This window comes from Triturus cristatus, chromosome 2_2 (assembly GCF_964204655.1).
Source record: "Triturus cristatus chromosome 2_2, aTriCri1.1, whole genome shotgun sequence".
NCBI lineage: Eukaryota > Metazoa > Chordata > Amphibia > Caudata > Salamandridae > Triturus > Triturus cristatus.
The window spans coordinates 539619678-539691766 of NC_140582.1; the positions used below are offsets into that span (position 1 = coordinate 539619678).

The window sequence follows — 72089 nt, forward strand, 5'->3', positions numbered from 1 at the left end:
CTCTGCACTGTGCAGTACATAGAGTTAAGCGCCACCAGGTGAGGCATGGCCTGGGGTAGTCCGGCGGCGGCGGGCGGCCTAATCATCATGAGTTAAAAATAAAGCTGCGCAGCTGAGGCAGGGCAGGGCCTGGCAGGCGCTGTGATATGTTTTTATATTGATTGATGCAGTGTCTGATGAGGAGTGGCCGCGGGCTTGCGGCACTTAGTTTGATGATGTCATGTTGTGCAGTTGCGGGCCGGCCCAGGCTCATGGATTCAGTTTTGGTTCAGCAAATCTGCGGGTGTTGGGGCTCTGCGCGGCAAGCAGCGTGTGCAGATTTTTTTCACATTGCGTGCGCATTCGCTGCTTTGCCACACACACTCCAGCATACCCGCGACTGCCTCAGGCTCACCACCACCATACGATTCGGAATCATGGCCATTCGTGTTCAGGCCTTCAGGGGTGAAGTGGCAGACAGGGCCTGGCAGCAGGGCCCAATACTGAGCAGAATTAATCAGTTAAAAACAAAATAAAGCTGCGCAGCAGCCTAAGTAAGGCTGCAGACTCTGTACTAGCATTGCAGTGAGTCTGAGTCAGTTTGCCAGTATATTCTTGTTTTAAAAGCACCTGCTGCCGAGTTCCTGGGCTCCAGTAATATTCAGGCATAAATTAAAATGTCAAGATAACTCTGGTGATTATTCGTCTTCCTGGACCTGGAGAGAGACAGGAGTTTTGTCTAGGGGAAGTTGTGACTGCTTGAAAGGTAGTACAGGGTTATTTACCTGCTGCAAAGAAAGTTTACCATGCAGATCAAAAAGTGCATATAATGTAAAATAGGGCAGTGCGTGTTACTGCTTCTGTCGGAGAGATCCTTTTGTTACTTGCAGTTTGTAAGTTAAAATCCTATCATAGAACAGCAAGCTATTAACAAGTCTGTCATCAAAGAGCTGCATGCAAACGGCAAGTTATATATTAGAGCTATATGTTTTTTTGCCCAATTTTTCATTATCCTAATCTTGCAAAAAGGGTTAATTTGGGTAGAAATCAATTCTTATTGAAGAGAACCCCTAACAATGCTGTTATGTTTTAAATTCTGAATTTGCGCTTTTCCAGACTTCGAACTCTTAAACTATATTGCCTACAATGACAATCATGGATGACATGTGACTCCTATACCTTGTAGTCCTGTCTGATGTAACATTCCCTATATATTGACACACGTAGGATTGTATCTATGCAATGTGTGAATGATGCAAAGTGCTCTTACACCTTACACTGTTCACAGGGCAGGGATGCCTCCTATCAAAACCTTTCTATGAGGAAGGCTCCCTTGCTGAAATTCGGATCAGGTATATATTACATCTTACTTTTAGCAGAGCCAGTTGAAGATGTGGGTGGAGCTAATATAGTAAGTGGGTGGAGCCAGTGGAGGAAGTGGGTGGTGCCAGTGAAAGTAGGCGTGGCCTCCGACAAACAATTGAGCACCTGCACTTCATATTTTACAAATTAAGCACTGTAACCTGGTGATACAGAAACACAGGTGCGTGGTAAAGTGGTTGAATGCAAATACTTGCAACTTTAAGTTATACAATCATGCCACATGCAGACACATACATACATACACACCAGGCGCGCAACACCCATTGGGCTCACCGGGCTTCAGCCCCCCCCCCTCATGTGTGTCAGCCCAGCTGAGACAGCCTCGCGGGCTGGCGTCCGTCTAATTGCAGCCGGACCCGGGTACTTCACAGGTCTTTAAAAGACCATTTACTCGTTAATGAGGCTTTTGTTGTGGTTTCGCCCCTTCTTACAGCCACTCTGCCTATGGCTGGAAGACTTAGCCCCCCCTAAAATCTTTTTCAGCCCCCCCCGAAATTTGGCTCTAGTTGCCTGCCTGATACACACATGCACACATGCACACACATTCAGGGATTGGTGAGAGAAAAGGTGACTATACAAAGTCGAACAAACACACTTGAGCAAATGGAACTCTGTGTGATAAGATGGCTGTAAAACGACGCAGGAAACGCTATATGATAAGGTCGTGACATAAACACACAGAAAGGATACTATATGTGGTTGTAGAAAGACACAGAAAACTCTATCTAATCAAGAGGTGATATAGACATGTACACATATGGAAATCTATGCTGAATGTTTGGTACAGACACACAGACGTTATAAAGTGATGGCATTAGCATGCAGACACATGGAACTAGAACGACATGTGATGAGGTAACAACACTAATAATAACACACAGACACAATGAACTCTAGACGTGCACAGTGAACTCTATGTGATTAAATAAGATAAGAACTATGACAGGCTAATGGCAGAGACACATAAAGGGAACTCTATGTAAGAAGGCGGTGGAACTCTCAACAGAGAAACTCTGTGTGGAAGAAAGCAGTGCATAAGCACACATATCCCTACCCGGAGGGGCCTCTGCGTGACAAGACGGTGGCAGATACGCACCCTCCAAGCCACCCACCAACCCCCTACGCTACAGGATTCCCCCCACCCGCCTAAGTACTTTAAAGTCCTGTTATCTGGTATTTGTCAGAAAAAGACAGGGAAGGGAGCAACGGAGCATGGCAGGTGCTACTGCCAAACCCTCATGGAGATTTCCCCTGCAGAATTATGGCACAGTAACATCGGGTGTGGTTCCCCCATAAGCGGAAAAACAGTACGTGAAACCTGCCCACTAGAAATGAAGCATAGCGGGATTCCATAAGGTAATGCCGCTCCGCATGAGTCGTAACGGTGGTCGGTGTGTTATGATGAACAAATAAAATGGCTATTGGAGCGCGAAATAGCTTATTTTGCGGAGCTTCAGTCGAGGAGTCACCTATTCCTAAGTGGGACCATTTACTCTGTAGGTTGCCTAACATACACTTCGAATTACATTTCTGGCAGCATCACATGGGCATTTCACATCAGTGTAAAAATCGCCCCTGAAGCATTTTTCCACACACTTAACTCCTTTAATCAACCCTAATATATTATCCCTGGGTCTGTGAGACTTCCCCCACTAGCGTTAAAGCGTCTGTCCATAAGCGAAAACAATTTACATTTATTTTCACAGTAGCCTTGTTCAGAGGCACTTTAATTGTGTACAGTGCCTTAAGAAGATTGTGTTCCCTTCGAGACGTCTGGCACACCCCCTCCGGCTTATCTCCGGTGTCATTCGCTGCCTTTCGCTTTAGGATTACTCTTCAATCCTATTAGAGGCCTGATGCTCCCGCCCTAGTGCTTAGTCACACACTCCGGGGGCCTCTACGCGCCAAGCTTGCAGTCACAAAGCATTACTGTAACTTTCTCCCCGAAAGAGCAATCTGTGCCCAGCCTCCTTCTCCTCCGGGGTGTCTGCTGAGAATGTCAGACAGAAAATATAGAATATGCAAAGGGATGGTCGCCAGACGGTCGGTGCAAGGTTTGTCAGACTATATCGGTCAAGTGCGCTTGGCGTCTGGCGCGCGGCACCGCAGGGTGCCTGACAAGCAGCGGAAAAGGCTGAGCAACTGAACTGCAAGCAAATTCATCAACTGTAAATGCGTGTTTAAATTATGAACGCCTTGAAATGGCCCCATGCTCTTATATTTGAAGCGCTGCAAAAATATAGTTTCAGTAGCATACAATTTATAATAAGGCTTATTTTTTATTTTTTTATTTTTTTAGGTTTTTGTACTTCGTGGATTTGGCCCAGATGGATGAAGGCGCATTTCAACAAACATTTTGAGAGAAGATTAACATAAGACAAAAACAATAAAGGCAGGACTTCAATAACTCCAAATATTTTTGAGGTAGGAAAAGCGTGTCTCTGTTTTTGTACCTTGATTTTCTGGGCTCAGCTGCCCTTCTGGGCATCGACTCACTCAATAAATAGGCGGTGTATGGACCTGGTGTACAAAAACAATTGCATTCGGAAAGCAAAGCCAGTATTCAAAAAAGTCACTTAGATTTGTTTTGAACATTACAGAGCTCATTGAAGGCGTTGCGAACCATTGCCGTTCCTAAAGGAAAGCTGAAGGCAGAGGGGTCTCACTTCCTTTGTTGCGACTTGGAAGACACACAGGGCTGGCTTTAATGCTGGTGGCGCCGGGTGCAACAATCATTTTTGGCGCCCGCACCTCATGACCACCTTCTCGGATTCTCTCACTACCACCAGGCAAAAGTGCCCCTCATCTCTCCAATCATAAGTTATAGCTAAACACAGCGCCCCCCCTATGAAGTTGGTGCCCCCTCCACAGGTCAGTACTCAGTGCAACTGCACCAGTCACACTGCCCTAAAGACGGCCCTGAATACACATGAGCCATGCTTTCAGGGCACAAGTTGGTGGTACACACGGGTGGACGGCGTCCACCCACTTTTTTCACAGGGAAAACGATATCCACCCTGCCAAGAAGTTGGGCCCCACTAAATAATGTGTTGAACTCCTCCCAGTGTAATTTCCAAACACTGGGACACTTTCAGCAGCTCCTGCAAGTTGGCTGCTTTCCATCTGCAACAATGTGCAGGCAGTGAAGGGGCTTTGTTATTTTAGACTCCTGCTCGGCCCATAACAAACAAGCATTTGCAATGCAATAGGTCTCGCATTTATAAGAGTTTGAGCTATTGGCATTGTAAAATTACAATGCCTTTTATTTATGCTTTGGTTTTAAAACAAATAAAAGGCATTGTCATTTACAATGTCAGTAGCATAAACTCGCATAAAAGCAGTGTGTGGAGTGCAGCAGTGTGCGGCGTGCAGCAGTATGCGGCGTGCAGCAGCGTGTGGCGTGCAGCAGCGTGTGGCGTGCAGCAGCGTGTGGCGTGCAGCAGCGTGTGGCGTGCAGCGGCTTGCAGCGGTGTGCGGCATGCAGCAGTGTACGGCATGCAGCAGTGTGCTGCGTGCAGCAGTGTCATACAGCATGCAGCAGTGAGTAATGCAGCAGTGTGCAGCAGTGTGTGGCGTGCAGCAGTGTGCGGCATTGTGTGGCATGCAGCATTGTGCGGCGTGCAGCATTGTGCGGCGTGCAGCATTGTGCGGCGTGCAGCAGTGTGCAGCGTGCAGCAGTGTGCGGTGTGCAGCAGTGTGCGGTGTGCAGCAGTGTGCGGTGTGCAGCAGTGTGCGGCGTGCAGTGGCATGCAGCAGTGTGGCATGCAGCAGTGTGCGGCGTGCAGCAGTGTGTGGCATGCAGCAGTGTTTCGTGTAGCAGTGTGAGGCATGCAGCAGTGTGTGGTGTGCAGCAGTGTGCGGCATGCAGCAGTGTGCGGCATGCAGCAGTGTGTGGTGTGCAGCAGTGTGTGGCGTGCAGCAGTGTGTGGCGTGCAGCGGCATGCAGCAGTGTGTGGCGTGCAGCAGTGTGCGGCGTGCAGCAGTGTGCGGCGTGCAGCAGTGTGTGGCATGCAGCAGTGTTTCGTGTAGCAGTGTGCGGCATGCAGCAGTGTGCGGCGTGCAGCAGTGTGTAATGCAGCAGTGTGCGCAGCATTGTGCGGCGTGCGGTAGTATGCGGCGTGCAGCAGTGTGCAGCGTGCAGCAGTGTGTGGAGTGCAGCAGTGTGTGGCATGCAGAAGTGTTTCATGTAGCATTGTGCGCCGTTCAGCAGTGTGTGGCGTGCAGCAGTGTGTGGTGTGCAGCAGTGTGTGGCGAGCAGCAGTGTGCGGCGTGCAGCAGTGTGCGGCGTGCAGCGGCATGCAGCAGTGTGTGGCGTGCAGCAGTGTGTGGCGTGCAGCAGTGTGTGGCGTGCAGCAGTGTGCGGCGTGCAGCAGTGTGCGGCGTGCAGCGGCATGCAGCAGTGTGCGGCGTGCAGCAGTGTGCGGCGTGCAGCAGTGTGAGGCGTGCAGCAGTGTGTGGCGTGCAGCAGTGTGTGGTGTGCAGCAGTGTGTGGTGTGCAGCGGCGTGCAGCAGTGTGCGGCATGCAGCAGTGTGTGGCGTGCAGCAGTGTGTGGCGTGCAGCAGTGAGCGGCATGCAACAGTGTGTGGCGTGCAGCAGTGTGTGGCGTGCAGCAGTGTGCGGCGTGCAGCAGTGTGCGGCGTGCAGCGGCATACAGCAGTGTGCGACGTGCAGCAGTGTGCGGCGTGCAGCAGTGTGAGGCGTGCAGCAGTGTGTGGCATGCAGTAGTGTGTGGCGTGCAGCAGTGTGTGGCGTGCAGCGGCGTGCAGCAGTGTGCGGCATGCAGCAGTGTGTGGCATGCAGCAGTGTGTGGCGTGCAGCAGTGTGCGCCGTTCAGCAGTGTGTGGCGTGCAGCAGTGTGTGGTGTGCAGCAGTGTGTGGCGTGCAGCAGTGTGCGGCATGCAGCAGTGTGCGGCGTGCAGCGGCATGCAGCAGTGTGTGGCGTGCAGCAGTGTGTGGCATGCAGCAGTGTGTGGCGTGCAGCAGTGTGCGGCGTGCAGCAGTGTGCGGCGTGCAGCGGCATGCAGCAGTGTGCGGCGTGCAGCAGTGTGCGGCGTGCAGCAGTGTGAGGCGTGCAGCAGTGTGTGGCGTGCAGCAGTGTGTGGCGTGCAGCAGTGTGTGGCGTGCAGCAGTGTGCGGCGTGCAGCAGTGTGCGGCGTGCAGCGGCATGCAGCAGTGTGCAGCGTGCAGCAGTGTGAGGCGTGCAGCAGTGTGAGGCGTGCAGCAGTGTGTGGCGTGCAGCAGTGTGTGGCGTGCAGCAGTGTGTGGCGTGCAGCGGCGTGCAGCAGTGTGTGGCATGCAGCAGTGTGTGGCGTGCAGCAGTGTGTGGCGTGCAGCAGTGTGCGGCGTGCAGCAGTGTGTGGCGTGCAGCAGTGTGCGGCGTGCAGCAGTGTGCGGCGTGCAGCGGCATGCAGCAGTGTGCGGCGTGCAGCAGTGTGCGGCGTGCAGCAGTGTGAGGCATGCAGCAGTGTGTGGCGTGCAGCAGTGTGTGGCGTGCAGCTGTGTGTGGCGTGCAGCAGCGTGCAGCAGTGTGCGGCATGCAGCAGTGTGTGGCATGCAGCAGTGTGTGGCGTGCAGCAGTGTGCACCGTTCAGCAGTGTGTGGCGTGCAGCAGTGTGTGGTGTGCAGCAGTGTGTGGCGTGCAGCAGTGTGCGGCGTGCAGCAGTGTGCGGCGTGCAGCGGCATGCAGCAGTGTGTGGCATGCAGCAGTGTGTGGCATGCAGCAGTGTGTGGCGTGCAGCAGTGTGCGGCGTGCAGCAGTGTGCGGCGTGCAGCGGCATGCAGCAGTGTGCGGCGTGCAGCAGTGTGCGGCGTGCAGCAGTGTGAGGCGTGCAGCAGTGTGTGGCGTGCAGCAGTGTGTGGTGTGCAGCAGTGTGTGGCGTGCAGCGGCGTGCAGCAGTGTGCGGCATGCAGCAGTGTGTGACGTGCAGCAGTGTGTGGCGTGCAGCAGTGTGCGGCGTGCAGCAGTGTGCGGCGTGCAGCAGTGTGCAGCGTGCAGCAGTCTCGCATTTGTGAAAGTTAGAGTTTTTAGCATTGAAATCTAATGTTTTTTTACTTTAGTCTGTTCATTTGCAGAGGAGTGATTATATTTGCATAGTGCTATTGCCATTTATATGACGTTGTGGCGCTGGAGAACCTGGAAATAGGTTATAAGGGAGGGGAGACAAGAGTGATAGGTGCGTGAAAAATAAGTAACAAAATCCTTGAAAAAACAAACACATAGGTAATGCAAGATTAAGTAAAGCATGTGAAATCTAGTCAGGAACAACATGTTTACTTTAAAGGTTTTGGTTAGTTAGAGCCAAACGCAATTTACCGGCAGCCCAGAACTGCTCGCCTCTATCTAATGTGCTGAACCACCGTAGTGCGAGCGGACTCAAACTGTGAATTCACTCCAAAATATGATGACAATGACAGCGACATTAAACGAGGAGGGAGTGGGAGGGGGGAGTGGGGGCGGGCCACAGTTGTAAAAGGCAGGGAGAGGGTGAGATTGAGGAAGGGAAAGATAGGGATCAAAGGAAAAAACAAGGGGGTGGCAAATGGTGTGCACTTTGATGTCCTCAGTGTCCGCACGGCTCACTGAGGACATCAAAGCAAGTGATCAGGCAGTGCTTTTCAGGCTGCCAAATGGTGCGCGCGCCTGGGGCACATGCACTGTATTTGGAGGCCTGAAAAGCCACTGTTTGCACTTCCAAAACTCGCTTACTATAAGTCTCGCCTGAGCAGCGCTAAAGCGCTGTCTCAGGCGAGACCTAAAAACCGCATCTGAGGGGTCATCAGGCCTCCTTTTGTTGGAGTCTCCTTGCTGGCAGCAGTCAGGAGCCTCACACCTAGAAGGAAATTCAGCAGAGGGGAAACAAAGGTTAGCACTTCACACATACTTAAGAGAGGCAGCTTTTCACTTTGTTCAGGTTCGTTTACTAGATATGCGTGCACTGTAAGAATGTCAGATGTGTTGGTCTCCCAGTAGCTACATAATACTAAATGTAATTTATATAGCGCTTACTACCCCTGAGGAGGCGTTGAAATAATTTAAGTACCACTATTTTTTCTTGTATAGCGCTACTCCTCCCAAAGCATTGTCAGAGAGCTTTACATCACGCGTACATATTAAAGTTGTGGCTTGTGATGCCACTTCCTATAATGTGAATTCCTTTGATGCCACATGTATTGTCATGCACCGTGATGTCATGTGCCGTGATGTCACGTGCCGTGATGCCACTTGCATACTGTCTAACTAGGTTAGTCGCCCCACTTGTATTTTTTAGGACTTGTGCCCTGCTTGCTTTGTATTTTGGTACTTGTAAACCATGGAATGGGTATTACTGTCAAGGACATTAACAAAGTGTAAGATTTCAGATTTTGGCACCTTCACGTTCAGCTTGTCATTTAGCATGCCATGAGTGATGTAATATACGTGGTTATAAGCACTGCATGGTGGGGGCACTGGTTATAGATAGCTCAGCAAGCTAAGATCTTATTATCATATAAAGCTATAATGCATCACTTACCTTTTTTTTCAGTAAAAATATATATATTATCTACTGGCGGTCGCCAGTAGATAGTTATAGTTAGGACCGAGTTCCCATAGGAAATCTGAAAATTATATTTTGAATAACTTTGGCGCCGGTTGACTTATCTTCGTGAAATTTTCAAAACTAATGGGGCGCTCCGCTCAGCTCCTACCCTGAAAGTCTCGGGGTGATTCGTCAAGCGGGGGCTGAGAAAAAAGGGGGGTCCCAAAACGCGTTTTCCCCATGCATTTTCCCATAGGACCTTTAGTTGAAGGTACAGCCCAAATGGCTGAACAGAATTACTTGACATTTGGCAAAGAGATAGTCCTCAGGTCAGGCATGTGCCTTTTGCTTAAATGGTGTAAATCCGTTCAGTAGTTCCTGAGAAAATCAAAAGTAAAATCACATATATATCTGGGCGGAGCCTAACCACACATCTCATCGTGAGATCTGATTGGCTGTCAGCACTTCATCCAAGAAGTGTTGGCAGCCATCGTGGACCAATATACATGATAGCACCTCATTAAAAAGCATTGCAGTTAATAGAAGGTTTTAAGACTTTAGTTACATTATAAATCATTTGTTGATGGTACCATACTCATTTTAGGAATTGTGGTGTGTTCTAAGGTGATTTTACCATGTTTAAAAGCCTTCTGCTGTGAATCATGAATCATGTTTGAGAGAAAACTATTTTCTCATGCTTTTCCCACAGAGGTTTGGAAGGCGATCTATAAGCTAACTGAGAACATATTTTCTGTAAATTCACATTATCTTTCTCAGTCATGTGAGAATAAAGTCTGACATTCTCAGTAAAACATGTACATCCAACAAGGGCAGAGACTGTCAGTTGATTCCTTTGTGTTCTACTGCAGCTTCCCAGAGTGTTCTAAAGAACAAATAGAGTACGAACAGTCCTACTTATGACAAACGTATGGCACACCTGAAGCCATCTTGGTTGGAATAAAGCGGTAATTCTTAAAACATTTAATTTAAAAAGGAACAAAACGTGGGGGTTCAGTTTGCCATAGAAAGTATGATTAGTGCTGCAAAAAGCAAAATTAGGGCACATTTTGAGTGACTTCTCAAATCCTCTTCTATTTCATTAAAACATTCTGACATGCAGACTGAAACATGCACTTTCAGTACCAGCAGCAGACATACCTGGTGAGCAGTAGCTTTACTACAGTGATCTAATAAGCAACTAGAGTGCTAACATTCTGAATTTATGGCAAATTTGTGACACATCTGAATGCCTTCTTGATGCAATCAAAGTAAAAAACTGAAAGTAATTCCTACTGAGGAGACTGTAGTAAATGAGGAAATTAGGAAACATCATAACAAATAAGTCTCCCAAAATGGCCACCAGAGACAAAAGAGCCAAAATGTAGCCCAAATATCACCCAGATGTAGCCCAAGTATAGCCCAATGACAGAATGTCCCAGAGTGTTCTAACGAACAACTAGAGCGCTAACAGTCTTACTTATGACAAAAGTATGGCACACCTGAAGCCATCTTGATTGGAATAAAGTGGTAACGCTTAAAACATTTAATTTACAAAGGAACAAAATGAGGGGGTTCATTTTGCCATAGAAATTATGATTAGTTCTGCAGAAAGAAAAATTAGGGCACATTTTGACTTCTCAAATCCTCTTCTATTTCATAAACAAATTCTGACATGCAGACTGAAACATGCACTTTGAATACCAGCAGCAGACTTCCCTGGTGAGCAGTAGTTTTACTACAGTGATCTAATGAGCAACTAGAGTGCTAACATTCAGAATTTATGGCAAATGTGTGACACATCTGAATGCCTTCTTGATGGAACCAAAATAAAAAACTGAAAGCATTCCCACTGAGGAGACTGCAGTAAATGAGGAAATTAGGAAACTTCATAACAAATAAATCTCCCAAGATGGCCACCAGAGACAAAAGAGCCCAAATGTAGCCCAAATATCACCCAGATGTAGCCCAAGTATAGCCTAATGACAGAATGTCCCAGAGTGTTCTTAAGAACAACTAGAGAGCTTACTGTCTTACTTATGAGAAAAGTATGGCACACCTGAAGCCATCTTGATTGGAATAAACTGGTAACACTTAAAACATTTAATTTAAAAAGGAACACAATGAGGGGGTTCATTTTGCCATAGAAATTATGATTAGTGCTGAAGAAAGAAAAATTAGGGCACATTTTGAGTGACTTCTCAAATCCTCTTCTATTTCATTAAAAAATTCTGATATGCAGACTGAAACATGCACTTTTAATACCAGCAGCAGACTTCCATGGTGAGCAGTAGCTTTACTACAGTGATCTAATGAGCAACTAGAGTGCTAACATTCAGAATTTATGGCAAATGTGTGACATATCTGAATACCTTCTTGATGGAATCAAAGTAAAAAACTGAAAGCATTTCCTACTGAGGAGACTGCAGTAAATGAGGAAATTAGGAAACTTCATAACAAATAAATCTCCCAAGATGGCCACCAGACACAAAAGAGCATAAATGCAGCACAAATATCCCCCAGATGTAGCCCACATGTAGCCCAATGACAGAAGTGTGCAAAACACTTATTTTTTGTGTATTTGCAGTTTTATATAGTGCAGACGTGTCAGGTATTGGAATGCTTTACATGAGCATTGGTTACATCACACAAGATCAAATTCATTTTGGTTGTAGACATGAGGAGATTAAGTGATTTGACCACAATCACAGAATGTTGAGCTGAAGCAGAAACTCCAACCTGGTTCCCCAGTTGCAAAGTCTGCAGCTCTGGAAGTAACACCACATCCTCTCGCCAAGGTGCAACATTTAATCAAGTGGTCAACTGGATAAAAAAACATAAAGATTACAAATAATTTAAAAGTTCTTTGTCGCTATTTGAAAACTCAGAAAATATGTCCTCATTTTAGTTTTTTAGAGCACTAACCATAATTTTGATGCAAATAAGACCCTCTCATATATGTAATTTCTAAAGGAAATACTCTAGGTATTACAGTTTTGATTACATCAAGATGACGTCAGGCGTTCCACACTTTTGTAATTAATATAGAATGTTAGCAATCTAGTTGTTCATTGGGATACTGTTGAGAGGCAGAGGCCAGGGGCACGGACTCTGAAAATTGAAGGCAGGTAGGAGAGTGCAGAGGCAACAATTTGACCACACTGGGCAGGCAGGAAGGGCAGTGGCAGCACAACAGACTATGGAGGGCAGTGGAAAGGGGGGGCAAAGGCAACAAACCAACAATACAGGACTGGCAAGAGAGGCTGTGGCAATATAATAGACCATTGTGGGCAGAAGGAAGAGGCAGTGGTAGTACAACCATACATGCCAACAGACCCATTTCAGCCAGGAAACGTCCAATGTTTTTAAGCTCAAATGGGCTTTATTTGATCTGTCTCCTGTCTACAATCTCCTCTTTTTCAATGTAACTCAAAGGGGAAAATCAATACCCCAGTTTTTTTTCAAAATCTCCCTCTTACCAAGTTCAAAATGTTCGCAAGTATGGTACATTGAATCATGGTAGGAAGGAGGAATTGGGGTAGGGACATAGAATCGGATAACGGAGGACAGGAGGGACATGGAGAGGTGCACCAAACTGACCCTACAGGGCATGCATCAGGGTTTGCAGCAGCACAATACACCACACAGCGCATGCAGGACGGGAGTGCAGCACAACAATCCATAGAAAGCAATAGGGAGGGGACAGGACCATGCACATGGACAACAGAGAACATATGGGAAGAGGCAATAGTAGCTAGCTGACCATAATGGACAGACAGGAGAGAAAGCTGCAGCATAACAGACCATAAAGGGCAGGAGGGACGGATCAGGGGCATTACAATGGAACAGACAAGCCAGGAGGGAGGGAATAAGGGGTCTGCACATGGAAACAGAGGGCTGGGGGCAAGGTGGCAGGGCAGGAGCAGCAAGATGACCATGGAGGTCAGGCAGGATGGGCACTAGAAACAAGACACACCATGGAGAGCAACAATGAGACTATGGTGGCATACACACAGACCATGAAGGGAAGATGGGAGGGGGTCAGGGGCAGCTAGCTGACCACACAGGGAAGGTGGGAGGGGCCATGGCAGCACAGAAGACCATGCATGGCAAGCGGGAGGGTTAGTGGCAGCACAATGGCTATGATGGGGAAGAAGGAGGGTGCAGGGGCATGCACAAAGGACCATGGAGGATAGAAGGGAGGGTCAGGACCTGGGCACAGACAAGAGAGTTCAGGGGAAGGGGCCTCACAACAGACCGCGCGGGGCAGGCAGGAGGAGCAGTTGCAGCACAACAGATCAGGGAGGGCAGAAGGGTGTGGCAGTAAAATGGACCATGGAGGACAGGAGGAACGGGATAGGGGCATGGCATGTGGACAGGCAGGGTGGAGGTGGCAGGGACAGGTTACAGTCATCTGACAATGCTAGGCAGGTGGGAGGGGAGTGGCAGCTCAACAGAGCACTCAGAGTAGATAGGAGTGGCAGGTCCATGGAACATAGTGGGCAAAAAGGATGGAGCAGGGGCATGCACAAAGACATTGGAGGGCAGGGGGAAGGAGAATAGGGGCAGCAAGCTAAGCACAGAGGCTAAGCAGGAGGTCAATGATGGGCCATAGAATTGGGCAATGGAGGGCAGGAGGAGTGGACTGGTACATCATGCTAAATGGAGGGCAGTGGCAGCACATCAGACCATGCATGGCAGGATGGAGGAGGCTAGTCCATGGATTCAGACAACAGAGTATAGGGAGGAGGTGGATGGGGCAGCAAGCTAACTGGTCAGAGAAGGTGGGTATTAGGAACTTTATTGTTTTTAAAATGTGTGTCTTTGCGAACTACTTAAAATATGAACAAGTATGCAGCATAATCTCACTTTTATTCAGGAAGAAGAGGTCGTTTGTGACTGTGACTCCGGGCTCACTTGGCAGAAACACCCCCTGACCCTCCACCCCCATCGCAAAATGTAATGCCCGTGAAAAGGGTAGGTGGACGCAGTGTTATAAAGAACATAGTCCTGGGAGCACGATTGAAAATGAAAACTAGATGTAGTATATGGTATAAACTATGCACCAAAAAGTGTGATATAAGATGAACCGGGGCGTGAAATATAATATGCAATATATTGTGCGCAATGACAGATTCATTGGAGAGCGCAAGATAGCACAGGCACTAGCGTGTCCTATGCGATATGCGCCTTGGAGTGTAATATGCACAGGGCAGTGTTGTGTAACATAACTAGTCTCTAAAGTTGTAATATAAAATATGTGCTGGGGAGTGTAACGTTGCATATGCACTGTGACAAAGATATGGATCCCAGATTGTAATATGTATGGCATAGCGCTGTGCGTTATAACATACACATCGAGGAAGGCACGTTAGATGGGGCAATATAACCCGTGCGAAGGCAAGTGTGGCATGACATATTCACGGGGTGGTGTTACAGTGCACATGGGCTAGAGAGTGTCATAGCATACGCACTAGCTTGTGGAATACAACACAGAGGTGTGAGGCAATCGGCGGGCACTGGTGGGTGTAACACAGCATTGGGCTCAGCCAGGAGCACGCTGTGACTCTCAAGTGAGGTTCGTCTCCTTTCCAGAGAGTAAAATAAAAAGTATTACACATCCGGCGGTGGATGTGTTTTTTATTAACCGTGAGGGGGGTTTCTTGCATAGTTTGGTCGAATTTTTGTCGAATCCCCTTTGAATGGCTTTGTGTGCGTGTATATTAAATGTGCCCATCAATAGCTACCCATGTTTGTATAAATAAACGACAAGGGTGTCTACTTGGAGAGTACCCACCGGCGGGGGTGCCGGGATTAGGCACGGTAGGGCGTCAGACATGTCAGAGCTTCACTAGCGGTGTAAATACATTCCATGTGGATTCATTCTATGCATAGTCGCCTTTTAATGAATATCACGCAAATCGTCATGGTGATAGGTACATACTGTTTGTCCAGCATGTCCTAGGTGTTTCTATAAATATATATATTTTTAAAATAATAAAAAACAAAGGCCGGCCCCGGGGGATGGGGTCCCCGGAGCCATAAGTGGGCTGAGGAGGGGGGCAATGCAGCCCCCTCCTAAAGAATTTAAATTAAAAAAAGGCCATGACCCAGAGGTTGGGGTCCCCGGGGCCGATTAAGGCCTTGGGAGGGCCAAATTTATTTTTTTCAACAAAAAAATTAGGGTGCAGGCCCTGGGGGATGGGGTCTCCAGGGCCAGTAAATTAGAAAAAGAAGGGGGGCCACACAGCCCTCCTTCTTAATAAAATAAAATAAATAAAAGACCAGCATCGTGCTAGAGGCCACGCCCCCTCCCTGCAAAACTCTGCAAACGCGCCCCCTGGCCAGTTGTAAGTTGGGGAATTAATTCCCCTTCAATACTGAGGGTCCCTGAGGGCCAACTAGCCCAACAGGTATCTCCAGTGTGCGCCAGGGAGCTGCGTTGCAGACAGGTGTTCTGAGGCCACGTCCCTTTTTACACCTCTATGCAACGCAGCTCTGTGGCACTTACTGGAGGTACCTAGTGGGCTAGTTTGACCCTAGGGACCCTTAGGATTCAAGGGGACTTAATCTCTCAACTTAGAACGGCCACAGGGCGCGTTTACACAGTGGTGAAGGGAGGGTACGGGGCCTGAGGTGACTTGTGCAAACACACCCTGTGGCGCGTTTTAAATTGGGGAAAGAATTCCCTTTCAATCCTGAGGGACCCTGGGGGCCAACTAGCCCACCAGGTGCTTCCAGTAAGTGCCACTGCTCTGCGTTGCAGAGAGGTGGTGCAGACCGTGCCCCTTTTTACACCTCTCTGCAATGGCGCTTACTGGACGTACCTAGTGGGCTATTTTGCCCCTAGGGATCCTCAGGATTCAACGGGACTTAATCTCCCAACTTAAAAAACGGCCACAGGGCATGTTTACACAGTGGGGAAGGAAGGGGACGGGGCCTGAGGTGACGTGTGCAAACACGCCCTATGGCGCGTTTTAAGTTGGGGAAATAATTCCCCTTCAATCCTGAGGGCCCCTGGGGGCTAACATGCCCACCAGGTGCTTCCAGTAAGCGCCACTGAGCTGCGTAGCAGAGAGGTGGTCCAGGCCGTGCCACTTTTTACACCTCTCTGCAACGCAGCTCTGTGGCGCATACTGGAGGTACTTAGTGGGCTAGTTGGACCCTAGGGACCCTCAGGATTCAAATTAACTTAATCTCCCAACTAAAAACGGCCACAGGGCGTGTTTACACAGTGGTGAGGGGAGGGGACGGGGCCTGAGTTAACGTGTGCAAACAAGCCCTGTGGCGCATTTTAAGTTGGGGAAATAATTCCCCTTCAATCCTGAGGGCCCCTGGGGGTTAACTAGCCCACCAGGTGCTTCCAGTAAGCGCCACTGAGCTGCGTTGCAGAGAGGTGGTCAAGGCCATGCCACTTTTTACACCTCTCTGCAACGAAGGTCTGTGGGGCATACTGGAGGTACCTAGTGGGCTAGTTGGACCCTAGGGACCCTCAGGATTCAAATGAACTTAATATCCCAACTAAAAACCGCCACAGGGCGTGTTTACACAGTAGTGAAGGGAGGGGACGGGGCCTGAGTTAACGTGTGCAAACAAGCCGTGTGGCGCGTTTTAAGTTGGGGAAATAATTCCCCTTCAATCCTGAGGGACCCTGGGGGTCAACTAGCCCACCAGGTGCTTCCAGTAAGCACCACTCCGCTGCGTTGCAGAGAGGTGGTCTAGGCCGTGCCCCTTTTTACATCTCTCTGCAACGCAGCTCTGTGGCGCTTACTGGAGGTACCTAGTGGTCTAGTTGGACCCTAGGGACCCTCAGGATTCAAGGGGACTTAATCTCCCAACTTAAAACGGCCACAGGGCGTGTTTACACAGTGGGAAAGTGAGGGTATGGGGCCTGAGGTGACGTGTGCAAACACGTTCTGTGGCGCGGTTTAAGAGGTAGTTTTAATCCCCTGCCCTATTATATACTAGGGGCTTACAGAGGAGGTCATGCTGATCACAGGGGTACCCCAACGCATAGTGCTCCCTAGTGTATGTAGGTGTTTTCACTGTATTCTGAGTGTCTTCTAACATAGCACTGGCTCTAGGACTGGTTAGTCAGACTCAGTTACCACCAGTATCCGTATGAAAAAGTTGAGGGTACAGGATGATTTTGCAACAAGGCTTCTTTCTGCTCTTCTGTTTGTTCTTTCTGCACGTTACCCTTCTTCCTGCACTTTTCTTCGTCTTTGAGGACTTCTGTTGCTTCTTTCTGCATTTCTTTTTTTTCTTTCTGTGCGTTTTTTCTTCTTTCTTCACATGTCCTATCTCTGTAGGCATAGTTAAAAATTAGCATTTAAAAAACCTTTGAAATTCACTGAAAAAACCATAGGTTTCAGGCACGTTATAGTTAGGAATTAGCATTTAAAAAACCTTAGAAATTCACTGAAAAAACCATAGGTTTCAGGGGCGTTATAGTTAGCTGGACTTTTCACTCGTACAAAACCATTGAAATTCCCCCGGTATAGTTAGTTCAGCTAACTATAACTCGCGCTCCCGCAATGCACTGCTGATGACGTCACATATTACATCACTCATGACATGGTCAGTGACATCACTCATGAAATCACTGATGACATCTCAAATTACATCACTAATGACATCACTGATGACATCATCCTTGTGATAGAGTGGCAGACCTCCTCTTCCCCTAATATAACCTTTGATACACACATTCAAAAATAGAAACGACAATGTTCAAAACAATGGACATACCAATACCAGTTACAACAACCTATTCAGTAATTCTAAGATCCACATGCACATCCACTCATTCACCAACAGTCCTATACAGTCACTCATACATGTACTCACTCATCATATGTACTCACACACCTATACATCCTGTTACACAACGCCACTCATCCATAGAGTTACTCACACACATAGTCACTCATGCTAATAAAGAATCAAACATCCATTTACTTGCATATACAGTTATACACACACCACCACACTTACTTCTACAGAAACTTACACATACTTAGTCTTTTAAACAATCACTTATAGAAACACATACTTATTCATACAGGAACTCTTTCAATCTCTCACTCTCACATATGCTCACTTATATACACCAATAGTCACACATACTAGTTTAAAACATATGTAGTTACTCATAAAGACACTATTGAGACAGTCTATCACTCACTAACACACCCATGCACACACTCATCCACCCATACAGTCCTGCACACATGCTGTCTTCAACACATACAAACAGTGAGTCACTCATTCATGCACCTATGCACTACGTAATACCCCCCACCGAACCATACAGACACTCAGACACTCATATTGATACTCAAAAAACCAACTAATAACCTATATAGACACTCATGTAGCTACTCACCAACCCATGCAGCCACTAATACACAAAGTGAGAGACTGGTACAGATATTTACACATTTAAATATCACTCACTAAGCCATGTATTCACTAAGACACAATTAATCAGTCAGTTATACAATCAATTTTTCAAAAACAAATCATCCATTTAGACACTTATATACCCATTTATTCTTCCATCGACCTCGAGATATACATATATAAAACATATGTAATTTTCAGAAAAACACACATTCACTGGATGATGTCATCAGTGATTAAGCCTGGGCAAAGCACTACGCTATGCTCGCGTAGTTTGCGAAGTTCGCGCTACTTCGCACTACGCGAACTGCATGTAGCACAGTGCAAACTCGCGTAGCGTAGTGTTGCGTAGTGCTGCGGTCATTTTTTGCTTGCTCGCGGTCCTCAACGTCAAGTTGGCGACCGCGAGCAAGCAAAATGACATCCCGGCGAGACTTTTTCCTTGTTCGTGATCAGCAACATCATGTTGGCGATCGCGAGCATGGAAAATAAACCTCTCGTCGAGATTCCCAACGCGAGGCGGTCAGGTTTCTCATTGCGAGTGGTCGCGTATGCTCGTGACCGCTCGCGATGAGAAACTACCAGTTCGCGTTGAGAAAGCTGCCGCTCAAGTAAAAATCTACTCGAGCAGCAGAAAACTACAGCTCACACTGTGCAAGATGCCATTTTCAATGATTGCACAGTGCCGGTTACTTGTCCGCACTGTGCAATCATTGAAAACGACATCTGGCACAGTGTGAACAAGGTACTACGCAGTTCGCGAAGTGCTACGCGTAGCTCGCGTAGTGCGAACTGCACTTTGCGTAGCTTCGCGAAGTGCTACTTCGCGAACTACGCCCAGGGTTATCAGTGATGTCATTTGAGATGTCATCAGTGATGTCATGAGTGATGTCACTGACCATGTCATGAGTGATGTAATATGTGACGTCATCAGCAGTGCATTGCGGGCGCGCGAGTTATAATTAGCTGAACTAACTATAACGGGGGAATTTCAATGGTTTTGTACGAGTGAAAAGTCCAGCTAACTATAACGCCCCTGAAACCTATGGTTTTTTCAGTGAATATATATATATATAGATACGCAAAAAAATTAAAGGTTAAAGTAATGTTATTGTTATGTGAATTTGTCAGAGACAATATTAATGTTTTGAACTTTAAAAAAACAGAAATTCATCAGTTACAATTAACAGAGATAACTTGCACCCCTGCCATGCACTGCTTATGACCTCACAGATTACATCACTCATTACATGCTCTATGGCATCACTGATGACATTTCAAATGACATCATTGATGACATCACTTATGACATCACTGATGGCATCCTCCAATGAGTGTGCTGGTTTGTGTTATAGTTTACATAGAGGTGGGTAACTACCATATTACATTTCTAACTAATTTTGTATAGCCTGTATCCAGCTAATGGGCTGAAGGTTTACAAAGCGCATGTGATCCTAATGCATCACAGGTGAGCAGAGATACTGAACACGTTATAACTGTTTGCATTGAAGAGTAATCCTGTGCGCAGGTGTCAGATAACAACTTGTGTCCATTATGTTCCACACAAGTTTTTAGGCTCTGTAGAAAAAGTTTGCAACAGGGCAAATATTCTACATACAACATACTAAGGATTGTGAGCAGTCTTGACTTATTAGACAGAATCGTCTCAGCATGACAATTCATATGTAACTTAGAAGACTGTATGCACCAGGTATTAAGCTATGTACATGTGCTTGTTTTACTTCAGAAGATTGGCTATCTGCAAAGATTTCACCTCAGTATGAAGGCGGCAGGTAGAATATTTCAGACATTGCTTATTTTAAGCAAATAGTATCCTGTTTACCAAGTGTTGCATAGTGTGTACACTGTTTAATACTCTGTAGTGTATTTTGCATGAGAGTTTCACTGTCTGCAAACAGTGTGGTACAGGGTAAACTCTCTCCATAGAATGAATACTGTACGTTTACAGTACCCATTTTTCTACTCATATCAACTTCATTTCTCAATGTATGCTCGATGACTGTCAGGAGTTTGATACAGATAAACGTTGTCTGTAGTAAGACATTCGTTTTGGAACAGACGTTCAGTATTTTTAGGAACTTTGCTTTGAACAATTGTATACAGATTTAACACAGTATGCCTTGAGGGTTTCTCATGTACCTGTGGCTTATTGTTAATGTACACTACGCTACCTGTGACATGTATGGAATATGGTCAATGTGACACATAACTCATGCGTTCTACACCTAAGGGAGTTGTTTCAGTGATATCGTTAATGATGCATCATATTCTTCTGAGCTATTTTGTGCTTACTTTTAGAGCTCTAATGCTATACCTGTTTATAGAGCAATGTGTACAAAAGAAGCTTGGATGATGTCATCAGTGGTTTCATCAATGTTGTCATTTGAGATGTCATCAGTGATGTCATAAATAATGTCATAGAACATTTCTTGAGTGATGTTAAACGTGAGGTCGTAAGCCGCGCATGCCGGGGGTGCAAGTTACAGTTAGCTCTGCTAACTATGACTGGTGAATTTCTGTGTTTTTTTAAATTCAAAACATGAATGTTGTCACTGACAAATTCACCTAAATAAAATGTTACTTTAACTTTAGCTTTTTTCAGTGAATATAGGTATGTATATATATCACCTACTGGTGGTTGCCAGTAGGTAGTTATATTTTGGACCTGATTTCTATTAAAAAGCTGTTTTTGATTTGCCAATAACTTTTCACAACTATCGGGACAGTCACTTCAGGTGCTGTTTTGAAAATTTCTGGGTGATCCGTCAAGCGGGGTCGAGACAAAGGGGGGGATGCCAAAACTCTTTTTCTCCATTTCCTGTAGGAAACTTTGGACACGGCTACAGCCTAAGCTGCTGAACGGAATTACACCAAATTTGCCAGAAAGGTAGCTCTTGATTCAGAAAGCACTTTTTAGTTAAATGGTGTAAATCTGTTCAGTAGTTGCTGAGAAATGTAAAGAAATTTCCAGTTGTATATCTAGGGACATGAAGGATCCACAAACCCTCCTGATCTCGTGCCTGAGATCTGATTGGCTGCCAAAATTTCAAACCAGGAAGTGTTGGCAGCCATTTTGTGACTCGGTTGAACTGAGTCACAAGAAAAAAGGTTAAATAAAAAGGAAAAGGGGGCAGGGTAGAAACACCCCAAACCCCTCGGCCTTTTCAGGGAATCCCACAGGGAACCCCAGGGCCCCCCGAAAAGTTTTATTAAAGAATTCATCAGGAGTAGCAGTGGATCTGCGAATCCAGCTGGAAAAAAAAAACATTGCCTGGACACCCGCGCTTCGTTTAATTTAGACCCCCGGGTGGACCAGGTCCCGGGGCTAATAAAAAATAATTTCACTTTAGAGAACCAAAGCACTCTCCAAAAAATTGTAATGTTCGGGCAGTGTGGACTCTTATTCACCGGATAAAGTTCAGTTTAATTGTCAACATAATCAAGGTGGAACATTGATACAGTCCAAAACACAATGGTCGTTTCCACAAATGATGATATGATTCTACATCGCTCTATGCCACTCTAATCTACATTACTTTACTATAAGCCACTCTACACCTCTCCACTCAACACAATGCCAACATACACTACTCTATGCCACTCTACTCTATGCCATCCTACTCTATGCCACTCTACTTTACTATACACCACTGTACTCTATGCCATTCTGCTCTATGCCACTTTGGTCTTTTCCACTCTACTCTACGCCACTCCACTCAATGCCACTCTATGGTACTCTAAGCCAGTCTACACTACTCTACGCCACTCCACACAATGCCACTCTACACCACTCTGCTCTATACCACTCCACTCTAGTTTAGTTTAGTTTTATCCATTTATAGAGCGCTTGGTTACACCTAACGGTGTGTCCCCGCGCTAAGACATCTGAGAGGGAGCTGTTCTGAGGGCGGGACTGAGGTCATATGACTAAGGGAGTTCAGTCTTTCTGTAAAGCCAGGTTTTAAGGTGTTTGCGGAAAACTGTCTCCGATGTCTCTGCTCTTAAGTGTATCGGCAGAGTGTTCCAGGTTTTTGCCGCTCTATATCTGAAAGAGCGAGCTCCTAGTCTGGCCTTGTATATCCTAGGTACTGCAACCAAGGCCTTGCCTGAAGACCGCAGATTCCGGTCCGGAGTGTATTCTGTTAGTAGAGACTGAAGGTATTTTGGGCTAGTCTTCCTGAGGATACGGTAGCTGTAACATAAAGTCTTAAAAATGATCCTTTCCTCCACTGGTAACCAATGTAGTTTCTTTAGGGCAATCCTTGAATTCGCTCTTCTAGGTAGACCAAGTACAAGTCGAGCGGCAGCATTCTGTACCCGCTGCAATTTGACTAGTCCCTCTTTGGTGGTGCCTAGGTAGAGGATATTGCCATAGTCCATTTGAGAGGTTATAGTAGCATGGACAATAGTTTTTCTGGCATCAGAAGGCAAAAGGTCTAGGATCTTGCGTAGGATTTTTATTATTCCATAGCATTTGCCAGCTACCCTGTAGATCTGGTTACTGAAATTTAATTCAGAGTCAAAGTAGATTCCTAAGTTCTTAACCTCTGTTTTTGGGTTGGGCAATTGTCCTAAGGAATCTGGCCACCAGGCAGAGGACCAGATGGTAGGTGACCTGCCCACAATCATGACCTCTGTTTTATTACCATTTAGCTTGAGGCAGTGGTTGGACATCCAAGTCGCTACTTCTGATAGGCAATTGGAAAAACGGGAAGCTGCTAGATCATCCGTTTGTGACAGTAGAACAATTAGTTGTGTATCATCTGCGTATGACACAATAGATACATTATGTTTTTCTACAAGTATCGCTAATGGACTTACGTATAGGTTAAAAAGGGTAGGGCTCAATATAGAGCCTTGCGGAACTCCCTGGGTAAGGGGCATACTTTTGGATAGATAGGGTGTTTGAGCCACTCTGAAACTGCGTCCAGAAAGAAAGGAAACCAGCCAGTTCATGGCTTCATTCCTCACTCCACAAGATTGTAACCTATGTAGGAGTAGCTGATGCGATACAGTGTCAAAAGCCGCACTGAGGTCAAGGAGAATTAGTGCGGTCGTATTTCCTTCATCGGCATGCTTCCTCAGTGCTTCAGTGGCATACAGTAGTGCTGATTCGGTTGAGTGGGCACTTCTGAAACCGGACTGTGAGGAATGTAGTAAGTCGTGCTTATTTATGTGATCAGTTAATTGTCTGTTCACTATTTTCTCCACGATCTTAGCTACAAAAGGAAGTAGCGAGATCGGGCGAAGGTTTTCTAGTACTATACCTTTAATCTGGGTATTCTTTTTCAATGGTTTAACAATCGCTTGTTTCCATTTTACAGGGACCATGCCTTCCTTGAAGGAGCGGGAGATAATATCCAGGATGTGCGGCATAATAGGAATTGCTCCTTCCATAAATATATCTGGTCTTGCGCTGTCTACGGGAGAGCCAGATTTAATTCCTCTGGCTATGTCAGTGAGTAGCTCTAGATTATTCATGGTAAATGTGTCCAGTGTCCCTTCTATGTGGGAAGGGACACTGTGGCACTCTGTGCCAATCCACTCTACAGCTCTCTATTCTACACCATGCCACTCTACTCTATGCCACTTCATGCCATTTTTTGCCACTCTACTCTATCCCAACTCCAAATCACTCCACTCTTTTCCACTCCACTATACACCACTGTATGCCAATCCACTCTATGCCACTTCACTCTTCTCTATGCCTCTCTCCTCTAAGGTACTCCATTCTACTCCACACAATGCCACTATATGCCACTCCACTCCACACCACTCTACTTCGCACCACTCTGCTCTATGCCACTCTACTCTGTCACTCTACTCGACACCACTCAACTCTACACCACTCTACTCTATGCTCCTCTATACCACTCCGCTACACACAATGCCACTCTACTTAGCTCTACTCTACGCCACTCCACTCTACACCACCCAACTCTACTCCACTCTACACCACTCTATGACATTCTACTCTAGGTCACTCTAGGTCACTTCACTCTATGCAACTCTACTCCACACCACTTTACTCCACTCCATCCCACTCTACTGTACACCACACAATACTACTTCACCCAATTCTACACCACTGCACTCTACACCACTCCATTCAATGCCACTGCACTCTGCACCACTCCACTCAATGCCACTCCACTCTACTCCACTCTACGCCTCTCCACTCTACACCACACCACTCCGCTCTACACCACTCCATTCCACTGTAGCTCACTCTACTCTACTTCACTCTATGCTACTGCACTCTGCACTCTGCAGCACATCACTCAATGTTGCTCTATGCCATTCTACCCTATGCCACTCCAGTCTATGCCAATCTACTCTATACCACTCTAACCTACTCTACTCTATACCACTCTAAACTACTCTATGCCACTCAGCTATAAGCTACTTCACTGTATGCCCCTCCACTCTGTGCCAATCCACTCTACACCACTCCTCTATACTCTATGCCTCTCTACCCTACGCCAAGCCACTCTACTCTACGCAACTCTACGCTACGTTACGCCACTCCATGCCACTCCATTCTACCTCACTCTACTCCACTCTCCTCTACGCCGCTCTGCTCTATGCCACACCACTGACTTTCAGCCATGCTGAACAGCAGGCACTCTGCTGTACAACATGGCTAGAAGACATTGGCAAAGCCAATAGATCTCTCAAAAGCGAGAACTATTGGGTTTGCCAGTGCTTGTTCAAGGAAGCCCGGAATGCAGGCATACATTACATTTTTTTTGCCTGGGTCTCCTGAAATAAAACGTGCTGTTTCCGATCAGAATAACTTTTTAAGTCAGCAAAACCACGCTGCTGTACTGGAGAGATAAGAGCAAGAGGACAGGAGCAGACACTTCCCAGCCGGGACACGCCCTTCTCTCGTACTATTAGTTATCTGCAGAGGGGAGGGAGAAGGAAAATAAAAGTTAACCATGAATGAGGAGGCGCATAATGTTTTTGCAAACGTATTTTTGGTTTGCATTTAATAACATGTTAATAGCGAATGCCATTTTGGTAATTTACTTTTCTTTTATTGCTGCAATTAACAAATCCAGGTTTGCAGTTCGCTAAGGTTATAGTGTGTATGAAAATACAAGATAAACAGCACTCCACAGTCAGGAGAGCTGAGTGCCAGAAACATTCATAACACATTGAGCGTGGGAAAGAGGTGTGGCCTTACACTGTGCTTATGAGAAGACTGAAGACACTGAGCTTGAAGGCAGCAATCACCAACTCCAGCTAAGACTTTCATATATCTTGCGATCAGTTACTTAACGGTACATATTGAGCATTTGCACGACAGTGACGGGACGTATTATCCTCTAGGCAAGCGAGCCCATCACTCATGCAAACAGAATCATCAAAAAACTACTTTTAATCTTCAAAAGTTTATAGCTTTTGGCTATCTCGATCATAATACTAATGTGAGAAGTTGGCCTGGCATATGCTGTCCACAAGTTATAGGGGACACCTTGCACCAGTCCAATTCGACTCTTATGGTGATAGGTTAAAAGACAATCTTTAAAGAAAGCTATCCTAGTGGTAGCTGTGGAGAGCAGCCTTCAGGCTAAGTCTTGAAGGAGTGTTAAGCTTATTGTTTTACCATAGATAACCTCTTGCATAACCAAATGAAAGAGTAGTCCACACAGGTATATATATAAAATATATCTATTTATTCTAAGAATAATCCCACTAGTCTCTTTATGAAACTGGAGGTAAAGATACAATTCAAACAAGCATTGATAGTTACAATAAATAGGACTGGAATCATAGTGCCCCAGGGGGGGACCAAACCATATATTAAAAAAGTGGTATAAGAACCACGACAATTCTACAGACAGTGCCTAGGGCACTTAGGGTTGCTAGCCCCTTAAGTAGCCACCCAAGGTAGTGAGGAAGGGGGCCCACGGGAGACGCGTGCAGTGGTATAAACTACTGTCGGGATCCCTATTAAACCCTATGGAGAAAGTCGCGGTTGGAAATTGCAAGAATTAAAACACTTCTAGCAGGAGTTCAAGTTCAGCAGCTTAGAGTTAAGCTCTTGGAGGGCCCACACCCACGACAGTACCGAGGTACCACTGTTACCTGCCCCAGGGAAGCCGGGTGCATAGGTCGTTTTCGATGTCGGGTCGCGATCTCGTTTTCAATGGGAAAAGGTAAAGAACTGCTGCTGGCGTGAAGCGTCGTCGATGTCGTGCAGATTGAAGATGTAGATCTTGAAGGTAAGGACCTGAAAGCAGAGGGGACAGAGTCTGGGTCACGGCACAGTGACAAGGGGGCTCAGGAGAAAGAGCCCTTCAATGTCGGGTGCTTCCAGGTGGAAGATGGGCAGCTTGGATCGTCAGCCACGGGGTCCAGGAGGCTTCAAGGAAGGCCAGCTTCTGGAGGGCGACTGTCCCACAAAGGATGAGGGTCGCTGCAGTGTTAGTGTCTGTATTGGATCCACTAAGCCTTGGCAACCACAACCCACACCCACGCAAGGATCACAAAACAGCTACGGTGCAGACCCACGAGATCTGAGCAAGGTCTCCAGTGAGGAGACTGTAGAGCAGGCCTGGAGCAACCAGGGGAGCCCTTTAAAGTGAAGATTGACCTCCGCTAGGGCCCACCAGTCGAGAGACAAGGGAACGCGGGAGGCAGCAATTTGGCCTGTGTAAAGATGCGCCCACGGGTCGCTGGAGCAGGCTAGGGCGTCGATCTTTGGCACAGATGATGCTGAGAGGTAGGCTCAATAATGGGCCAAAGCACAACTTCCCCACTAGTCGGGGTCGTGTGCTATGCAAGAGGTGGTTGGTGTCCTGGGGTATTGGGGATCTCGGCACCCACGGGGTCCACGGTGCTGAGCTTTGCTGTGCACACTCACTGGCCTCTGGGATGCCTGGAAATCCACCTCAAGGTAGGCAGAAGTCTTCGATGTCCGTAGGAGCAGCAGAGTTCCAACCGGGTCACTTGCAGTGTTTCAGGTGCCTGCCAAGCAGGGGGGTAACTCCTTTACCCCAAGGGAGATTTCTTCATTCAGCTGTGCGGCAGCAAGTCGAAGGTTCAAGTCTGTGAAGTCCAAGATTAATCTGAGGCTCTGGGGACCCTGTATTCACCCTTATCTAAGGATTAGGGGAGTGTCTAAATCAGAGCCCACCAATGAGAGTTCAGGCGGGAAAGGATGGCTACACCCTCTCCCCTTTGTGTGTTTTCCCACCTGGCAGGGGACAGGATGCCCCTGAACTGGTTTGAGGCGGTGTATGCAGAAGTAGGCACTGGAGAAGCCTACGTGCAAGTCTGAAAGACATCCTATGGTGCACCCACCCAGTTCCAATCCACATAGTCTGTCTGGGGAGGTGGGAGCACCTCCCTGCAACAAGATCCCTATTGTCCAGCTGCCGTGGCTGGAGTTCTGCCCAGCAACAGGCAGCCAGAGTCGTGTGGGTGGCGGGTAGCATCCATTGTGTACTACGTGTGCACTTTTAAATTGGTGTCTAAAATCTGCTGCTTTTACCATATCGCCCCTCTAGCAGGGGGGAATCATGCCCTCACTCCCATGGTTGGATTGGGGGTATGATTCCTACATGTTTGACACCAAACACGACATGGTTCTGTGCAGCCACTCTCAAGTTATCACGCTATCGCGATTACTTATAATGTGGTTAAGAGTATATGGTATGGCTGCACTACAAACAACCCAGCAATAGTTTCACGAAGGTTGCAGAGGGGCCCTACTCAGGTAGGGGTTTCCCCTCACACATATCTCAGCACCCTGCCTTGTAGGATTAGCAAGGCCTGCCTTAGGGGTGACCTATGAGGATATATGTGTTGTATTAAGTGGGATGCAGGACACCTATATCCCTGTAAGGGGTGCAAGCACCACCTTACCCAGACTACAGTAGTGGTCTGGTGGTGTCAGTTTGTATGGCTGTCCCACGGGTGTCACAATAAGTGCTGCAGCCCCTGGTAGGCCTCTGAGGGACCCATGCCCTGGGTACCTAGGGTACCATCTACAAGGGGCTGATAGGGAGTCCTCAGTATCCAATTGGTATGTATCTAGGGTACTCCCATCAGTTTAGAGAGGAAGCAGATAGGCTGGGGTCCTGGATAGCAGGGCCACAGCCTGGCTAGAGTCAGAAAACAGTCAAAACATCAGCAAAACGTTGGGGGCAACTATGCAGTCGATGCCACTCTCCTACATAACCCCCCCCCCCCCAAACGCAGGGACATTAAACTAACCTTGACCAGTTGAGTCTTCATGTTCTAAGTGGAAATATCTGGAGAGGCCATCTGCATTGGCATGGTTGCTCCCAGGTCTATGTTCCACTGTATAGTCCATCCCCTGTAGGGAAATGGACCACCTGAGTAGTTTGGGGTTTTCACCCTTCATCTGTTTTAGCCATAGGAGGGGCTTATGGTCGGTTTGAACAATTAAGTGAGTGCCAAACAAGTATGGCCTCAGCTTCTTCAAGGCCCAGACCACTGCAAAGGCCTCCCTCTCTATAGCTGACCAACGTTTCTCTCTGGGGGTAAACCTTCTGCTAATAAAAGCTACTGGTTGATCCTGGCTCTCTTCATTCAGTTGTGATAATACAGCACCTACCCCCACCTCAGATGCATCAGTTTGAACTATGAATTCTTTGGAGTAGTTGGGGCTTTGGAGCACTGGAGCAGAGCACATTGCCTGTTTTAGGTCATCAAAAGCTTTCTGACAGCTGACAGTCCACTGAACTTTCTTGGGCATCCTCTTAGAGGTTAAGTCATTTAAGGGGTTCACAATGGATCCATATCCCTTCACAAATCTTCTGTAATAACCAGTCAGGCCTAAGAAAACTCGGACCTGAGTCTGGGTGGTTGGAGCAACCCAGTCCATGATGGTCTGGATTTTGCTCTGTAGTGGTTGAACCTGGCCTCCACCTACAAGGTGACCCAGGTACACAACCTGACTCTGCCCTATCTGGCACTTAGTAGCCTTGATAGTGAGTCCTGCCTTTTGCAGGGCTTCCAAAACTTTCCTCAGGTGGATCAGGTGATCTTCCCAGGTGGAGCTGAAGACAGCAATATCATCTAGATATGCTGCACTAAAGTCATCCAGGCCTGAGAGGACTTGATTCACCAACCTTTGAAAAGTGGCAGGTGCATTTTTCAAACCAAAGGGCATTGCAATAAATTGATAGTGCCCACCAGGGGTAGAAAAAGCAGTTTTGGCTTTTGCAGATTCAGCTAACCTTATCTGCCAGTAGCCAGCTGTCAGATCAAATGTGCTCAGATATTTGGCTGAGGACAATTTATCTATGAGCTCATCTGCTCTGGGAATGGGATGTGCATCAGTCCTAGTGACTGCATTGAGTCCTCTGTAGTCTACACAGAACCTCATCTCTCTCTTGCCATCTTGGTTGTGAGGTTTGGGTACCAGGACTACTGGGCTAGCCCAAGGGCTATCTGGGGGCTCAATAACTCCCAATTCCAACATCTTTTGGACTTCTGTCCTTATGCAGTCCCTGACATGGTCAGGTTGCCTGTAGATCTTATTCTTCACTAGCAGACTGTCCCCAGTGTCCACTTTATGAGTGCACCAGGTGGTCTGACTTGGAGTCAGTGAAAACATATGCCTGAATGACTGGAGAACTTGTCTGCAGTCAGACTGTTGCTGGGCAGTGAGGCTGCCTGCCAAGAGTACACCATCTACTGACCCATCATCAGGGTTGTGAGAGAGCAGGTCTGGGAGAGGGTCACTCTCCTCCTCCTGTCCCTCATCTGTTGCCATGAGCAAGCACATTTCAGCCCTGTACACATATGATTTCAGTCCTGTGGGGACTTCTGGGTGTGCCAAGGTCCACCAAGTAGGTAACCTCTCCCTTCTTTTCCAATATGGTATGGGGTTCACTCCATTTGTCTTGGAGGGCTGCTGGGGCCACTGGCTCCAACACCCATACCTTCTGACTTGGCTGGTACACCACAAGTACAGCCTTTTGGTCGTGCCAGGCTTTTTACAATTCCAGACTTCCCTCAAGGTTTTTTGTCGCCTTCTTCATGTACTCAGCCATCTGGGAGCGGAGACCAAGTACATAGTCCACAATATCCTGTTTAAGGGGTTTGAGAGGTAACTCCCATCCCTCCTTCACTAGACAGAGTGGCCCTCTGACAGGGTGACCAAACAAAAGTTCAAAAGGGCTGTAACCAACCCCCTTCTGTGGCACCTCCCTGTATGCAAAGAGAAGGCAGGGCAGAAGAACATCCCATTTTCGCCTAAGCTTTTCTGGGAGCCCTTTAATCATACCCTTTAGGGTCTTGTTGAATCTCTCAACAAGCCCATTGCATTGAGGATGATAAGGGGTGGTGAACCTGTAGTTAACACCACACTCCTTCCACATTGCCTTGAGGTAACTACTCATAAAGTTTGTACCTCGGTCAGACCAAACCTCCTTAGGGAAACCCACCCTGGAAAAGATTCCCAGGAGGGCTCTTGCCGCCACAGGTGCTGTGATGGTCCTAAGGGGAATAGCTTCTGGGTACCTGGTGGCATGATCCACTACCACCAGAATAAACCTGTGCCCAGATGCTGTTGGTGGGTCAAGGGGACCAACAATGTCAATCCCTACCCATTCAACGGGAACCCCCACCACAGGTAGTGGTATTAGGGGGGCCTTTGTGGGCATACCTGCCTTGCCACTGGCCTGGCAGGTAATGCAAGAGCTAAAAAAGCTCTTACAGTCCTCATTCATCTGAGGCCAATGAAAATGAGGGACAAGTTTGTACCAAGTCTTATTTTGGCCTAGGTGTCCTGCTAAGGGAATATCATGGGCTAGTGTGAGCAGGAAACCCCTAAACCTCTGAGGTATGACCAACCTCCTGGCTGCACCAGGCTTGGGGTCTCGACCCTCAGAGTAAAGGAGTCCATCATCCCAATATATTTTATGGGTTCCACCAGCATTCCCAGCAGCCTCAGCAGCAGCCTGCTGTCTGAGGGGTTCAAGAGTGGGGCAGCTCCACTCCTCCAGGCTCAAGTCTGCCCTAGAAGGTCCCCCTGTCGCCAAGAACTCAACCTGATCAGGTTCAAGTTCATCTGAGATAGTTCCTTCTTCAGGTGTCAGATCCTCTTCTGCTATAAGAGTCTCTTCAGACTGATCCTGGGGTAAGGCACTGCCTTACCCCTGCTACTCCTCCTCTTGGAAGGTCCTTGGTCCATTTCTCCTGGATCCAAGGCCTGTTCAGTTTCTGTCAGCTTAGCTTTTGACCTTGTCAGGGCAAACACTTCTGCAGGGATACCCAGCATTGCTGCATGAGTAGTCAGCTCCTCCTCAGCCCATGCTGAGGTCTCCAAATAATTCCCTAGCAAACATTCTACTGGTAGGTCTGCACTCACCACAACCTTCTTTAGGCCAGTTACCCCTCCCCAAGCAAAGTTAACAACTGCCAGAGCATGGTTAGTACTGGCATTGCTCGCATTGGTCACCTGGTAAGTTGCTCCAAGTATGATTTGGCTAGGATCCACAAGGTCCTTAGTCACCATGATGACACTAGCCCCTGTGTCCCTGTATGCTAGAGACTCCCTTCCATTTATTCTAGGCTGTTGCTTGTATTTGCCCAGACCACTGGGACTCACAAATAGGGACAGGGCGCCATCATAAACCAACACAGCCTGAGTAGGCATTCTGACTAGGCCAGAGTCCTCTCCAGATCCCAGGGTCAACCCTACTATACCCTTGTTCTGTGTACCACCACCTATAGCTGGACTAGGGGGAACAGGTGTCTTAGGGGCAGGTGTAGTGGTTCTTGTGGAGTGTTTGGCCGTATTACAGTCTGAAGTCCAATGGGTTTCTGTTTACAGATTTTACACCATAGCTTCCTTGGCTGTTTAGCTTTGTTGGATTGGGAATTATCAGATGCTGCTTTTTGGGGGCCTGTTGAAGACTGCTGTTTTTTTCCCTTTTCCCCACCCTTCTTAGAGTTTTTGGCATCTTCCTTTTTAGTTGCACCCCCCAAGGGCTGGACCTTTTGCTTGATCCTGGTTCTGACCCATTTGTCTGCCTTCTTTCCCAATTCTTGGGGAGAGGTCAGATCTGAGTCCACCAGGTGCTGATGTAATAGTTGATTCTGACAGTTATTAAGAATATGCTCCCTCATGATGAGATTGTACAATCCTTGATAATCATTTACTTTACTGCCATTTAACCAACCTTCCAGAGCCTTGGTAGCACAATCTACAAAGTCTACCCAATGTTGATTTTGTGCTTTATGGGTATCTCTGAACTTTAACCTGTATTGATCAGTGGTTAGACCAAACCCATCTATCAAAGCATTTTTCAAGATATAATAATCATCTGCATCCTCTTCCCTAACAGAGAGGAGCTTGTCTCTTCCTTTGTCAGCAAAGGAGAGCCATAAGATTGCTTCCCACTGATCTACTGGGACCCATTGAACTTTACAGGCCCTTTCAAGTGCAGTGATCCATTTATGGATGTCATCCCCTAACTGATAGGGGGGCACAATCTTATGCAGGTTCCTATGGTCAGGAGCTTTCTCTCTAACTCTAGGGGTATTATTACTGCCACCAGGGGTCTCTACACCCCACTTTCTTGAAGCTTTCTTGAAGCTTTCTGAAGCTCCTGTCTAATTCTAACTGTTCTCTCCTGAGCTGAAGCTTAGCTTGCTCAGACTGGATCAGTCTGCTTTTCCTCTCTTGGGAGGACTCTCTTCTCTGAGAAGAGGCAGAGGTCCTTGTGGATCTCTTAGAATAGTTAGATTCCTCTGAGGGGGATCTGTCCCTTCTGTTTGGATCCACCACTCTCCCATTAGGGATGGAGGGAGTGCCTCTTGAGCCATCACCTCCATGTTGTGAGTGGTCTGGTTCATCCAGGTCAAGTTCATTATCCTCTTCCTGGTCCTCATCAGAGTCCACCACCTGGGTGTCCTCTTCTATGGGATGCCCACCCAACCTGTCTACCCCATCAGACACTAAAGTCTGCTTGAAGTCTGCAATGAGCAGAATTTCTCTGAGATGTTGAGTGTTGGCACCTTTGGTTGTCTTCAAATGTCTAGCAGTGCACATCTCCCTAAGCTCAGCAAAAGTGAGATTGTCATACCTGTCGACTGGGACCTTTGAAGGTCCTTCCAGGGCCTTATGGGCTCCTGATCCTGAAGACATTTCTAGTGTAGTGGATTGTTGCATCTACCTACACTAGGTGTGGCCTACTGAACCCTTTCTTGAGTTGTAGTCAAGGTGTGCTAAGCCCTCTACACACAACTCATAAGTTCAGTAGAACTTATTGTATTCAAAGCTAAATTTATATGTACCTTTAGTACCAAAGTGACTTTTACTTTAGAAATTCAATTTGTTATCTGGTAAAACAATGGCAAGCTTGAATCCAACCGCTGCACACCAATGTGAGAAGTTGGCCTGGCATATGTGGTCCACTAGTTATAGGGGACACCTTGCACCAGTCCAATTCGACTCTTATGGTGATAGGTTAAAAGACAACCTTTAAAGAAAGCTATCCTAGTGGTAGCTGTGGAGAGCAGCCTTCAGGCTAAGTCTTGAAGGAGTGTTAAGCTTATTGTTTTACCATAGATAACCTCTTGAATAACCAAATGAAAGAGTAGTCCACACAGGTATATATATAAAATATATGTATTTATTCTAAGAATAATCCCACTAGTCTCTTTATGAAACTGGAGGTAAAGATACAATTCAAACAAGCATGGATAGTTACAATAGATAGCACTGGAATCATAGGGCCCCGGGGGGGACCAAACCATATATTAAAAAGGTGGTATAAGAACCACGACAATTCTACAGACAGTGCCTAGGGCACTTAGGGTCACTGGCCCCTTAAGAAACCACCCAAGGAAGTGAGGAAGGGGGCCCACGGGAGACGCGTGCAGTGGTATAAACTACTGTCGGGATCTCTATAAAACCCTATGGAGAATGTCGCGGTTGGAAATTGCAAGAATTAAAACACTTGATTGATTGATTGGGGTACTTATAGAGCGCAACTGTCACCCTACGGGCATCTTGGCGCTTGCATTGGGAACCCGTCCTGGTTTTTCCCTGTAAGATAACCCGTACTGGGTATCCCCAAGGTGAAAGCCAGGCATCCCGCCGCGGGGGGCCATTGTGGTGATAAAGCAGGCTTGTTGCCCAGAGCTGCATAGTGTGAACTCATGCTTAGAGTGGGCACCGAAGCGAGAATTATCGAGTCCGTGGACAATTGGGTTCTGGACCCTGCCGCGTCGGGAATCGAACCCAGGTCCCGGGCCTGATCTCTGCTTCAGGGTATGCCTCCTCTAACCAGTGAGCTACACTTCTAGCAGGAGTTCAAGTTCAGCAGCTTAGAGTTAAGCTCTTGGAGGGCCCACACCCACGACAGTACCGAGTTACCACTGTTACCCGCCCCAGGGAAGCCGGGTGCATAGGTCGTTTTCGATGTCGGGTTGCGATCTCGTTTTCAATGGGAAAAGGTAAAGAACTGCTGCTGGCGTGAAGCGTCGTCGGTGTCGTGCAGATTGAAGATGTAGATCTTGAAGGTAAGGACCTGAAAGCAGAGGGGGCAGAGTCTGGGTCACGGCACAGTGACCAGGGGGCTCAGGAGAAAGAGTCCTTCAATGTCGGGTGCTTCCAGGCGGAAGATGTGTAGCTTGGATCATCAGCCACGGGGACCAGGAAGCTTCAAGGAAGGCCAACTTCTGGAGGGCGACTGTCCCACAAAGGATGAGGGTCGCTGCAGTGTTAGTGTCCGGATTGGATCCACTAAGACTTGGCAACTGCAACCCATGCAAGGATCACAAAACAGCTACGGTGCAGACCCACGAGGTCTGAGCAAGGTCTCCAGTGAGGAGACTGTAGAGCAGGCCTGGAGCAACCAGGGGAGCCCTTTAAAGTGAAGATTGACCTCCGCTAGGGCCCACAAGTCGAGAGACAAGGGACCGCGGGAGGCAGCAATTTGGCATGTGTAAAGATGTGCCCACGGGTCGCCGTAGTGGTCAATCTTTGGCACAGATAATGCTGAGAGGTTGGCTCAATAATGGGCCAAAGCACAACTTCCCCACTGGTCGGGGTCGTGTGCTATGCAAGAGGTGGTTGGTGTCCTGGGGTATTGGGGATCTCGGCACCCACGGGGTCCACGGTGCTGAGCTTTGCTGTGCACACTCACTGGCCTCTGGGATGCCTGGAAACCCACCTCAAGGTAGGCAGAAGTCTTCGATGTCCATAGGAGCAGCGGATTTCCAACCGGGTCACTTGCAGTGTTTCAGGTGCCTGCCAAGCAGGGGGGTAACTCCTTTACCACAAGGGAGATTTCTTCATTCAGCTGTGCGGCAGCAAGTCGGAGGTTCAAGTCTGTGAAGTCCAAGATTAATCTGAGGCTCTGGGGACCCTGTATTCACCTTTATCCAAGGATTAGGGGAGTGTCTAAATCAGAGCCCACCAATGAGAGTTCAGGCGGGAAAGGATGGCTACACACTCTCCCCTTTGTGTGTTTTCCCACCTGGCAGGGGACAGGATGCCCCTGAACTGGTTTGAGGCGGTGTATGCAGAAGTAGGCACTGGAGAAGCCTACGTGCAAGTCTGAAAGACATCCTATGGTGCACCCACCCAGTTCCAATCCACATAGGCTGTCTGGGGAGGTGGGAGCACCTCCCTGCAACAAGATCCCTATTGTCCAGCTGCCGTGGCTGGAGTTCTGCCCAGCAACAGGCAGCCAGAGTCGTGTGGGTGGCGGGTAGCATCCATTGTGTACTACGTGTGCACTTTTAAATTGGTGTCTAAAATCTGCTGCTTTTACCATATCGCCCCTCTAGCAGGGGTGAATCATGCCCTCACTCCCATGGTTGGATTGGGGGTATGATTCCTACATGTTTGACACCAAACACGACATGGTTCTGTGCAGCCACTCTCAAGTTATCACGCTATCGCGATTACTTATAATGTGGTTAAGAGTATATGGTATGGCTGCACTACAAACAACCCAGCAATAGCTTTACGAAGGTTGCAGAGGGGCCCTACTCAGGTAGGGGTTTCCCCTCACACATATCTCAGCACCCTGCCTTGTAGGATTAGCAAGGCCTGCCTTAGGGGTGACCTATGAGGATATATGTGTTGTATTAAGTGGGATACAGGACACCTATATCCCTGTAAGGGGTGCAAGCACCACCTTACCCAGACTACAGTAGTGGTCTGGTGGTGTCAGTTTGTATGGCTGTCCCAGGGGTGGCACAATAAGTGCTGCAGCCCCTGGTAGGCCTCTGAGGGACCCATGCCCTGGGTACCTAGGGTACCATCTACAAGGGGCTGATAGGGAGTCCTCAGTATCCAATTGGTATGTACCTAGGGTACTCACATCAGTTTAGAGAGGAAGCAGATAGGCTGGGGTCCTGGATAGCAGGGCCACAGCCTGGCTAGAGTCAGAAAACAGTCAAAACATCAGCAAATAGTTGGCGGCAACTATGCAGTCGATGCCACTCTCCTACAACTGGAAAGAAAGACAATTAAAACACAAGGGCCGCAAACTTTTTTCCACATATATAGTTATTGTGTTGAGGGTGTGACGGCGTGATGAAAAACTTACCACATACACGCAGGGATTTTCTCGCAGCTGGATGTGGGCAGATCTCCCTTTATTCTCCTAGTGGCAATAACTTATACCCTTTTGTGCAAGTATGCATGCGTGCCATGTGGCACACTACATTCCTACTCAACGTAGTCTTAACCAACACGACCAACTGGGTGAAACAACTTACAGAAATGTAGACTAACCGGTTACCACACAATAGTCTCAGTCTTTGGGAAGGTTCAGGTTGTAGTCTCAAAGAAATCTCAACTTGCAACTTCTGGAGGTCTCTCCTGTCTGTGTTACATTAGCGACATTGTACATTTGCCTTGAATCGACAAATGGCTCGGTCAAGAAGTAGTGTCTCACTGGCAGGGAGTTGCATTTTTCCCACTTTAGATCATCGAAGAATGACCCCTGCAAGTTGGTTTGTCTAACCTTCCGATCAGCTGTCCGTGAGCTTACTAAGGGCCCGATTACGAGTTAGGCGGTCCTGGACCGGGCCGTCGCCACCACCCCGCTCTAGAAACACCAAACAGGGCCACCACCCGCCTGCAAGTTTACTAGTTTTTCGTGGTCTGGCGGGCAGGCAGGGTGGCGGCCCTGCTGCAGTGCCTTTCAAAGGCACATATGTATGCCTTAGAAAGGCACTGCCAAAAGACCACCACAGCGTGTTCCAGCACAGTATGGACTGTGAAGTCCATGCTGTGTTGGAATTCAGGGTGCATGCGCACAGGAGGGCATAACATATGCCCCCCTGCATGCTCCCCCATTTTGCATGGGGCACAGAGCTTTGTTTCATGACCGCCAGCTGTTTTCATGGAGGAAGAACCTCCATGACATCGCTGGTGGTCCTGAAATTCGTTATATGCATGGTAGTGCCACAGAGGCTCCACAAGCATATTGTGACCCCTGACTGCCGCTGGACCATCATGGAACGCGGTTCCCTGGCAGTTGTGGCAGTGCACTGGTGGTTCGACCACCAAAGTTGTAATACGGCGTTCAAACTGCTGGTGCGGCGGTGGCTGGACCACCACCACCGCGCCCACAAGTCTGGCCATCCTCTGGCCGCCAAACTCGTAATCAGGCATTTAGACTTTCATCTGCATTAACATACTGTATGTCACTTGTTCACTCTTACCACTGGCAGTTACCATTGTACCCTGGATGGCAGTCACTCCTAGGAGCCACAATTAAAGAGGTCTTGGAACTTCTTTGCATGGTGTCCGTCTCTCATAAGACCTGTCAACTCACTTCGACTCTGTCTGGGGTTAATATGATCATTGTTCTTCTTTTTCACTGGTGGGTTGCAGTGGGCTCAAGGTGTTGAGTCACCAAGGGGACGGAGGGGGGATTTAAGGGGAGAGGATGAGGGCCACTGAAATGACTTCCATGATGGCACGACCAAATGTTACTGACACCGGTGCACATTGAGTGGTGCAATGTAGAGTGTATTCTCTCAGAAAACTGTTAATTGATCTATCAATATTCTCATCTTACTCCACTGCAATTTGGAGAACTTTGTTTAACGTCCACTTGAAACGCTCAACTTCTCCATTTGCCTGCAACCAAATCACTGTGACAGTGTGATAGTGTGGTGATTTACCCCCAGGGCTTAGCTGTATTCTTGAGCTCTGTCCCAGTGAATGGAGGACCATTGTCTGTTACCATTTCAAGCTCATATGCTGCCAGTGCCTACTTTAACATAGGCAAAGATAAGGGGCAGCAAAACCTATACTACCCCATTCTCATCATCTTGCAATAAGGATCCTAAAGAAACTTTCACACTGTAAGGCCCTATCGCACTATACTCAGAGGTAATATCACTGGGGATATATGTATCTAATGTGGTGTCAAACACTAGAGAACAAGACAAAATGTTGTAAATATCACTGGGGATAAATGTATGTAATGTGGTGTCAAACACTAGGGAACAAGACAAAATTTTGCAAATATCACTGGGGATAAATGTATGTAATGTGGTGTCAAACACTAGGAAACAAGACAAAATGTTGCAAAAATAGGAAGTGCCCCACAGGAGCAGCCGCCAGGAGCCTGTTGGGGAGTACTATCAACTGGCTCAATTTGTCATCATCAGCACCTTCCATTTCAGATAGGAAATCCTACCCAGCCAAGGTATGCCTGTGGTATAGAAGTGTAGAGTAATCTACACACACTGCACTTCTGCACTACTCCCTGCTGCTTCGTGTGATAAGGTTCCAAGAGAAAAAACAGAGAGTTTGTACCTCACTGTCCCAATGAGTCCAAAAGGGGGGCTGAATAGCTTTTTAATGTAAAAGCCCTTGGTGCATAGTTAAAAACAAATTACATACTCAGACCATCGTGTAACAGACGGCTGACATGTTTCATTGCCAGGAACAATTATTGGCAATTTTGTCAGGGCTAAGGGATGCAACTCACTCAGCAATACACTGTCTAACCTTGTCACCTGGTGAAGGCATTCCAGTGGTCAATGGGTTCCCTTTTCTGACAGAATTGGCAGTGTCAAAACACATGTGGTACTGGCAAACTTCTGTTGTATGAAAGATGGTATATCGTTGAATGACAGTCAGGTCTATTAGCCCTAATAAAATTGCCAAGCATTTTTTCCTGTCAATAAAATGTGTCAGCCGTTCATTACATGATGATTTGACACCGCTTTTACTGTCACATCGCATACATATACCCCCAGTGATATTGCTTCTAGCTTTAGTGAAAGAGACCCATACAGTTTAAACGTTCCTTTAGGCGACTTATTGCAAAATGATTTTCAGGATGCAGGTCGGAGAATGGGGTAGAATAGGTTTTAATTTATTGTAAGTAGAGGGTGATAAAGCAAGGACTTGTATAAAAGAGACTTGCTTGAATGCAATCTTCTCAGATAACTCGTAATACCGTAATAATTGTGTTTGAACATACTAATAATACGTCGTAAATTCATACATTTAAGCTTAGGGGAAGCTTGCCTATGTGTCGTACTAACAATTAACCCGAGAGTGACTAAAAATGGCTGCTAGCGCAGGAATCTTTACTGCGCATGCGTCAACTACATCTACATAGTAATGACGTACCTATGCTTTGGAGGGAAATTTTTGCAGCTGCGCAATCACTTTCAAAATGGCCGCATGGAACTCACATTGTTAATGTGCATGCTTATGCTGAAACTAAAACCTGCAAATTTAATAAAATTCGAATGCGAAAGATTTATATATGTAAAGGGGGATAGAGTAGAGATAGGTGGTATACAGTGAAATCATTTTCTTTTGAATTTAATATGTCTCTTTCTGACTTCTTTATTAGTTTGTATTTTGGGCCTCAAAGAATGACAGATGTCCATACCCCATGTGTCCTCCGCACATGCGTACTTGTAACCTGCCAGGGACCATGACGAATGAATTAAAACTCATCCAAGGCCACGACCTCTATTTGTCCTGGGAACAGAATAATCTTCCTGACTGATGAATAAAGAAGTTATGAAATTGTATAATTTTGATCGATAAAAATGTGAACTCGGTGGGAAATAAAGCATGGGAAAGTGAATTAAGGGGCGGGAACACAGAACAATGAGCTTAAAGAAAAATATTAAACTTAGCATGGTGTGATGATCATCTTCCCTTTTCCTGTCCAATCAGAGTTAGACGTTTCATAGATGTGAAACATTTAGGGGTGGTACATGCCATTAGAAAGGTATAATTGAGGTCGTTTAGTTAGCCAGACACACACAGCGAGACAGAGAATGCTGAGAGACTGAGATGCTGTCCGAGAATTAAGAAGAATACTGAAGAAGATCCATATCCAGACTTAGAACTTTTAAGCCAATTAATTAGAAGAACATTGCGGAAGAATCGAGGAGGCACACAATAGAAGATCGCGGAAGAATCGAGGAGGAAGATAGTGTCAGAGAGGGGTGCGACGCATGCGTCTTATCTAGAAGAGGTCATCTATCCTGTCCCTGAATCCTGTCCTGAGCCTTTGTCATCTGGTCTGTCCCAGGGGACCCATTCCAATTCCTTGGCCAAGGGGTTGGTTTTAACACCATTCTAGGTAACTATAATCCTGTGAAGTATGTCATTGTACTGCTCTCTCTGTTTTCTCCCTATTCAGGTACTGTCATCATAATAACTTTGTTTAACGATTATTCTGATTAAATTTTATTCCCTTCCTTTCCTTGGAGAAAACGGTGTTCTAACTGTATTTTGGTTCTTGGCTCACATGAATTAACCAGATTAACATTTAAAACCCCCCTCGAGTCTGTGGTTATTTAAAGAAGGTTTATTCTACGTAAATCTTTACCTATACAGTGAACTAAAAGGTCCATTGACCAGAGGATAGTACATTGGATCAGAAAGGTTTGGTAAAAAATGTTTGGATAAAATCATATTACAGGTATTAGTACAATAAATTGACCCCAGCGGTATCTACTAGCCTATGTGAATGTGTGTGTATGGGCCCAGGTGAGTATACGGTAATGAGTACCTGAGGTTAGTAACCCGCTGGATCAATTTTTCTGGTAGCAGAGCTATGGTTTATTTTATAAATTAGTTAGGTGAAAATTTTGAATTAGAATTATTGATTATGTATTAACAAACCCGTTTTGTCTTTTGTTTTATGTTGTCTGGAAATTCTCGGGAATATTGAATAGCGGGTGGTGAATGGAAACCACACTGCAGTGAGGTTACTGGTTTGTTAAAGGTAGCACTGTAAGGCTATGCAAGGTTGACAGTGCTGCTTTAGGGATGATTTTGTATAAAACTGAGAGTGATTGATAGCAAAGAGTTCGCTGGTGAAACTTTGGTCTTATATCACCTGGAAAGGGTAATACCGAAGGAGTAGCAGGTTCGTCAGCGCTTGAGTGCAGAGTAAGCGGAAGTGTTTTACTCATAGTGTGTGAAGAGTAAGCGGAAAGGTTTACTCGCAGTAAAAGTACATTGATTTTCTGATTTTAGTGGAGCAAACAGAGTAGCGAATGTTTCTATGTTGTCAATTAATGAATTTTGTATGTAAATTGAAAGAAAAATAAGTTATTCATGTTACCTTGTAAAAGAGGGGTCAGCTGTGGGTGCTGCACTAATGTCACAGAGGGCCGCGCTGGGATTGGTTGGAACAGCGGGCGTGTAACTGACGCAAAATTGTAAAGGAGGGGTCAGTAGTAAGGAGTGAAACTGACGTCACAGAAAAGCCGCGCTAGTTTTGGCTACGCGCATAGCGAGGAACAGAATTTGATTGGTCGAAAGAATAGAATCTGTGCTGATATTGGTCAAGTATTAGAATAAAAAAGAACCTTTGATTGGCTAGAAAATAGAAGCTACAATAATAAATTGACAGTAGGCTTTGTATGTGGAGACACGATCCAACATTAATAGAGAATTGCCCAGACAGAAGGTATTTAGGCTTTGCCAGAGAACAATATATAAAAGGATCGACACCTAAAATGTATGGAGGAAAAAGAAAGATGACATTTATGCAGAAAATTAAAAATTATTTTAAGAAGGATAAACCCATTAAGAGTAGAGAGGGAATTCTTATCCCTCCCCCGAAAACCCCTGCATCATACATGATGATGGAAAGAGGCTATCATTCTTGTGTATGGTTGGAAAATTGGATAGAATATACAAAAAGTGATGGAGTGCTAGCTTTTCCAGAACATGGTCCGTTTAATGGGGAGAATTCTACATAACCTGGGATTAAGAGTGAATGAATTAGAGCCCCGACCAAAATTAACCCAAAATGAAGCTTTAGAGGAATGGGAGACTGAAGCATTTGAGCGTGATAGATCCAGAAGTAGCAGAAGCTTTAGAAGGTGTTATCCTAGGCTATCGCGTGAATCATGAGATAATCAGATGAAACAATCGAGAAAAGCAATAGTGGCTGAGGGATTATATCCTGTACTAATGGCTGAGGAACAGTCAGGAGGCAAGTGTACAGAGAAGACCAAACATTTAACGATGACAGGTAGCGGAGAATGGGAAGATGATTATTTGGAGGACATTTTAATGAAAAACCCTCCACCTTACCAAGAAGGACTGAGTAGTACTACTCCTAGTGCTCCGGTTTTGGGAACACCATTAGTTCCTCAAGTTACACATGACCCAATGAGCGGAAGGATACTTCAGGAGAAAGAAAGAGAGGCAATAAACAAGAATAGAGAGGAATTAATACAGAAAATAACCCAATTGAGTACTCACCCTGAAGCACTGACTATACCAGTGACTATAGGTCCGGTGGTTCCATTATATGGAGATCGCTCACAAACCACCAGTCATATCCACACCCATAATTGAATCCAGTAAGGAGAATATAATAATTGATGATCAAGGCAGTGAATGTGATTCAGTGATATAATTAATGGATTTACCGATAAGAGGACAGATAATTGAAACCCCCGGAAGAGTTACACCTAGTTGTTCAAAGGAAGTACAAATAGAAACATCTACAGGAGTCAAGAGTGCCACAATAGTATCCCCAGAAGAAATAGAAAGATGGGCACAGGGAATAGACAAGCCAAAGAGACAATGTATATTTACAAATTGAAAGTGGAATTGGAAGAAATGATAGCTGGAAACGTGGGACTAGACAGGCTAAATACTTACAGTGAAGAAGAGTTACTGTTCATTTGTAGAAGTATCACTAGAAATACAAAAGCATTCCATGAGAAACTGACAGACCTAGCTTCTGAAATGGGAGTTGAAATAGGGAAATCCAAGGTATTACAGAAACCATACAGAGCAGAATTCAGTGATAAGGAGCTAGAGAATATGAATGTGTCTGGAAGAAAATTACAGGTTAAAGAATTAATGACCATTTTACAAAAATGGGGTGACCTAGACAAATGGAAAGCTAGATGGATGCGAAAAAGGGAAGAAGCACACGCCAATTGAACAACTTCTGAATTTTTGTTGAAAGACACAGGAAAGGTAGAAAGATTATGTCCAATGAGAGAGGTGCCTGGAGGAGGATATGTACATGTTCCATGGACCAGACAGGATATTTTATCATTTACAAATGATTTCCCGAAGCTAAGAGAAAAGCCAGTTGAATGGTATTGGCAAGTTGAAAGATTTGTGAAGGTTTCTAAAGTATTGTTAAAGGATTTGGATGGTTTATTTGACATAGTAGTACCTGTTGATTTGTGGACAGAATGTAAAATTACTGTTGATTGGCCTAGTGATGAATGCCTGAGAGATGCGAATATAGGAGCCCCTTCAGAAGAGATAATGAAGAAATATCACCAGGTGATCACTTTCTTGAAAGGGAAAATTCCTCCAAAAGAAACAGATTGGGTAAAGATAGATAGAATGACCCAAGATAGAAATGAGTCCGTACATACTTATTATGAACGCTTACTGCAGGTATTTAAACAGTATAGTGGTTTTGAGAACATTGGAGATAAAGATATGTGAATTTTTGTGTATCGATTTGTGACAGGATTGAAACCAGAAATTGGAGACATGATTCGTCAGCACATGTTGTGTTGGCAAGCGAGACCCATAGACGATATTCTCAAATACGCAAAGTATTGCGGAGATGAGATTGTCAATAAGCGAAAGAAATTAGAAGAAAAGATGATGTGGGCCCAAGTAAAATTAGCGGAACAGCAGAAACTCCAACTAAACAGTCAGACAGGAAATCAAGGAAAGGGGCAAGGCCAAAATGAAAATAATGGGGGAAAACAAAAAGGACGAATGAGTAGAGAGGAAGCAAAGAAGAAATGTCCTTCTCATGGGTGCGGAAAATTGGGGCATTGGACAAAACAAGTGTAAAAATATTCAGAATAATAATGGCCCAAATCAAAATTGAAATGCACAGACGCAGAATGAGGTGATAATGAGTCAACCGCAGCAGGTTGTAAATCTACAGAGTCAGTTGCCACCTGCCCCTATGCCAAATTTTGTGAACCAGGCCAAGTACAGTGCGGACACCGGTAAAGGTGCATGTTCCATATTCAGTTGAGATTCCTTTTACAAGAACTCGAACTCGGTATCTCACTTCTAGTCGGATTACTAAGTATGAAAGAATCATATTAGGTGCTGAAAACGTGACAATAGTCAGGTGTACTGTGCTAAGCCCTGCCACCTTGTTACCAGATGTATGTGGAGAAGAGGTGAAGGATGAAGTCAAGCACGACTGCTTGGATGTGACTGAACTTTGCACCAAGCCCCATCCAGACATACAGGAAGAACCTTTGAAGAATGCAGAACATGAGCTGTTTGTAGACGACTTGTGTATGCGCCATGAGGAGGGAGGACAAAGTGCTGCTTACGCTGTATGTACATTGGCTGGAATAGTCGAAGCATCCTATTTGCCAGGAGTCAAATCTGCACAAGTAGCCAAATTGATAGCTTTGATTGAAGCTTGCAAAATTGGGAAAAACTGAAAAGTAACAATTTTTACTGATAGCCAGTATGGTTACGGGGTTGTGCATGATATTGGCCAACTTTGGATGCAGAGGGGTTTCATGACTTCTTCAGGATCCCCAATTAAAAATTGAAATTTCGTAAAAGAACTGCTTGAAGCAATACAATTGACAAAAGAAGTGGCAGTGGTCAAGTGTGCCGCACATCAGTCAGGAGATGACTATGTGTCAGCCGGTAATAGGTATGCTGGCCAGGTTGCCCAATACTGTGCCAGAAATAAATTGGCGGTAAACAAGAAAATCGAAACAAGTGGAATTAGCTGCCAACTTATGTTACTCTCAGGATTGGAAACATGGGAAGAAGTAAGACAACTGCAAGATGAGGCAGAAATGAAAGAAAAGGAGGAATGGGTGAAAGTAGGGTGAAAGAGGGGGCCAAAAGAGGTCAGAAGATGATGTATGGATTGATCTAGATGGCATGCCAGTAATGCCAGACTGTATGCTTTCACAATTGGCTAAGATGTATCACGGAGACACCCATATAGGCAGGGATGCCATGATCAGAATCTTTAGACAGGATTGGTTCAATCCGAAGTTCAGGAACGTAGCAGAGAGTCTATGCCAGAGATGATTAACCTGTCAACAAATTAATCCAGGCAGGAAACAGTGACCTGTATGGGAAAAATTGGAAAGGCAGAAGGCCCATTTATAAGACTACAAATAGATTTTATCCAATTACCACCTTGCAGAGGTTTGAAGTACATACTTGTTACAGTTTGTTTGTCCTCACTAGGGTGGAGGTATAACAGTTGCCAAACTACTGTTGAGAGAACTGATTCCACGGTTCGGTTTTCCCATAACTTTGGAATCAGATAGAGGGTCTCATTTTAATAATGAAATAATTCGACTAATCTGTGAAGCATTTAAAATTGAACAAAAACTGCACTGTGCATATCGCCCCGAGACTTCTGGAGTGGTAAAACACATAAATGGCACAATAAAAACAAGACTGGCAAAAGTATGTGGATCCACCCCACTGGAGTTGCCTGATGCTTTACTTCTTCTTCTGATGGGACTCAGAAGCATTCCTGACAAGAATACAGGATTGAGTCCCCATGAAATACTTATGGGAAGAGCAATGAGGCAGGCATGTATACAAGGACACAAACTGTTGAATATAACTGATGATTTGGTATTAGACTATTGCAAAGGACTGGCTGACCTAGTGCGTTCTATCTCTCACCAGGTTGGAGAGTTCGCAGTTGCAAGGTAGTCGGATCAAGCACATGATATAAATCCGGTGACTGGGTGTTGGTGAAGAATAATACTCGAGAGTCGTGCCTAGCACCAAGGTGGGAAAAACCGCATCAGGTTATATTGGTTACAACACCAGCAGTAAAGTGTGCAGGCTTGCCTAATTGGATTCATGCAAGCCACACTAAAAGAGTACCAACACCTGACGAGGAAAGACCCCAACTGACTCAAGCAGTTGAGGCTGCAGAAGGTTGTGCAGCTGAAGGACATAGAATAACAGATCCTGAAGTAGCTGATCAAGAACAACCGAGCATAAGCCAGGATGACTGGATACCAGTGGTTGACCTACCTGAAGTAAATGTGAGAACAAGAAGCCAAATCCGGTTAGAGAGACAGGAGAATAGTGAGGACCAGTCAGGTATAGAAGAACAAGCTCAGGAAAGTGAAAATACAATTGATGGAGAACCTGAGCAGGATCAGACAAGGAGAGAACAATCTACTCAGACAGAAGTGAATGAAACCATTCATGAGTCTGAAGAGGGACATATAGGTCTAGAAGAACTCGTTCAGGCTGCAGAAAACCAAAGTGCAGTAAAACCTGAGCAGGAACAGTTAGGAGAAGAAGAACAGGTTCATTTAAAAGAAGAAGAGAAAATCCAGATAAAACTTGAACAGGGTCAGATCAGGGAAGAAGAACGCATCGAGGCAGAAAAGGATGTTACAGGAATAAGCCCTGGACAGGGTCAGACAGAGAGGGTTTCTGAAAACGAAAATAACCAGATTGTGCCACAACTTAATGAAAATAAAATAGCACCCGAAGACAGTGACAGTGCAGTACAATCAAAAAGGGTCAGAAGAGGTGATAACTGGCCAGGTGGTGTGAAAAGGTTAAAGTAGCATTTCAAGACAATTAATGAAGAACCTGACGAGGTAAACAAAATTTCTAGTCAGTCTGGGACATCTACTGATAAACCCAAACGAAGAAGTCAAAGATTAAAATTACTGAACAATAAGTTCAAGGATCCTGAATGGACCTATGTAATTCTTGAAGAATTCGAGAATCTAGATTTAAATGAAGAAAGTGATGAAGAAATAAATGCAGAACCGATTGTCAAAGAAGTGAGACCAAACTGAAATTTTCCTCAATAAATTTTAAATTTCACAAATAATTCGAAAGTAAGGAAGACAAATCTTCTTAGCCCAAAATGGCGGATGATGGGGCTACTGGAAAACCAAAAGGAAATTGTGTACAAAGATGTTGTAGCATATGCAGATTTAGTATATTTTTAGTACTTATAATTTGGTTAGTACTAACAGTAGCCATCCCTTATTTGATGGTTACAAAAGGAAAGAATAACACAAATACGCATGAAAGGGTAGCTAACATTAAGAGAGATAGAGTAGCATTAGAAGCACCAGATGAGTATAAGACTATAGAAGACAGAGTAGATTTGGAAGCAGTAGATGGGTTAGATGTACATCACACTGTGGCAAATAATGACACTGCTATAAATGTATTTACAAAGTAATTAGTACAATACGTGGACTTTATGGAAGTTAGTAATTGTTATGTGTGTATGAAATTACCTACATCAGTAGCAGAAGGTGTAACATATCACCATATTCCATTAACCTATGGTATTTCTTGTAGTATTTTAGCAAGTTTGTTTTATAGAACAGGAAGATTTCAATATTATTACTCTAATGTAGATGTGATTTTTTCTGAGGTTCCTATGCGAAAGAACATGAACCCAGTTCTTAGTACTAAAGATGCACAGTTTATGGGAGAATATTTTCTGACTATGAAAACAATAGATATAGCTGAAGCACACAAGCACAATTTAACATGTAAATTACACGAAGAAGAAAATATGTTTTTGAATTTAGTTGAGCAGAGGAGACAGGGCTTCCAAAGAAGGGCTTCTAAGCCGAAACCTCAGATACCTCAATGGGGTGAGAAAGATGAAATTTATAAAACTGGCAATACATATGCTGCTATGTCCTTGGACTTTGAAAAGAAAGGGAAGATCTGCCTCCATAGATTAAAGACTGAATATAATAATGCATTTATTGGTTCCAGTGAATGTGAACATAATTTCTTAGTTATTGGGGGATGGGGACTAAAAGGTGGAACAGATCCAGTATTTCCTGGAGATTAATACGTATGAGGCAATAAAGCCTATTTCAGACTGCCTGATCATTGGTACGGGAGTTGCTATTTTGGAATAGTATTCTCAAAGGTTTACCGTGTGAAAAGAATCGCTGGAAGCAATGAAGACGCAAAGGAACTAACATGTATAAAAAGAGCTCATTTTTCTGAAATAGTAAGTGATATTTTTAGTGCATTGATATCTTCGGTGGGAGTAATTGTGAATTCACGAAAAATGTGTCAGCTATCTACAGTAGTATATCGGTTATCTACTATCACTGCTGGAGGATTTTTGATGATCAACACAGAAATGGTTGCAATTAGATCTATGGTTTTGCAAAATCGACTTGCTCTTGATATATTATTGGCAAAAGAGAGCGGAGTCTGTAAAATGCTGAAGGCGCAACATTGTTGCACCTACATACCTGACAAAAGAATTGAAATTGGAGGATATATTAAGAATATTATGAAATTGGAAGATTTGAAACCACTGGAAGTTGATAGTGTATGGAAGAAATTAACAAATAGTATTACTACAATAGGGAGCTGGTTTTCTAACATAGGTAAGAGCATAATAGGTCAAATAATATTGCCAATCTTGGGAATAACATTATTAGTCTTAGCAGTAATGATATGGTTCAAATGTTGTAAGAAAAGAAAAAGGTATGAAGTGAATGAAAATGGAAAGAAAAGAAAGTAAGAGGAAATACAACTTGAAGTAATGATAGGAAATCTATATAAAAGGATGAAGAGTTTACAGAACAGAAATGAAAAAGAAGGAAATTAAAAGGTTGAAGAGGGAATTGAGATGTGCTAAAGTTGGCATCTGATTTAAGTGATGGGAAATTAGTGATGGCATAAAATGCCATCAGAGAGGGGATTGATGGAGCAAGAGACTTGCTCGAATGCAATCCTCTCTGATAACTCGTAATACCGTAATAATTGTGTTTGTACATACTAATAATAAGTCAAAAATTCATACATTTAAGCTTAAGGGAAGCTTGCCTATGTGTCGTACTAATAAGTAACTCGAGAGTGACTAAAAAGGGCTCCTAACGCGGGAATGCATCAACTACATCTACGTAGTAATGACGTACGTATGCTTTGGAGGGAAATTTTTGCAGCTGTGCAATAGATTTCAAAATGGACGCTTGGAACTTATATGTTAATGCGCAGGCTTATGCTGAAACTAAAGCCTGCAAATGTAATAAAATGCTAACGCGAAAGATTTACATAAGTAAAGGGGGATAGAGTAGAGATAGGTGGTATACAGTGAAATCGTTTTATTTTGAATTTAATATGTCTCTTTCTGACTTCTTTATTAGTTCGTATTTTTGGCCTCAAAGAATGACAGATGTCCATACCCCACGTGTCCTCCGCACATGCGTACTTGTAACCCGCCAGGGACCAAGACGAATGAATTGAAACTCATCCAAGGCCACGACCCCTATTTGTCCTGGGAACAGAATCATCTTCCTCACTGATGAATGAAGAAGTTATTAAATTGTATAATTTTGATCGATAAAAATGTGAACTCGGGTGGGAAATAAAGCATGAGAAAGTTAATTAAGGGGGGTAACACAGAACAATGAGCTTAAAGAAAAATATTAAACTTAGCATGGTGTGATGATAAACTCCCCTTTTCCTGTCCAATCAGACTTAGAAGTTTCATAAATTTGAAACATTTAGGGGTGGTACATGCCATTAGAAAGGTATAATTGAGGTAGTTTAATTAGTCAGACACACACAGCGAGACGGAGAATGCTGAGAGACCGAGATGCTGTCTGAGAATTAAGAAGAATACTGAAAAAGATCAATTTCCAGACTTAGAACTTCTGAGACAATTAATTAGAAGAACATTGCGGAAGAATCTAGGAGGCACATAATAGAAGAAGATCACGGAAGAATCGAGGAGGAAGATAGTGTCAGAGAGGGGTGCAACGCAGGCGTCGTATCTAAAAGACTTCATCTATCCTGTCACTGAATCCGGTCCTGAGCCTTTGTCACCTGATCTGTCCCAGGGGACCCATTCCAATTTCTTGGCCAAGGGGTTGGTTTTCACACCATTCTAGGTGACTATAATCCTGTGTAATATGTCATTGTACTGCTCTCTCTGTTTTCTGCCTATTCAGGAACTGTCATGGTAATAACTTTGTTCAACGATTATTCTGATTAAATTTTATTCCCTTCCTTTCCTTGGACAAAGCAGTGTTCTAACTGTATTTTGGTTCTTGGCTCACGTGAATTAACTAGATAAACATTTAAAATTCTCCAGAGTCTGTGGTTATTTAAAGAAGGTTTATGTAAATCTTTACCTATACAGTTAACTAAAAGGTCCATTGACCAGAGGAAAGTACATTGGATCAGAAAGGTTTGGTAAGAAATGGTTGGATAAAATCATATTACAGGTATTAGTACAAAAAATTGACCCCAGCGGTATCTACTAGCCTATGTGAATGTGTGTGTATGGGCCCAGGTGAGTATTCAGTAGTTGAGTACATGAGGTTAGTAACCCGCTGGACCAAGGGCACATCATTTTTCTCCTTTCCCCTCTTCTCTTTTTCCCTCTTCAGCTTCCCCTTTTTGTTGTTGAAAGATAAGGGGTCATCCGGGTATTCCACTGTAATCTAATCTTATTATATAATGCTGTAATAAATATTGGTTCCTTTGGAATCACTTCAACTACTATTATCATTCATGGAATGCAAAAACATGCACACCCTCACAGCACCACATGGAAAAAAAGACACTGTATAAATATTCACACTGAACATTCAAAAGAAAATCGATAGATTTTTCACATATATGGACAAGCAATGTAGTTCATCCAAAATTTGTATCAAGGTACTCCAAGTGAATTGACTATTGCAACAAGAACAAAGTGATGGATGGAATGCTTGAATTAATGTCAGTCACTGGCTGTTATCTAGTCCATCGTATTTTGCCCATTATCATACATGCCACATTTCAGAAGAGCAAAGAGGGAGATTTAAAAAAAAAAAATCGGGAGAATGGGGCCTTGAATCGGGTTACTGTCATATATGGGCTTTGGAAGTGTGCTGCTGCAGGATCGGACATTTGAAACGCAAATGCACATTTTTTCTTACCTTTCAGAAGCATGGAGCACAATGGGAGGCAGAGAGAGAGTGATGCAAGTGTTGTGCACTGGCCTGGCAGGTTGCTGGCAGTGCAAACACCCTCCCCCCGTGTGGCAGCCGGGGCTGAAACAGCTTCCTGGGCACACACACAGCCCCCCCTCCCCCAGTACTTTACAGGTCTTTAAAAGACCATTTACTTACTAACAAGGCTGTGTTGGTTTTTCACCCCTTCTAGAGCCCCTGCATCGCCACACTGACTATCGCTGTGAGAATTACCACGTTACACAATACCAAGCCCTGTCAGCTGAAACCCCCGAGGAATCGGGTTTTTGCTTACAGGAATCGGGAGGCGGGAGACTAGCCTTGAAATCGGTAGTCTCCCGCCTGAATCGGGAGGGTTGGCATGTCTGCATTATGCCACTCTAGGCAGAGACAGGTCACATGCCAATCAGTCTTGATCCTGCACCAACAGGAGCAGCCCGGCCTGAACTGCCAGATCAGGTCCTTTCTGAACCAGAACAGAAGCAACCCAAGACCGGTTTTGACCTATTTCGTCCTCTTCATTTGGGATCAGCTTGCTTCCAGGGGCATAGTAAGGTTGAAACTCTGGTTTGGGCCCAAACGGTGGTACACTCTCACTCCTTTGTCCTGTCCCTTTCTTTAATTTAGATTTTGTTCTTTTCTTCAAAATGTCTATCCTTAATTAGCCCTACACCTGATCTTATGCCTGGGTCGAGCCTGGTTCAGCACAGACTACTGGCTTCAGCTAGAGAAGCTGCGTGGTAGATTTGTTGTGCAGCTCTGGCGGAACGCCTTTGAAAATAACCTATATGCAGACCATGAAATTTAATGTCCAGGGAAGCTGCTGTTAGGACACCGATTATGGCTGATAGGGACGAAAGGGCCACATCAGTCAAGGAACTGACCACATTTTCCATAATTTTGAGGAATTTTCATGAAACAATTTATCAGGAGCAACTAGAATTCTCAGCCTGTATGGTTTAAGACATTTTTAGATGACTTTTCATGAACTGAAAACACAAAGGGATAGCAAGAATCTTTATGCCACCCGAATCTAACTTTTAGAACTACATGCAGAGAAGATAGTATAACTGCCTAATTTTATGAGACATTCTAGACATATTTAGTTTGACTTCTCACTTTGTCATTCAGACTTGTCTAGACCGTAGTCTCAATCTTGGAATAAGAAATGTTGCTAAAAAGCAAGGATCTCACTGAACATCCCTCGTATTGCTCGTTCTCTCTGCTCAACATAGATTCATACGAAGATCTTGCTTTATACACTTAGGGCCAGATGTACGACCCGTTTTTGCATGCGCAAATGGATTTGCGACTCGCTAAATAGGTTTTGCAACTCGCTATTAGGAAGGGGCGTTCCCTTCTTAATAGCGACCGCAAAGCTATGTACCAATTTTTTGCGAGCGCAATTGCGGTCGCAAAACACTCGCAAATTACCAACCTCTTCAAAAGGGTGGTAATGGAGTGGCAAATGGGAAAGGGTCCCCAAGGGACCCCTTCCCCTTTGTGACTGTCTCTGAAAATATTTTTTAAGGGCAGGCAGTGGTCCCAGGGACCACTACCTGCCCTTACAAAAAGGAAGAAAAAAGTGTCATTTTTTTTTTTTTAAATGCATCCTGTTTTCCTTTAAGGAAAACGGCTGCATTAGAAAAAAATTAACGCTTTATTTAAAAGCAGCCCCAGACATGGTGGTCTGGTGAGTCCAGCTGACCACTATACCCGGGAGGGCCTACCATTCCCAATGGGGTCCCAAATTGTTAGTGGCTCATTAATTTGCATGAGCCACGCATTCTGCGACCCCATTGGGAATCACTAACAGTGTCTCTGACACTGTTGTACATCCCAATTTGCGACTCGTAAATTGTGACTTGCAATTGCGGCGCAATAGGCGAGTTGCAAATTGGGTGGTCGTACATCTGGCCCTTACTCCCTCAGTCATTAACCGAGTCTCGTCTGAATAGCACATGTTTATTCCATCCACAACACTGTAAATCATACTAAGTTTGTTGCTGCCAAGATGGTATTTAATCCTTTCACAGGGTTAGATCTTCCTTTCTCTCTGCTTTTTCAGAGAAATCCATGGTACACTCACATGTACTACTATTATATATGCTATTAAATGTCTCTATCAAAATCCTGTAAGCTATTACCAAAGCCCTCTGTTTTGAGAAGGGTATAAACCAGGATTGCCCACTCTCTCCGTCTCTTTTTGCATTACACTTATCGAACCTTGATCTTTCATTAGAAACGTAGCCAAGTCATTGGCGCTTTTGTGTACCTAGATCACTCATACCAAGTAGTAATATTTGTAGACAGCATTTCAGTTAGATCAAATGGCCCTGTTAAAACTGTAGACATTACTTCTCATTTTGGTACCCGTTATGGATAAGTTTCAATAACATTCACATCTTGGCAGTTATTCTTCCTAACATCCATTGTTCCCATTCCATTCCCAAAGAAGCCTATTTGGGACTAACGTTGCACACTCACCCTTATGTGGATGTTTCCATCAAATATACCTATTTTCTCCCAAAAATGACAAACATTTGAAAACGTTTGACTTTTTGAGTCACCTAATTAAAAATGTCATTTTTGCCTCACTTTCTGTATCTCTTCAGAGATCAATCGTGTTATGTACTAGATCAAATCTTTGTCCAGGATAAATCTCTCTTGTCTTGCTTTATTTTGTGTGCCAAAAACCCACAGATAAGCGATAAATAACTGCTTTTATAAAGGAAAGTTGAGCTCCCGGAAAATAAACCGAAATTTCTAGGCTTCAATGGGAACCTGACTTGCCCAGGGCTATGGATATTTCGCCTTAACTAAAGAATTCTCTGACTATAGATGTTTTAAATCAGTGAATTACAGATTGGAGAAATGAGTTTGATAAGTATCATCACCCTCCCTTTTCCAAGATTAACAATGAGGTTGAAGGCTCATGGATGGAAAGGGGAGTCGCTGATTTCAGTGGGTGCGCTTACTTTAGAGACAACAATTATTTGTCCACCTTCACAATAATCATTGATTTAATATGTAGTTTCTGGGCAAGCATGTCATTACTACTCCTGTCCAACCATTCCATCTTAATTGATTTGTCATAATTTAAGATTTCTCAATTTTATAGAGCATCCCTAGGAAACAGTTTTCTAAATGTTTCCAAGTTAGCTCGTGTTCACTTGTCAAAATATAAGCCTCTAACCAGGCATCCTTTAAAAAAAATATTAATTGACTGTTTGCTATTCATTACATCAGGCAACCTCAAGGAAGCACTGAATTGACTAGATGGCAGCATGGTGAGTGGTGGTGGTTTTGTGTGTACTGGTAGTTCGAATTTGTGGTGAAATTGCCACAGATTTTGCTATACGCATTTGAGAATATTTAACTGGAGCAAGAGGGTGTCTTCCACTTGTATCCACATTTCAGTCATGGTTCAGATGTCTTGACAGTAGGGGAGATGCTGACAAGGGAGTAGCCCCCCCACTTTAGACATAACCTCTGATGGTACCAAGCAAGTGAAGAATGTAAGCTCGACACTCTATAAAAGAGTTTCTTTGACTCTTCCATCCAAACATTATCCAATCATCCTTTCATCCGTCCATCTACCCACTGATAGCTACTGCTTCACCTTTTTTTTTCTGTCAGTCTTTCATCCGTTATCCAATCTTTCCCCATTCCATCCATCCATGGTCCATTCCATCTGTCCCTTCAAATATCTAAATATCTGTGCATGTATCCATCCGTATTTCCATCAATCCTCTGACCAATCAATAAGTTGCATTAGTCATTTGATTATTTTGTTGCAATCATCCATCCATACGCTCACCTATCCATTTACTCCACCATCCTCTGTCCTTTTAAATGTCCATCCACCAAGCTATTCACCCATCCTTCCGCCCTTCCACAAACCTATCCTTCCTTCCTACCTTCCTTTCACCCTTCTTTCCTTGCTGTCACCCTTCTTTCCTTGCTTTCACCCTTCTTTCTTTTCATCTGTCCTTGCTTTCAGCTTTCCTTCCTTCATTTTCTTTTCTGCCGACCCATCTTTTTTTGTACCTCACTCCTACTTGCTCTTCCTTGTGCCTAGTACATAAGTCAATGCAGGGACTCGGCCCACCTATTAACTCCACCTTAATACGTCCATATAAAGCCGATAGGACTCTTCGATCAGACGATCTGTACCTAGCAGAGATCCCTAGGATCAAGAGGTCTAGAAGTGGCGGTAGGCTTTTTTCTTATAATGCCTCCAAACTCTGGAACTCCTGGCCCCTTCACCTTCGCACAGTCTCTAACCACCTGGCTTTCACCACGCTCTTTCCCTAGCCCTTCTGCCTCCCCCGTGTCAGTTACCAGCGCTGGGACACTTCAGGGTAGCCATGCGCTCTATAAACGCCCTTCCATTCCATTCTTCCTCCTAATCATCTCGGTCCTTTCTCCCCATTTCATTTTCTTATCTTCCTCTGTCCCCATCACTTTATTTGATTACATATACAGCCCTAAGGCTCCACGCTGAGAGTTTTTGTCTGTAGAGCCGCAGAGAAAAGATGCCTTTAAAGATTCCCACCCGAGCTGTAGATGCTTGGGGTTTGGGGGGGGGGGTCAGAATGCCACTGGGTGTTGGTGAACGGCCCAGAAGATATGTTCAATTTTGTTGCAGCCTGTTGTGTGTTGCACAACACAGCCATGGGGACTGGGCTTACATATAGGCCTTACCCCTGATGTACTCCCGCATACAGGTACCGGGAATGGGGTACAGAACAGGACTGAAGGAATAATGGTGCTGAATTGACTAGTTAACTCATTTTTTACTTTATCTGCTAATTTAGTTGCTGGCTTTATGTGGTTGGGCAGTGTCTTGTCAATGATAAATAGTGGCCTCCTACACTGTCCATATATAGCATCCTGAGATGGCACTGTTTAGTTAAAATATTGTCAAAAACAAAGATACTATGCTCTATTTATTATAATGTCTACACTTCACTTTTACTATCATTCTTACACTTTTGACTTACATGAGTCTAGAACTGATTTAATTCTTGGTGGTAAGGATACTCCATCGCAACAGAGACAGAGTATCCTTACCTCCAAGAATGTGGTCTGCTTCCCGTATTTAGATGCGGGCGGACTTTGGTTTAATCACGATGGAGAATACTTTGTCTCCGCTGTGAATAAACCCCTCTGACAGCACTTTTGGGTAAGGGCAGTCGGTGGCAGACCTCTAATTTTTGCCCACCTAATTTAGGTGGGCGGAATTAAAGGTCAGTTTTTACTGCAAATCACCTCCAGGAAAACCTTGGTGGTAAGGGGCAGTGAACACTGCAAAATGCTCCCTTTGTCATGGGAGAGGACTCCAAAGGTGAAGGGAACATTTTCTTTTAAACTTTCACATAGAAAATCCCGAAAGAATGACAACTGGGAAAATAGAACAGGGAAAGAAAGAAGGAATATAGGACGGAAGGGTGAAAAGAAGAAAGTATGGGTGAATGAGTGGGAGGATGAATGAGTATGTGGATAATGAGTGGGTGAAATGATGAATGAATGATAGGAGGATGGACAGGTGAAAGAATGGCAAAGTAAATGAATGGCTGGATCAATGAGTGAGAGAATGGATATGTGGATGGACAGGTGAAACAGTGGCAGAGTAAAGGGATGGGTGGATGGATTAGTGAATGGGTGGATGGATAGGTTGATGGGCAGGTGAAAGGATGGCAGAGTAAAGGAAAGGATGGATAGTGGATGGGCAGGTGAAATGATGGCAGAGTAGAAGGATAGATGGATGGATGATTGATGGTAGTGAATGGATAGGTGGATATACATGCGAAAGAATGGCACAGTAAAGGGAATAGATGGATAAGTGAAAGTATGGCAGAGTAAATGAATTAATGGATTAGTGGGTGAAAACATGAGTAAATGGATGGCAGCATGGATGGATGGCAGAGTTGACGAATGCTTGGATGAATGGCAGAGTGTATGGATGAATGGATGGGTGGGTGGGTGGGTGGGTGTATGGATGAATGGATGGATGGCAGAGTGAATAGATTAATGGGTGAATTGCAGAGTGGATGGATGGTAGAGTGGATGGGTGGATGGATAGATGGATGGATGGATGGATAGATAAATAAATGGATGGATGGATGGATGGATGGATGGATGGATGGATGGATGGATGGGTGGATGGATGGATGGATGGGTGGATGGATGGATGGATGGATGGATGGATGGATGGATTGATGGATGGATGGATGGCAGAGTGTAAGGATGTATGGATGGATGGCAGAGTGTACAGATCGATTAATTGCAGAATGGATGGATGGATGGATGGATGGATTGATTGTGGATGGAAGGATTGACAGGCGGATGGCAGATTGGATGGATGGGTGGATGAATGGATGGAATGGGAAAAGTTTGAATGATGGATGAAAGAATGAATAGATGGCAGAATGTAAAGGTGAAGCAAGGTGGTAGGAAGTGTGAAAGAATGAATAGATAGATGCATAGATGGAAAAGACAAAGAAACTGTTCTACAGAGTGTTCGGCTCACTTGCTTTGCTTGCTTGATGGCATCAATACTTTCACTCAAAGTGAGGGGGGTATTTTCATTTTCTGGATACTCCCTTGCTGCCAAATATGCAGAACATAAAAATAGAGCTGTAAAGTTACAAGTTACAACTATACAGTGGTAAATTATGCTGCAGCAGACTCCACCCCCCATCTGAGTTGGTGGAGTCTACACCTAGAAGTAACTTTGTACTCAAAAATGGTGAATAGCAAAAAGTAACAAAGTTCTTCTTAGGTGTAAAAGTAAATGTACACATGAGTAAATCTACATGTGTAAATATACCTATGTGAGTAGGTCCCTGTGACAAGACCAAACCAGTTACAACAATTTCAAACTGAACATGAACTCGAAGAATATTACAACTAAGTTTCACTGTAAGTGCACATTTTACCAGTTAAAGGGGCATTTGACTTGAAGGGCACTGTGCTTCAATGTGTCATAATTTTTATTGTGTAAAGATATGTATTGCTGTTCCAATCCAACCATTTTAGACACCGTGGTTGTAGTTAATTAATAAAGGGTACAGTGTAGAGGCAACTTGAGCCCATCCACTCGAGTGTGCTTGTGTTTGTGTTTTTTAAGAAGAGACTGCCCAATTAATGATATTCCTGAGCACTTGCTTTAGAGTGCCAGCTTTCGCTCCATAGCCCCAGAGCACTGACCTACATATGCGACACTCTCCAGAGTGTAGGCATAGCTACATTTCTTTTTATCGGGCAACTCAAACAACCACTTTAAAATATGCATGAACTTTGTCATCAAAAATTGATTGATGCAGGCTCTACTTTAGAGCAAGTGGCAACCACAATTTAATATTATTACGATGATATATTATTTATAAGGCACAGACCATGTAAAGAACGGCACATCATTCCACACAAATTACAGTGATATGTTAAATCAAGACAGATCGAAGTTCTATTTATCCTAGCATTAAATTAAGATGTGTTATACAGCATTGATTCTTTTAAAGTTTACAAACCTGGGAAATTAATCTTTCAACAAAGAAGCAGTGAGCTCTTATTGAACCCCTCAAACAAGGAAACGGAGATGGATAATGCATGAGATAGATGATAGTTTCCAATCTCATGCAAGAAACAAGACAAAAAGATATCAGGCAGAAGGTGATGTGCTCCAAAATAATTAAACTGGCAAACAAGAATGAATAAATCAATGAACAAAAGAGAAAAACTAAAACAAAAAAAGCATCAATCTACATGTACAAAGCCAATCTCTTAAAACTAATTTTTAAAAAATGAAAGCACGAAAAACACAATAAAAAGCACATAGCATTTAAGATGAATAAATCCGTCAAGCACTGTACTAGAGACCTAACACTAACCATCACCAAATGGTCCTAGATGGCACTGAAACAGAATCGACAAAAATGATTGCCAACAGCAGTAGGAGCAACGAGGAACCAGCTACTCCAATTCTACAGAAACGCTTCCAAATTAATGGACATATTTACTAAAAGTTCATGCAACGCAAGGCTTCAAGTAAAGTTGCTGCGCTGCTTTGAGCGAAAGGGAGCGAACTAAAAACCATCATATCTACTATGATACAACACTCTTCAGCTTTCTACCTGTGCTGGTGCCCTTGAGTACAAGGATGCCTGCATTACAGGCAGGATTGTTTTTGTGCAGGAACTGATACCTTCCTGCGCAAAAATAATCCTAAAAGGCAATTTCCTCTTTCGATGTGTGATGCAGAATGCATCACACATAGAACTGGAAGCAATGCATAGAAACTGTAAGCAACGCATTGAAACTGGAAGCAACAAGGAGAAATACTTCTCCTCATTATGCCATAGTGGCGTACCACGATGGTGCAATCCAAAGTTAACTGATTTAAGTAAATCTGGGAATGCGTCAAATTTCATCGGTGGTTGCGCAGAACGGCTATGCTCCACTAATTGAATGTCCACCATTACAAAATGTAACGCAACGCAGGTCAAGCTTCTGCGTTGTAATACATTTCTTTCAAAGTCATGAAAGGCAGTGCAAATCACCCTTCACATGGCTTTGTAAATCTTACTTGTGACTTTAAGTTGCCTTGCCTTACCTTGAGCGACAAAAGGACAATGCAAAAGCTTCGTTAATCTGGACCTATCTGGCTTTAAGACAACAATAAAAAACAATTTCTGAAAAAAATCAACTGTCCTTGTAAAAACATCATTGCTATAACCTGCTTCATTCAAAAACAAAATGCCTTCCCTTACTTTCCACTTATAACTCTGTTTCCTTACAACATAAGCCTTCATCTTTTGGTGACCTAGAATTATTCCTTTGTTCTTTATCAATGCATTTACCTTTAAAAAGTTTATGGCACCATAAAACTCATTTGATAATTCTAGGCTTTTTATAAATTATTACAAATACATTAGTGAGCTACTAGTCCAGCAGGAAGTGAAGGTGGTTCTTGGTTTTTGGGATTGTCTCTAATACTCTAATGGTCATCTATTTCCTTCTGTCTACCTCTTAGATTCTTTGCAGATCTGTGTGACACACCAATACTGAACTATTATCTGTCACAGCAAGAACACATTTCTATAAAAATGAAGCCTCCAGCCTTGCAAAAGCCACAGCTTTGTGCGCATTATTTTCATTTCAACTTTCTGTCGCTATCAAGAGGCGGACTCTAGTTCATTAAATTACTGACAGATATGTATGTACATATTTGTTATTTGCATAGCCCGAACCTCTGCAAAAGGCAGCAGAGCAATGTATAGGTTAAAAGCCATGTATACAGTCATCAAGTGATTTCAGAGGTAGCTGGTTTGTGGAGAGTTACTGAATCAGGACATTGTTTACTTTAAAGGAGTGCCAATTCAACTCTTTCCTGAATGGAATGAGTGTTGAGGTCTACCATGATACACCAATGTTGAACCAGGTCCTGGGTGCATAGATGGAAAAGGTTTATTGTCTTGTTTTTTCTTTTTTAATGCTCCCACTCTGATGGTGTATTGTCTGCGGGTGTGCGGTGAGCCACCAGGATCGAGCTTGTCAGCTAGAGTGGTGGTGCAGGCCTTGATAGCATTTTAAACGATGCTGCTGGTTTGGAGGATGATGCAGGTCAACAAGGACCCAGTGGAGTGACATCAGCATGGGGGTGATGTGATCACAGGTACTAAAAACCCTGGGAGCCTGTCTGGGCCTCAAACCACAAACACATGATCTGCCTTCCAAGCACTCGGCATGATGTCATGGTTTTCTGATAAAAAGAGGGTCAGTTTGAAAACAACCAGGTTATGAACTGCTCATTTGTAGCTGTCCACCGAGCTGTGAAATTACCAACATGTGCGGTGCTCAGCACATTTCTCAGATGTGTCAGATGTGGTAGAAACAGGAGGAATCACTGTTTCATGCATGAAGGGCTTCTTTTATTCATCTGGCACAAAACAGCTATTCTTGTTGTATGAACATTTTTTTGAAAACTGGCTTTGCATGAATTTTTACAGATGAACAAAAAATGTTTGCAAATCATGATTTGCCTGAATGAAATTAATATCCAATGTTGTTGTCCACGTTTCCTTTTGCCCAATGAATACTGGATTATATATAGTCTTCAAGTTTTATATTAACACTGATCCAGCGGGACATGCATTGTATTAATCTGTGTATGTGTGGATTTAGAGTGTTGTGTAATCAACAAGTGACTCTGGGGTTCCAAACCGTTTGATCTTCTGGAAAACAGGCCTTTAATGCAGTTCATTCGAAAAGTTCTATGATTCATGGGAAGTTTGTCAATTTTTTCCATTTCTATATGCAGGGGCCAATAGAATTGTCAAAGGCTATAGTTTGATTAGTCCATGCATACTCCTGATGTTTATTGCATGCTAGTTTTTCCCCAAATTAATGTGTCTACAGCACATTAATTAACTGGAAGAGTCAGTGCATGATTCTAGACAGCAGAGTTTGGAAACACAGAGCGGTAATTACAATTTTGTGTTTACAAGCGGTGCTGTTTACAACTCATGCATTAATGTGAAGAAGGTAGTAAGATTTTAACTTACGTTAAGATAAACCTTAGATATTCACTGAAAAAGCACTACAGTTTAAAAAACATAAAACCAGGGAAATTTGCCAGTCATACCTAACTTGCATTGCCATAGATGTCATATGTCATCAGGGATGTAGTATGTGAGGTCATACTTGAGTCAGCTAAGTTTAACTGGGAAATTTCCCTGGTTTTATAGTTTTTAAACAGTAGTGGGACCACAATGTCTCAAAAAGGTTTTTACTTTTTGGCCCTCCTCCACAAGAGCAAGGTGGGTCATGGTATCCCTACCATGTCTCCCTCTATATCTTTTATAACATATTTTCAGTCCTCAGGACTGAGTTCGTGAGTTCTTTAATGGCGGTTGCAACATTTTTCCCTATGTTACAGCCGCCAATCAGATTGTTCGATCCAGCAGGAGTCTTGTGGCCTGATCAATCATAGTGCACGGTTAGACATTATTTCCATGGGAATCCTGTGGTAGTCCGCAGCAACAGACTTCTACACATTTTGTACCTTATAACCATAATTTCTCTAAAGTGTCTGAACAGAGTTACACCAAATCACAAAAAGCACACTTTCTGAGTAAAGATCTAGCATAAATTTAACTGTAATGTCTCAAAAAGTACTGACCAAATTTACACCAAATCACAAAAAGCATATTTTCATGATCAGGATCTAGCTTTTAGCCAAATTCTGTTTAGCCATTTTTCTTCTATCGTTGTCTATTTTCTTCTGTGGAAAATGCATAGGGAAAATACTGTTTTAGAATTCCCCCTTTTTCTTGGCCCCCACTTCATGGATCACCCTGAAACTTTCTAGGAAGGAGCAGAGGTTTCGTTAAATGGCACCAAAGTTATTAGCAAAACAAAAACCTCTCTCCCTTCAGAAAGCCCTGTGAAAACTCTGACTTACACATAACAGTGGTGACCAATATATAATTAGGGCTCCCGGTTTTATGGAATTTATTTTATGGGCATTTCCGTCTGTATTTATCCATATTTATTTTTTGGCAACTTTATCTGTATTTATCCATATTTATTATGCGTTTTGTGAAAAAAGTAAAGCTGAAACTGGTATATTTCCACATTTATTTAACCAATAAATATGTAGTCACACTTGAATGCCTGTCAGATTTCAGTGATATGAACACCTGCAGAAGATAAATCAATGCACTTATATAAAAATATGCACATTTCAGTATCAGCCTTGTGCATATCTACTGCTGCTTAAGCCTCTTTACAATTTTTTTTAAACCCCTTTATCTATCAATCCACACAGTTATTGGCCTGGTAGTCAGGGCAATGTGTATTTAGAATCACTCAAAAGGCACCCAATTTCCGTTTTTATCCACATTTAAAAATAAATACAGACAAGAAAATAAATGTTTTTCTGTCTGTATTTATCTGTAAAAATCAGTAAAAACGGGAAACAGGGAGCCTCATATATAATATACACAAGACTTCACATGAAGTGATAGAATTATGCTTTTTTGGAACAGAGACACAGCCAGCAGCACCTGGGAGAGCCTTTTCCAACTGCATGTACCAAATGCCTAATGGTCAGACCTCAACGGGAAACAACCTTTACAACACAGTCATTACATCGCACTACCTTTACAACGCAGCCATTACAACGCAACATCCTTTACATCACATGTCATTACAACGCAGCCATTACATCGCATTTCACTACAATGCATGTCATTACAACACATGTCACTACAACGCATGCCATTACAACGCAATATAAGGTAAGTAATGGGGAATAGTAATTTTTTACCCCTACACTATCCAACACTTAGCCTACTGTCGCACTCACTGGAGTGGGAATAGTAATTTTTACCCGTACACTATCCAACACTTATCCTACTGTTGCCCTAAAAGTAATATGCATTATAATGGTATGCGTTGTAATGGTATGAGTTGTAATGGAATGCGTTGTAAATGTAGTTTCTAAAAATGCGTTGTGATGGCATGCGATGTAAAATCATGCGTTGTAATGGTTGTTGCGATGTAAAAACTGCATTGTAAAGGCATGCGTTGTAAATGTTTGCTTTGTAACGTCCTACATTCGACCTCAACATCATAATCGGCTCTTGTCAACACAACACAATCACCCAAAATTAGTGGATGCTTTATCACTTATTCCCATAATCACGTAATGCCACATTAATGGCTCAACCTTCTACAGAACTTAAAAAACAGTCAACATAAATTTTCGTACAATTAATCATTACACAAAAACAGCAAGTACCCACATGCTTGTTTGGATCTGTCCTTACACTACTCTGTAACACTTATACTTATGTGCCATGAAGCTCTCTACCTAATGTAAAACCCACATGCACTCACAACTTTCCTATTCTGGCTAGCTGCAACAAACACCCTTTCACCCATACACTCAGAGGGAGGGCCTGTAGGAACACACTGAACGTCAGCGTGTTCCAATGAAGTCCTAGGGCCACAAAGTGTTATATAGATGATAAATACACAGTAGACAAATACTCAATGACCTGAAGGGCTGTATGTCTTGAAGGGGTATGGAAAGCGGTATAGATAGCTGTATAATACAATAAAATGTTGATATCCAAGTAATGGATTAGAACTGTGGAACGATTATTAGAAGCACTCCTAAATAAGACTTGGCTAAATTATGCCTACACACAAATGTCAGGTAAGACCCACTTATAGCTTCTATAGAAAAATAAATCCTAAATGCATCAACAAAAAGAGAAGAACAGTGTTCTGCTTCTCATCGACACAGAGGTGCCGATCACGATCCGGCAAAAACCGGGTACGAACCGTCGGACGGAGCATATTCTCCGTCCGACGCGTACCCGGTCGTCAAAATATACAAACATGGAATTACGATTCGCACGGGTACACCATTACCGTACGAATCGTAAAAAAGACCGACCGAACAAAAAACACCTACCAATGCGATCCGGGAAAGCGCCGACCTGACGTCGGGACGCACGCAGCCAGCCATTCACGACCCAGGAATCACGATTCGCACCGACGTCACCCCGCACGGTGAATATTTTGCGGCAGCCAAAAACTGCCGGGAAATCAGGACGACGCGAACAAGGACCACCAGTACGCGACGGACAGACGGCGACGCGAACAAGGAGGACCAGTACGTGACGGACACACAGGACGACGCCACCAAGGAGGACCCGTACGCGACAGGACGACGCGATCAAGGAGGACCCGTACGCGACAGGACGACGCGAGCAAGGAGTACCAGTACGCGACGGACAGACATGGACCCGAACCTACGAGTCATCCCTGCCCTCATAGCAGTACACCTCCTCTACAGGTTACGACGCAGACGCCGCAGAAGGTCAGAATAACTAAGGGAGGGGGGAAAGTGGGGTGGGGTGGGGGTGGCACGACCAGGGCAGGCCACAAAACAACCACATGAGTGACACACTACACATGGCCTGGACATACCTGACTCCCATGCCCTGGTCACCACGAGGGGGTGGGGGCGTGTCCTGATAAGCCAGCGACCGCCACAACGGAAGTCCGTCACCACGCGAACCGGCAACACAACCAGACAGGTACGTCCCGTACCCACGCCTGAAGAGCGTGGGTACGAGTCGGACCACGCCCACACACGTCACCCCAACAATGGCGGGACGGATCGCACCCACGTGGCAAAGGCCTGGGTACGGGCCGCACAAACATCACATAGCATGGGGACGGATATGTACGGACCCTACCCCCACCCCGTATGCAAGGAGCGTACCCCCCAGCCCAACAGTGCAAGTACGACCCGTACCCCCACCCGCGGACGTACGGAGCGTACCCCCAGCCCAACAGTGTAAGTACGACCCGTACCCCCACCCGCGGACGTACGGAGCGTACCCCCAGCCCAACAGTGCAAGTACGACCCGTACCCCCACCCGCGGACGTACGGAGCGTACCCCCAGCCCAACAGTGTAAGTACGACCCGTACCCCCACCCGCGGACGCACGGAGCGTACCCCCAGCCCAACAGTGTAAGTACGACCCGTACCCCCACCCGCGGACGCACGGAGCGTACCCCCAGCCCAACAGTGTAAGTACGACCCGTACCCCCACCCGCGGACGCACGGAGCGTACCCCCAGCCCAACAGTGTAAGTACGACCCGTACCCCCACCCGCGGACGTACGGAGCGTACCCCCAGCCCAACAGTGTAAGTACGACCCGTACCCCCACCCGCGGACGTACGGAGCGTACCCCCAGCCCAACAGTGTAAGTACGACCCGTACCCCCACCCGCGGACGTACGGAGCGTACCCCCAGCCCAACAGTGTAAGTACGACCCGTACCCCCACCCGCGGACGCACGGAGCGTACCCCCAGCCCAACAGTGTAAGTACGACCCGTACCCCCACCCGCGGACGCACGGAGCGTACCCCCAGCCAACAGTGTAAGTACGACCCGTACCCCCACCCGCGGACGCACGGAGCGTACCCCCAGCCCAACAGTGTAAGTACGACCCGTACCCCCACCCGCGGACGCACGGAGCGTACCCCCAGCCCAACAGTGTAAGTACGACCCGTACCCCCACCCGCGGACGCACGGAGCGTACCCCCAGCCCAACAGTGTAAGTACGACCCGTACCCCCACCCGCGGACGCACGGAGCGTACCCCCAGCCCAACAGTGTAAGTACGACCCGTACCCCCACCCGCGGACGCACGGAGCGTACCCCCAGCCCAACAGTGTAAGTACGACCCGTACCCCCACCCGCGGACGTACGGAGCGTACCCCCACCACACCAGTGTCAGTAGACTCGTACCCTCACCTCTAATGCAGTGTGCGTAACCCCACCGTGTATGTGCCAAGCGCACATATCCAGAAATCGGAGGTGTGTGTGCAGACTCCACCCAGCAGTGCCCTGAGACAGGAGGGGTGGGTGCCCATCACTCCCAGCAGTGCCCAGAGACAGGAGGGGTGGGTGCCCATCACTCCCAGCAGTGCCCAGAGACAGGAGGGGTGTGTGCAGAGTCCTCCCAGCAGTGCCCTGAGACAGGAGGGGTGGGTGTGGAGTCCTCCCAGCAGTGCCCTGAGACAGGAGGGGTGGGTGCAGAGTCCTCCCAGCAGTGCCCTGACACAGGAGGGGTGGGTGCAGAGACCTCCCAGCAGTGCCCTGAGACAGGAGGGGTGGGTGGTGAGTCCTCCCAGCAGTGCCCAGAGACAGGAGGGGTGGGTGCAGAGTCCTCCCAGCAGTGCCCTGACACAGGAGGGGTGGGTGCCTAACACTCCCAGCAGTGCCCTGAGACAGGAGGGGTGTGTGCCTAACACTCCCAGCAGTGCCCTGAGACAGGAGGGGTGGGTGCAGAGTCCTCCCAGCAGTGCCCTGAGACAGGAGGGGTGTGTGCAGAGTCCTCCCAGCAGTGCCCTGAGACAGGAGGGGTGTGTGCAGAGTCCTCCCAGCAGTGCCCAGACACAGGAGGGGTGTGTGCAGAGTCCTCCCAGCAGTGTCCACACCCAGGAGGGGTGTAACACATGTGTGTGATGCCACAATTACCCACATCCATACTGCCTACAAGGGAACATGTCCCCATGAACTCATGTCAACTGACTCCACACACAAGTACAGTGATCACCAAGGATGCCACGATTGTTGCAGGTGGAGACATGGCCATGCATGCATGGCCAAAGTAGAAGGGCTCCGTCACACACACAGCTCATGTAGACACAGCTCTGCGCTAAACATTGGGAACACCCTGCAGGGAAGAAACTGGGTACACAGAGGAAGGAATACACCCTGGGACAATTGAACCATGCAGTAACTGCTGACATGACCTAAGGAAGTTAGCCAACACCTTGTGATGGCACACAGATCCTAGGGTGGCCCCAAAGAGCAGAACACTACTACAAATCCCACACACCCAAAGCCTTAAACACCACCCAAAACAATGTAGCAGCCCCACCAACACCAATACCACCATAGCAGGAGTGTGATAATGAAAAAAAAAATAAAGCTTTAATCAGCATGAGCACAATGTCCGTGGATCAACGGCAGTTCAAAGTCAACAAAGGCCATAGGGCAGTCAATTATTCCCAGCTGCATGGGGGACACAGTGGGATGTGTGTCCCCTACCTTGCCTGCACAGTCAAATGCCATCGTCTTCCATACTGGTGAGGGCATCAGGGGGGGGGGAAGCAACAGGCACCGCAGGGACATCAGGGCAAAGGGGCGGCGTTGTGGGTGCAGGGATGGAGGACTCAACCACAGGGGGTGTGTCATGGCCAAAGGCGGAGGCCAGGATGGCACTACACACCTTAGCAAGGTCCTCCAGGGAGTCCCCTGCACCCGAAGTGACCTCAGGCCCCAAGGAGGGGGGGGGTTCAGAGGGATGGGTTGCAGCGCCACCGGGGGAGGGTGGAGACAGGGGGGGAGACTCAACCACCCTGACCGAGGACTTCCTTGACCGCTTGCGTGGTGGCGTAACTGTGGGGCTCAGGGACAGAGCGGCCATGAAGGAGTCCTTGGGGGAGATGTGGCCAGGAGAGCTGAGGGGAGGGGATTTGGAGGGAGTGGATTGTGTGGAATGCGGACTCCCACTCTGGCTGCGTGTCACACGTTTGCCCCCCGACCCAGTGGGTGTGCCTATCTCACCCTGTGTGTGCGTGTCAGGAGGAGTGCGGTGGACCTTCCCTGCTGGTGTGGTGCCTGTGTCTGTTGTGGTGGGTGCATGCCGACGTCTGGGTGTACGTGGGACAGGCATGGAAGTGGGAAGTGTGGATGGGGCAGGGGTAGGTGGGGGGAGGTCGCGCTGCAGGAGACCCACTGCTGCAGTCAGTGTGGAGTCTAGGGACCTCAGCAAGTTGCGTTGCTCAGCCTGCAAAGAATGAATGCCCTCCAAGAATGCCTCGATGTTGGTGAGGGTTTTCCCGTGGGAATGGAGGACATTCAGGATCGCAGCCTGACCAACCTGCATTTGCCGCTGGATGTCCATGGACTCAGCATTGGCGGCAGCAGTGGAGACAGGGGCAGGGGGTGCGGTGCCTGGCAGGAAGGAGACATGCGGTGACCGGGCACGCTGGGAAGGGACACGAGCAAGTGGGAGGCGGTTGGTGGGAACTGAGGGGGCGGTGGCAGGTGTTGTTCCACTGTCAGCTGCTGGTGCAGCCTCCGCCAACTCTGAGACATCCTCCTCGGACCTGTCAGCTTCGTAGTCTGATGTGCCAGTCGACAGGTCCTCAGCCACACTATCCTCCGCCTCTGTCCCACTCGATGTGCCAGCCCCGATGTCACGGCTGCCACTGGTGCTCGGTCCCTCCGCCTGGTCCGTGTCCATGTCTCCCTCTGTGTCCCCCGACGATGCTGTGGGCAGGGTGGAGAGACAGAAATTAATCAGACACCTGTACACATCTGTCACATGAGTCCAATCTACATAGTCAACATTGCATAGCCTGAAGAGGCAGATCCCTAACATCTGCAAAACAAGGTACCGATGTAGGGCATGAAACACAGTTGGTTGAGCCACCATGCCACTGAAATACCATGGAGAGCATGAGACAATAGCTGATGACAGGAAACGGAGTCTGACATAGCACCCAGGCCCTGGGGACAATCCTGCACTGCCTCTGCACCACACAGCGTTTGTGAAAATACCTATGACCAGGGACAATATCCATGAACTTGAGACACATGCTGCATAGGTAATGCTGCAAACATGCCCAACATAACTCGGTCACTGCACCTTGCGTGTGTGTCCAGTAACATCACACACTGTCCAGACCCAGCAATTAGGAATCAGGATTTGACACATAGGCATTGCCCGCCCCAAGCAACCCCCACACGATGCTAATTGCTGAGACACAGGTGGCACCAACATCTCATAGTCTGGGTGATAAACACAGTGGCAGGCAAAAGGCAAGATTGGACGCAAAACAGCAAAGGTGCGCCTGTACAAATAATGAGGTACCAGTGCCCATCCTCAGATGAGTATAACAAGACACACAGGCACTGGCAACTGTGAGTATGAAGAGGGACAATCAGGTCAGGCTGCACAGTGGACACCTGTACATAATAGCACGTCTATATACATGGTGACAGGGGACAATGGCACAGAGCACAACCTACGCTGTAGACAGTGAGAGTGTCCACGTTGATGATGACACAAACAACACTGAGGATAAGGTGCCCCAGGGGACAGTATTGGGCACGCAACTACATGCTACTGAATGGCTGAATGGGAATGACTGCTACACACGTCACCATCCCTGCACTATGCGTAGCGCACACTCATGCACATCATGTCACAGGCCACTACATAGGACATGCGCGCTGTAAGGCATGACACATGAGAGACCAACTCCCATGTCTGGAGCCAGCATCAGTGCCAACTGACATGGAACCCACATGCAGTGAACTTGACAGTTCACAGGCAAGGTCCCACAACCTGTTACCCACCACCACCACCCATGATGCTACAGTCATTGTTCTCGTGGACAAAGCGCCAGCCTACATTACCTTGTGAAGGAGTGACTACACACAGACCAGGGAACACATTGCAAGGAGGGGAAGGGTGGCAGGGGCGCAGCGCCACACTTGGGCAAACTGGATGGGCACAGCACCTTTAAACCCTGCCAGTGAATTAATGCCACTGTGCCCTTACAAATGCCGGTGACACACAACAAACGCACATGTACCTACCCCCTTCCGCCTGCTGCATCGCCTGTAAGCGCCTCTCCAGGTCTGGAAAGACCACCGGCAGCACACGCCTGTGGAGGTGGGTCAGACGGCGGCGGCCGCGGTTCTTGTGGCTCTCAGGTGAGTCCCCCAGCAGGAGCCGTGCAATCCTCCGCGTCCAGCACCGGATATCCTGCCAGCGTTTCCTCACCTGGGACAGGCTCCGCCTCCGACCATCCACACGCCTCACGGCACTGACGGCGGTCAGCCAGATCTGCTCCTTGGCAGAGGCGCCTACCTGTGAGGAAGTACAAGTGACACCACATCAATACACCAGCCACATGTCACAGAGAGACATATGTGAACATAATAGCTGGTTACTACATGGCATGTAATGCAGCCAACGCATTGCACCTCTGTCATAGGGACATCATCCTCTGGTGAGGGAAAAGGCAGTACGTGCCATAGTGGGTACTCAGGTGGAATGATGGCAATGTCACAATCAATGATCAAGGCTCACACTGTGCATCACACCCACCCCTCCTGTCTCAGGGCACTGCTGGGAGGACTCCACACCCACCCCTCCTGTCTCAGGGCACTGCTGTTAGTGATAGGTCCCCACCCCTCCTGTCTCAGGGCACTGCTGGGAGGACTCCACACCCACCCCTCCTGTCTCAGGGCACTGCTGTTAGTGATAGGTCCCCACCCCTCCTGTCTCAGGGCACTGCTGGGAGGACTCCACACCCACCCCTCCTGTCTCAGGGCACTGCTGTTAGTGATAGGTCCCCACCCCTCCTGTCTCAGGGCACTGCTGGGTGGACTCTGCACACACACCTCCTGTCTCAGGGCACTGCTGGGAGGACTCTGCACACACCCCTCCTGTCTCAGGGCACTGCTGGGAGACATCAGGCACCCCCCCCCTGGTACCCCCCCGACAGTACATGGCATGTGTGTCACACCGGGTCACAATGCCTGAAGACACAGTCACAACATAGGGACAGTCTGTGGCAGTGGCCTATGCACTCACCTGATACCCTGGTCGCCCATACAGCATGGGGTACTGTGGGAGGATCACATCCAGCAGAGCCATGTTCTCCTCCAGGGTGAATGGCTGTGTCCTCTCCACAGCCCTTGACATGTTTCCAGGGAATCAGTAGCAGCAGCTTGGT

General features: G+C 45.8%; 1 long non-coding RNA gene across 1 annotated transcript; it reads left to right on the forward strand.

Annotated features, from left to right (window-relative positions):
* The first annotated feature begins 3306 nt into the window (after positions 1-3306).
* LOC146862478 (uncharacterized) lies at positions 3307-40248 on the forward strand. Its single transcript, XR_014978462.1, has 3 exons — positions 3307-3416; positions 3662-3786; positions 40140-40248. It is a non-coding gene; the product is annotated as an uncharacterized LOC146862478 (long non-coding RNA).
* The last annotated feature ends 31841 nt before the right edge of the window (positions 40249-72089 follow it).